This window comes from Hylobates moloch, unplaced genomic scaffold (assembly GCF_009828535.3).
Source record: "Hylobates moloch isolate HMO894 unplaced genomic scaffold, HMol_V3 SCAFFOLD_12, whole genome shotgun sequence".
Classification (NCBI taxonomy): Eukaryota; Metazoa; Chordata; class Mammalia; order Primates; family Hylobatidae; genus Hylobates; species Hylobates moloch.
Window position 1 is genome coordinate 104,648,089 of NW_026652287.1, and position 70,639 is coordinate 104,718,727.

The 70,639-nt window shown below is 45.6% G+C and overlaps 3 protein-coding genes across 6 annotated transcripts; 2 read left to right on the forward strand and 1 right to left on the reverse strand.

Moving 5' to 3' along the window:
- Nucleotides 1-13,710: 13,710 nt before the first annotated feature.
- Nucleotides 13,711-16,811, forward strand: ZSCAN4 (zinc finger and SCAN domain containing 4). Its single transcript, XM_032171420.2, has 3 exons — nt 13,711-14,106; nt 15,513-15,678; nt 16,072-16,811. Exons 1-3 carry the CDS (start codon nt 13,711-13,713, stop codon nt 16,809-16,811), a joined length of 1,302 nt encoding a protein of 433 aa, XP_032027311.1.
- Nucleotides 16,812-25,831: 9,020 nt separating this feature from the next.
- Nucleotides 25,832-33,462, forward strand: ZNF551 (zinc finger protein 551). 2 transcript variants are annotated; one of them, XM_032171370.2, is made up of 3 exons: nt 25,832-26,098; nt 28,076-28,199; nt 29,291-33,462. In XM_032171370.2, exons 1-3 carry the CDS (start codon nt 26,066-26,068, stop codon nt 31,096-31,098), a joined length of 1,965 nt encoding a protein of 654 aa, XP_032027261.1. In that variant the 5' UTR covers nt 25,832-26,065; the 3' UTR covers nt 31,099-33,462. The 2 variants fall into 2 exon arrangements, with proteins under 2 accessions (XP_032027261.1, XP_032027262.1); XM_032171371.2 differs by having other exon boundaries at nt 25,832-25,976.
- Nucleotides 33,463-40,535: 7,073 nt separating this feature from the next.
- Nucleotides 40,536-53,765, reverse strand: ZNF154 (zinc finger protein 154). Of its 3 annotated transcripts, XM_032171416.2 has the most exons (5): nt 53,423-53,765; nt 49,372-49,498; nt 45,771-47,320; nt 45,513-45,670; nt 40,536-42,363 (listed from the first exon to the last, which is right to left on the reverse strand). In XM_032171416.2, the coding sequence occupies exons 1-3, from the start codon at nt 53,453-53,455 to the stop codon at nt 46,167-46,169; spliced, it is 1,314 nt and encodes a 437-aa protein (XP_032027307.1). In that variant the 5' UTR covers nt 53,456-53,765; the 3' UTR covers nt 40,536-42,363; nt 45,513-45,670; nt 45,771-46,166. The 3 variants fall into 3 exon arrangements, with proteins under 3 accessions (XP_032027307.1, XP_032027306.1, XP_058282072.1); XM_032171415.2 differs by lacking the exon at nt 53,423-53,765 and having other exon boundaries at nt 41,862-42,363; nt 49,372-51,652; XM_058426089.1 differs by lacking the exon at nt 53,423-53,765 and having other exon boundaries at nt 41,862-42,363; nt 45,513-47,320; nt 49,372-51,652.
- Nucleotides 53,766-70,639: the final 16,874 nt, after the last annotated feature.

The window sequence follows — 70,639 nt, forward strand, 5'->3', positions numbered from 1 at the left end:
ATTTTTTTTTGTATTTTTGGTAGAGACGGGGTTTCACCGTGGTCTCGATCTCCTGACCTCGTGATCCGCCCGCCTCGGCCTCCCAAAGTGCTGGGATTACAAGCGTGAGCCACCGCGCCCGGCCAACTTTCTCTTTTACATTCTACGTATTTAAATATCTTATTTAGATTATTGTAATTTGCAATTATTTTTCATTAATATTTCATTTTATTAAAAATTGCCTTTTTTCAGTGTTTACATATTAACGGCTTACCTATCCAAGATTGTAAAAATATACAAATATTTTTACCACTGAGAGATTTGGTTTTTTGACTGTGTTTGTTTTTTGAGAGGGAGTCTCCTCTATTGCCCAGACTGGAGTGCAGTGGCACAATCTCAGCTCACTGCAGCCTCCTCCTCCTGGTTCAAGTGATTCTTCTGCCTCAGCCTCCCATGTAACTGGGACTACAGGCTTGAGCCACCACGCCCAGCTAATTTTTGTATTTTTAATAGAGATGGGTTTCACCATGTTGGCCAGGCTGGTCTTGAACTACTGACCTCAAGTGATCCACCTGCCTTGGCCTCCCAAAGTGTTGAGATTACAGGCGTGAGCCACTACACCCAGCCTAAGATTATTCTTTACTTTGGGTTTTTTGTTGTTGCTGTTGTTTAACAGGCTCTCATTTGTCACCCAGGCTGGAGTACAGTGGCACGATCTCAGCTCACTGCAGCCTTAACCTCCTGGGTTCAAGAGATCCTCCTGCCTCAGCCCCTTTTCTGCCCCCTACCCCCCACCCCCAATAGCTGGAACTACAGGCGTACCACCACTCCCAGCTAATTTTTGTACTTTTTGTAGAGACTGGATTTCGTCATGTTTCCCAGGCTGTCTCCAACTCCTGAACTCAAGTGATCCGCCTGCCTCAGCCTCCCACAGTGCTGGGATTACAGGCCCCCGGACTCAAGTGATCCGCCCGCCTCGGCCTCCCACAGTGCTGGGATTACAGGCGTGAGCCACCGCACCCAGGATTGTTATTCTTCACTTTGAATCCCACATGTTATTTAACACTAAGACCTGAGGCAAAAAAAAATCACTTCTATATTTCAACTAATACTATTTTATTACTAGGTAATAAGTCCCAATATTTACATTTATGTACACATACACACACATTTCCTTTCTATACCATTAAGATAATGGTAGACCTTTATGTCAGGAAAATGCTATAGGCTGGGCGTGAGTGGCTCACGCCTGTAATCCCAGCACTTTGGGAGGCCGAGGCGGGAGGATCGCTTGAGCCTAGGAGTTCGAGGCCAGCCTGGACAACGTGGTAAAACCCTGTTTCTAAAAAAAAAAAAAAAAAATTAGCTGGGTGTGGTATCATGAGCCTGTAATCCCAGCTACTTTCAGCTACTCGGGAGGCTGAGGTGGGAGGATTTCTTGAGCCTGGGAGGCAAAGGTTGCAGTGAGCCCAGATCCCACCACTGTACTGCAGCCTGGGTGACAGAGTGAGAACCTGTCTCAAAAAAAAAAAAAAAAAAAGTTATTGGTAATTGAATTTATCTTTATTGAACAAACCCTCTTCATTTCACGCTTTAAATTTTATTGATCTGTTTAAATTTTATTGATTTCGAAATTACTAGAGAAGCCCAGGCGCTGTGGCTCATGCCTGTAATCCCACCACTGTGGGAGGCCAAGGCGGGCGGATCACCTGACGTCAGGAGTTCGAGACCAGCCTGACCAACATGGTGAAACCCCGTCTCTACTAAAAATACCAAAAAACAATTAGCTGGGCCTGCTGAAGGCACCTGTAGTCCCAGCTACTCAGGAGGCTGAGGCAGGAGAATGGCTTGAACCCGGGAGGCGGAGGTTGCAGTGAGCCGAGATCGTGCCATTGCACTCCAGCCTGGGCGACAGAGAGAGTCTCCGTCAAAAAAGAAAGAGAAAAGAAAAAGAGGAAGGAAGGAAGGAAGGAAGGAAGGAAGGAAGGAAGGAAAGAAGGAAGGAAGTGGGGGGAGGGAGGGAGGGAAAAGGAATTCCTGGGCAGATGAAAGTGAGGGGTCGGGGTCGGGGTCGGGGCTCGGTGGACTCGGCGGGCAAAGCCCCAGGGCGCTGCAGGCGGCGGGCGAGGAGCTGGGGCGCGGGGGGCGGCTCTAGGGCTCTGGCCGCGCAGCGTGCGGGACCCAGCGCCGCACCGGTCAGGGAATCCTTGGTGTTCCCGCCCCGCAGCACCCGGGGCGGGGGAGGAGTCGGCGTGGTCGTGCGGCCGTGAAGGACGGCGAGACCCGGGGGCTGCGGCTGCCGGCCGAGGGGCCCCTGGGACAGGGAGAAGCAGCGGCGGGAACTGGTCACGGGGCAGGGAGCGCTCAGCGGTAAAGACGGCTTCGTCTGACTCCAGGGCTGGCAGGCGGCCCGGATGGCTTGCGGTCTCCTGCGGAGAATTCCAGTTTCCCCTAAATCGCTCAACAAGCGAGAAGGTTTTGGGATTCGAATTCAGCGGGGCAAGCGAAGTCGCCTTTCCTTCTTAAACAGATGGAATCCCTGGTCCACAAACCTACCCTGTGCCAATTTCATACAACACGCTATGGCTGCTGCGCATGGGAACACAGCAACTCTGTGCCAGATGGAAAGCTTCAAGGCTCTGTGAATCCAAGGTCAAAAACGCCAAAAAGGAAAGTCCTTTCCCAGGACAAGCGCACGCGTGCTGGTCGTGGAGCGCCCCCTCCTCATGGAGACCGGCCTGGGATTGATGTCCTTCATTAGCAATGAGGCTAAACTGGGCTATTCCATGACTGGCTTTTAGCCAGCTGCATTCTGGGAGCTCTCCCCACTACAGAAGGCCAAGTGATGTGGAGTCTGAGAGCCTGGCAGTCCTCATGCAAAGCCGCTGCTGGCTGGAAGCATAGGGGTCTTTTACCTTTTGGGATCTCTGCACGATTAGAATAGTAAAGTGGATAGTAATTGGATATTGCACTCTGCTAATGCAAGCTACAGACAAAAGCAAAAAGAATCTAGCTGCCACTGTGCTGCTAGGATTCCATTTTCTGTAACTTCAGTTCTGACGTTTTTCCTGGAGTGTATCTACTCGGCTTCTAGCGGTTCTTCCCACCCCAGCCACCCCAGCATGCTAAACCCCACAGCACACCCCTTACCATTTGTGTAGGCTGCTAAATACAGGGAGGCACCTGGTATCTCCAGTGTCTGCAGTCACAAATATGTTTACACTTGGTGTCAAATTTTGTATTTTAAATTTTAATACTTTTTTTTAAAGCTCGTACAAAAGCAGCCAGCAGACAGGTTCACTGACATCAGTCTGCACCTGTCAGCTCCTGGGTGAATCATTGTTCTTTTGTAAATGTGTGTTTGACCTAAAGTCACCCTTTTTCTAAAATTAATCCAAGGCCGGCGCAGTGGCTCACGCCAGTAATCCCAGCTACTCCGGAGGCTGAGGCAGGAGAGTTGCTTGAACCTGGGAGGTGGAGGCTGTGGTAAGCCGAGATCATGCCACTGCACTCCAGCCTGGGCAACAAGAGTGAAACTCCATCTCAGTAAATAAATAAATTAATTTAATTAAATTAAATTAATCCAAATTGTGCTGATACTTAAAGTATCTTTACGAGGCCCTAGTAGGTTTACACAAAATCATCTTAGGACAATTTTTTAATTTGAGAAAGTCACTTTGGCAGTTCTTTGCACACAATTTTGACAAGTGTATGTATTATAAGTTGTATTGTATTCGTATTTAAAAGGGAGTTGGGTAGTTTGCCTTTTGAAGAATGCACTTTTTAAAAAGGAACCATATCAGATCCTCATGAAGCAGCCGATGCCTGCCATGGTTCATACAGGTCCCGCACATACTCGGGGCTTTGTCCAAGTCTCCACTAAACATGCTAAGCTTCAACGTGCCCTGGAGAATTTCCACAGGGTGATCCACGCACCTCCCTGAGATCCTGCAGCTTGCTCTCATGACTGGAAGCGTTGGATAAGCTTCGCGTGCCGGCTCCCCAGTTCTTTCCTTCTCTTTACGACTGTTGTAGCTTTAAGCTAATGGAGTTGTGTGGTCCAAGTGCGGCCACCCATGGGAGGCGCAGGGCTGCCTCGGAAGCTGGCAGGGTACCCCAGTCTTTGCGTTCATAAAGACATTTAGAACTGGATGAATGTTGTTCCTTTTTTGAAGTTGTTATTAAAGTAGGTGCAACAACCAAAAATAAATAAATAATAAATAAATTGACTAAATATTTTTTCTCAAAAAAAAAAAAGAAAGAAAGAAAAGAAAGTCGCCAGGTGTGGTGGCTCACGCCTGTAATCCCAGCACTTTGGGAGGCTGAGGTGGGCGGATCACCTGAGGTCAGGAGTTTGAGACTATCCTGGCCAACATGGTGAAACCCTGTCTCTACTAAAATACAAAAATTAGCCGGGTGTCGTGGCTCACGCCTTTAATCACAGCTACTCCGGGGACTGAAGTTGCAGTGAGCCAAGATCGCACCACTGCACTCCAGCCTGGGTGACAGAGCAAGACCCTTTGTCTTGAAAAAAAAGAAAGTAACAGTTTTGTTTATTTTCCTACCAGGTTTTTTGTTGTTGTTGTTGTTGTTGTTTTGTATTCTAATTGAAATCACTGTTTCCTACATACTGAGGCGGATTGGCTTTGTCTTCTTGGAAACAAGGGTTATTTTCCTCACTCACACTGGAGTGGGGATACTCACCGGACACAAGTTGAGATGATGCTGGATGTAAACGGGTCATCTATTTTTACCAAAGGCAGCACTACCCGCCTTCCCAATTGATCAGAAAAGCATTTGATAGTTGTCTTTGTAATATCCTTATTTGATTAAATTACTATGCGGATTTCACATTTATTTTTATTCTTTTGTACCTGTTTATTCTATGCCTAAGTTGGGGTATCGCCAGGTCATTTCCTCCACCATCTGTGTTTCCCCAACGATAAATCCTCCTGCTCATGCCCTTCACTCCTCCATTAGCCCATTCCCTAGAAAGCTGCTGGTTTTACACAGTGGCTGTGTGTCTTTGCTTCCTTAATGTAGCATTCAGAGTCCCACTCTGGAGCCAGGTATCAAATCCTAGCCCAGCCACTTACAGGCTATGTAGCACCGGCCAAGGTACTGAACTTCTCTGTGCCTCTGTTACTTTGATGTTAAAATGGAGTTATTTAGGATCTACTTTATAGGACTGTTGTGATGGAAACGGGTTAATGTACAGAAAGCACTGAGAACAGAGTCAAATATGCCCTGACTGCTTAAAGATTAGTTATTATGATCCCTGATGCTATTACTACTCTTACTGATATCATCATGCCCCAGGTCTAACTGCTCCCAGAGTTACACACCAGCATGTCCAACAGCTGGCTGCATTTCTGAACTCAAAGATCCAATAACCTCCTCCAAACAGAAATTGCCAGCTTTTCCCCAACCTTTTCCTTACAGCCCCTTACAGAGCTCAAGGAACTCCTTGAGACTCCAGAAGCAGACAGGAAATGCTTTCATCCCACCTCAAATTAACAACTGAACTCCAGTGGTACTCACATTGTCTACGTTTTTCATTGTTTTTTTTTGTTTGTTTGTTTGTTTGTTTTTTGAGACGGAGTCTCTCACTCTGTCGCCCAGACTGGAGAGCAATGGCGCGATCTTGGCTCACTGCAACCTCTGCCTCCCAGGTTCAAGTGATTTTCCTGCCTCAGGCTCCCTAGTACTTGGGATTACAGGCGCCCGCCACTATGCCTGGCTAATTTTTGCATTTTTTTAGTAGAGATGAGGTTTCACCATGCTGGCCAGGCTGGTCTCGAACTCCTGACCTCAGGTGATCCACCCGCCTCGGCCTCCCAAACTGCTGGGATTACAGGCGTGAGCCACTGCGCCCAGCCCACTTTTCATTGTTGTAGCAGAGAAGTATCCCTGCTCCCATCAAGAGCCAATTTTCCACTGGTGCTTTAGGTCCTGTCACAGTTGGTTTAATGGCACAGTTGGTGACAGGACCAAAACCACCAGTGGAAAATTGGCTCTTGATGGGAGCAGGGATACTTCTCTGTATGGAGTATATGTGGATGAAACTCCTTGGAGAAATGGACTAGTACACAATCCTATAATGTGAGGATTCAGAACATAATTCCTAATGCGGGGAAGTCAAGCAGACATTTCATCAGTGGAGTACCAGGAGATTCAAACTCTGTACCCAACAGTGATGGGGGACAATCTAAGCCCCAAGAGGCTGCATGACTGATGGAGCAAATGAAACCCATGGCTGTAATTGGCTCCCACCCCTTCGATACGTTTTCAACTCCACCAAAGCCTCAGCCTGTATGAGGGTGGAAAGTGGGGAGCGAGAGTGCAGGGAAGAAGGCACAGCTTCCACCACACTAGGTGACCAGGCGCTTCTCACCATTTTAACTCCTCCATCTCTCTCAAGTCTCACGTTAAGTCTATCAAACATCATATGCTTTCTCAATATAAAATATGCACCAATTTCTCCCTTTCCACTGATATAATCCTAGTCTCAGCCCCTGTCATCTTTTTGATGGATTAGGAATGCCTTCTCTGGGGTCCTGGGCCCCCTCTGTTTTACCAGCCTGGAATTGGCACAGAAGGAGACACAGCATTAGCCTTGCCCTCTGCCACCCTTGTAATTCATAAATGTCTGAAAACTTAAAAGTTTCAGAAAAGTTTGTATGAGTAATTTATAATAAAACTTGATCAGAACTTGTGAGACTAATGTTTGTCTTTATATTTTCATTTAATGGGGATGTTGTTACATTTTACTGCAGATTTTGTGTGGTTTTTTTTGTTTTTGTTTGTTTGTTTGTTTTTGAGACAGTCTACCTCTGTCGCTCAGGCTGCAGTGCAGTGGCACAATCTCAGCTCACTGCAACCTCTGCCTCTGGGGTTCAAGCAATTCTTCTGCTCAGCCTCCTGAATAGCTGGGACTTCAGGCACGCACCACTATGCCTGGCTAATTTTTGCATTTTTAGTAGAGATGGGGTTTCGCCATATTGGCCAGGCTGGTCTCGAACTCCTGACCTCGTGATCCGCCCACCTCGGCCTCCAAAAGTGCTGGGATTACAGGCGTGTTTTTTTTTGTTTGTTTTGTTTTGTTTTAGAGACTGGGTCTCCTTCCATTTCCCACGCCAGAGTTCAGTGGGGCGGTCATAATCCACTGAAGCCATGAACTCCTTGGCTCAAACAAGCTACAGGGACAGGCCACCATGCCTGGCTAACATTTTTAACATTATTTTTGGTAGAGACAGGGTCTTGCTTTGTTGCTCAGGCTAGGACTTCACAGAGTCTTGCTCTGTTTCCCAGGCTGGAGTGCAGTGGCGCAATCTTGGCTCACTGTAACCTCTACCTCCCAGGTTCAAGTAATTCTCCTGCCTCAGCCTCCCGAGTAGCTGGGATTACAGGTGCCCACCACCACGCCCGGCTAATCTTTGTATTTTTAGTAGAGAAAGGGTTTCACCATGTTGGCCAGGCTGGTCTCGAACTCCTGATCTCAGGTGATCTGCCTGCCTCGGCCTCCCAAAGTGCTGGGATTACAGGTGCGAGCCACTGCACCCAGCCTGCAGAAATATTAATGTGTTTGTTTATGACCTGTTGACCCAGGACCAGTGATGGTATATAACACTGTATTAGAGGCATGGAGCTGTGGCTGGATGAAGATTCCATCAGTAATTCAATCAACAGACAAGTATTATCCAATCACGTCTTTAAATCAATCACTGATCCCAGCCCCTATAAAAGGGAGCAGCCTTAGGAGGCACATCAGATAAACCCAGCGTGGAAAGCTAGTCACACATCAGCTCAGTGTTCAGCCCGGGATTACCCAGTCAACCAAGAAGGAGGTAAGCTTCCATAATGGAAGGAAAATTTTGTGTCTTTGAGTGTGTATATGTTTTGTGTCTTTGAGTGTGTATACATAATTTTGTGTCTTTGAGTGTGTATACATGTGTATGTAGGCATAGCTATTTCAGGAAAATTCCTAACTACAGAGATATGAGGGTCTCCCAGGTGTAGGGGATGGTCTTTTGTTACAACAGCTCTGACCCAAAAGGGCTTGATGTTGTGAACTCTGTATAAAGGCCTGGTGTGATTGAAGATTTTTCATCGAAAAGTCTATTGTATGGCTTTATGTTCTAGTAATTTTTTTTTTTTTTTTGAGACAAGATCTCTGTCACCCAGGCTAAAGTTTAGTAGCCCCAATCACAGCTCACTGAAGCTTCAGCCTCCCCAGGCTCACGTGATCCTTCCACCTTAGCATCCTGAGCAGCTGGGACCACAGGCGCACACCACCACACTAGGTTAATTTTTCTATTTTTTGTAGAGACAGGATTTTGCTATGTTGCCCAGTGTGGTCTCAAACTCCTGGCCTCCAGTGATTTGCCTACTGTCAGCCTCAAAAAGTGCTGGGATTACAGATGTGAGCCACTGCGCCCAGCTTAGTAATTCCTTTGTATTGCATTATATGAAATATGTAGCTGGGTGTCATTAGAGATCATAAACCCCAGGACACAGACCCAGACCTGATGGTCAGCATGACTGCCTCACAGTTTGTAAATGCCAGACTCCAGATTAGAACTCCGGTAGCCTTGTTTTGAATTCCCAGGTTCTGGGAAATAAGCCATAATTCTTTGCAGCCTTGTCTATGTGGGATGGAGTGCATGTCTCCACGTGTGAACATGTGGTCTGTGTGTCACAGGGGAGAAAGGGTGGGTGATCGAAAAAGAGAATTTGGAGGGAAGTGAAATGAAGGGGAAGCCATGGTTTCCACACGAAAAAAGAGAGAGAGAGACCAATGTCCCCGGATATAGAGAACCAGCCACAACACCTAAGATGGAGCCTGAGAAGTGTGGAGCTGGCCCAGGAAAGCCTCACAGGACAAGGACTCAGTGCTTGTCCCTGAGGGCAAAGGGGAGCCATCCAGAGAGTAGAGTGTGGTATGAGTGAGCAGATTAGCATTTTATAAACGTTGGCTGGAAGCATTATGACAAATGGATTAGGGAAAGGCAAGCATGTGTTCCATTTTCTCCTGGGAGGTTTTTTTTTTTTTTTTTTTTGAGACAGAGTCTCGCTCTGTCCCCCAGGCTGGAGTGCAGTGGCGCAATCTTGGCTCACTGCAAGCTCCGCCTCCCGGGTTCACGCCATTCTCCTGCTTCAGCCTCCCGAGTAGCTGGGACTACAGGCGCCCGCCACCACGCCCGGCTAATTTTTTTTTGTATTTTTAGTAGAGATGGGGTTTCACCGTGTTAGCCAGGATGGTCTTGATCTCCTGACCTCGTGATCCGCCCGCCTCGGCCTCCCAAAGTGCTGGGATTACAGGCTTGAGCCACCACGCCCGGCCTCTCCTGGGAGGTTTTACCAGAATCACCTCTGCCTCATTAACTGATGCCATCAGGGTAGCAGATCTGGTCTAATCAGACCACATGAGATTAACCCGAAGCAGGAAATAACATTAACTAACAGAAATCAGTTAGGTTTTTGTGTGTCCACGCATTACTCCTACCATTTTCTGATTTTATGGCATGAAATTTGCTTTTTTCAAAATGGCACAAATCTTTGAAATGTTAATCATGTATAAAATTGGAGTTAAAAACACAAAAATAGCAATGATATATTAACAGAAAAGGGATTAAATTGTTTATCCATTCAGGATTCCAAAGGGTGTGTCTCTAGTTGTCCAGGTAATCTGATTTGGGATTAGAAATCAATTTCAAGCAATGCAAACTCGTTTTTACTCTGAATCCTGAACATCAGGAGGAAAGGACAGGGAGTGAAAACAGATAAACATAAAATAGTAGCTTTGGTTAAAGCAGTAAAGTTCTAAGGAATGGTAACTGTTAATGGGAAAAAAATTCAAACAGAAAAGGTGCTAAGAATGTTTCCTAAGGAATGTGTCCTTTCACAACACAGTGGGTGTAGCTGATAGTGGCCTTGCAGATGTCTGTGCCTAATAAGTTTTCAGCCAGAGAAAGGTGTCATTTGTATGGATTCTGGCTTGTCTTTTCTATTTCATTCACTTCTTTCTCTTTTTCTTGTTTTCCCTAGCTGTATTGAAGTATAATTGACAAAGATTTTATACATTTAAGGTGTACAACGTGACACTTCTCTCTCTACATATATGTATACTTTGCAAAATGATTACCACAATCAAGCTAGTTAACATATTCATCACCTCACTAGTTATTTTTTTTTTTTTTTTGATACAGAATCTTGCTCTGTCACCTAAGCTGGAGTACAGTGGCATAATCTCGGCTCACTACAGCCCCCACCTCTCAGGTTCAAGCGATTCTTGTGCCTCAGCCTCTCAAACAGCTGGGATTACAGGTGCATGTCACCACACCCAACTCATTTTTGAATTTTTAGTAGAGGTGGGGTTTCACCATGTTGCCAGGCTGGTCTTGAACTCCTGGCCTCAAGCGATATGCCCACCTCTGCCTCCCAAAGGACTGGGATTACAGGGGTGAGCCAATTATCTTTTTTATATCATGAGAACACTGAAAATCTAGCAAATTTCAAGCATACAATGTATATTAGCTATAGCCACCATGCTGTCCATCAGATCTCCAGAGCATATTCATTTTTTTCCCTAGCCTGAGAAGGACATGGTGACATTTAATTAATTTATTTATTTATTTATTTTGAGATGGAGTTTCACTCTATCGCCCAGGCTGGAGTGCAGTGGCATGATCTCGGCTCACTCTAACCTCCGTCTCCCGTGTTCAAGCAATTCTCCTGCCTCAGCCTACCGAGTAGCTGGAATTACAGGCGTGCACAACCATGGCCAGCTAATTTTTGTATTTTTAGTAGAGACAGGGTTTCACCATGTCTCATCTCAAGTGATACGCCTGTCTCGGCCTCCCAAAGTGCTGGGATTACAGGCAACAGTCACCGTGCCCAGCCACATATTTATTTTATAAATGAAAGTTTGCCATAGGCATAGTAGCTCACGCCAGTAATCCCAGAAAGGCTAGAGTGAGGAGCAGTCACTTGAGTCCAGGAGTTCAAGACAGCCTGGACAAAATAGCAAGACCAAGTCTCAAAAAGAAAATTTTAAAAAAATTAACCAAGTGTGGTGGTGTGTGCCTGTAGTCCCAGCTACTCAAGAGGCAAAGGCAGGAGGATCGCCTGAACCCAGGAGGTTGAGGCTGCAGTGAGCTGTGATGGCACCACCGCACTCTAGCCTGGCTGACAGAGGCAGACCTTGTCTCAAAATAAAGTTTGCACCATTTGATCAACATCTTCCCATATGCCCCACCCCATGCCCCTGGCAACCACCCTTCTACTCTCAGTTTCTAATACTTTATTTTCTGATGATGATGATTATTATTATTGAGACGGAGTTTCTCTGTGTTGCCTAGGCTGAAGTGCAGTGGCCCGATCTCAACTCACTGCAACCTCTGCTTCCCAAGTTCAACCCATTCTCCTGGCTCAGCCTCCCGAGTAGCTGGGATTACAGGCATGCACCACCACATCTGGCTAATTTTTATATTTTTAGTAGAGACGGGGTCTTACCGTGTTGGCCAGGCTTGTCTTGAACTCCTGGTTTCCGGGGATCTGCCCGCCTCGGCCTCCCAAAGTGTTGGGATTACAGGCGTGAGCCACAGTGAAAAGAGTTTTTTGTTTTAATTTCAACGGCTTGTGATCACACAATATTATAATATTACAATATCACAATATTCAGTTCATTTTGGTATATTGGCATTGTAATAGACATCTCCCTAAATTCACCGAGGCTACCATTTTGTGAATATTTTATTTTATTTCAGATTCAGGGAGTACATGTGCATGTTTGCTACAAAAGTATTCTGCATATTAGTGGAAAGTGGACTTCTAGAGTACCTATTACTCAAATAGTGAACATTGTACCCAATGGGTAACTTTTCAATACCCATTTCCCTCCCAGCTCCCCTACTGGAGTCCCCAGCATCTGTTATTTCCATTCTTACATCCACGTGTACCCACTGTTTAGCTTCCACTTATAAGTGAGAACATGTGGTATTTGGTTTTCTGTTTCTGAGTTAGTTCACTTAAGATAATTGCCTCCAACTCCATCTATGTTGCTGCAAAGGACTAATTTCATTCTTTTTTATGGCTGCATAATATTCCATGGTATGTATTTCACATTTTCTTTATCCAGTCAACCACTGGCAGACTCTTAGGTTGGTTCCATGACTTTGCTCTTGTGACTAGTGCTGCAATCAAAATATGAGTGCAGGTGTCTTTTTTATATAATGATTTCTTTCCTTTTGAGTAGATACTGAGCTGGATCAAATGATAGTTCTATTTTTAGTTCTCTGAGAAATCTCCATACTGTTTTCCATAGAGGTTAACTGATTTGCATCCCCACCAAATTTATTGAATACTCTTTGTAAACAAAATCGAGACTCTATAAATATGTTTGAAATATTTTCTTTCCTTATTTCACTGGTTAGGGAGCAATCCAATGTTTCATAGAGATGATAGCTCAAGCAGAAAACTTTTAAAAACAAATTTTGTTGTAATTATTTTGTAAAATATTTTTCACATCAAGTTTTTTGTTGCTGTTGTTGGTTTTTTTTTTTTTTTTTTTTTTAGAAAGAATCTCACTCTGTCACCCAGGCAGGAGCTCAGTGGCAGGATCCTGGCTCATTGCCGCCTCCACTTCCCAGGTTCAAGGGATTCTCCTGCCTCCGCCACTGAAGTAGCTGGGTTTACAGGCAGGTGCCACCACACCTGGCTAAGTTTTGTGTGTGTGTGTGGCTTTTTTTCTTTTTTTTGAGACGGAGTCTTGCTTTGTCGCCGAGGCTGGAGTGCAGTGGCGCGATCTCGGCTCACTGCAATCTCCACCTCCTGGGCTCAAGCAATTCTCCCATCTCAGCCTCCTGAGTAGCTGGGACTACAGGTGCACGCCACCATGCCTGGCTGATTTTTGTATTTTTAGTAGAGATGGGGTTTCACCATATTGGCCAGGCTGGTCTCGAAATCCTGACCTCAGGTGATCCACCTGCCTCCCAAAGTGTTTGGATTACAGGCATGAGCCACCACACCCGGCAAGTTTTGTATTTTTAGTAGAGATGGTGCCTCACCATGTTGACCAGGCTAGTCTCGAACTTCTGACCTCAAGTCATCCGCCCTCCTCGGCCTCCCACAGCTCTGGGATTATAGGAGTGAGCCACTGTGCCAAGCCAAGGATATTTCCTAATAGTTCTAGTTTATTAAGTGCCTTTTTCAGGAATAAACATTGGTATTTAAACATTTTAAATGCATTCATTGAGATGATTTTATTACGTTCTTGTATCCATATCCCGTTAACGAAGTAAATTGCATTGATTTTTGAATTTTAACCCAAACTTCCTGCATTTTGGAAATGAATACCACTTGCGATGTATATGTGAGTAGATTTTATTTTCAAATATTTTGTTTTGGATAATTTTAATGTATTTGTAAAATTTTGTTATCAGGAAGTGCTAAACTCAGTAACTAAAGTGGGTAGTGCTTCCTCTTATATGCTCTGGGAGAGTTTTGTTAAGTTATAATTATTTCTTTGAATTCATCCATAGAGCCATCTAGGTCTAACTTTTTGGTTGATTTGTCTTCAATTATGCCAGTGGTGCAATTAATTACTTATCTCTTTTCTATTTCTACCTTGCAGTTTTAAAGAATCCACCAACTGTTGAAACAAATCCCTAGAGACACAAGGCAAGAGACTGAATCATCAAAGTTAAGTCTCTCTGAGAATTATTGCTAAGAATGGCTTTAGCGCTAAGAACCATATTTCAGTGTGAACCATCCGAGAATAATCTTGGATCAGAAAATTCAGAGTTTCGACAAAGCCAAGGACCTGCTGTTCAGAGAGAAGAAGGGATTTCTGAGTTCTCAAGAATGGTGCTCAATTCATTTCAAGACAGCAATAAATCATATGCAAGGCAGGAATTGCAAAGACTTTATAGGATCTTTCACTCATGGCTGCAACCAGAAAAGCACAGCAAGGATGAAATTATTTCTCTATTAGTCCTGGAGCAGTTTATGATTGGTGGCCACTGCAATGACAAAGCCAGTGTGAAAGAGAAATGGAAATCAAGTGGCAAAAACTTGGAGAGATTCATGGAAGACCTGACTGATGACAGCATAAATCCACCTGCCTTAGTGAGTACAGGGTTCTGACTTCTGGGATGAGAGACAAAGGGAAGTAAGGAATAAATCACAGTCAGTTAGAGTTGTCTGGAAGTTAGAGAAGCTATTGGAGGTCCAGTTATTAGTCAGCTCACACTCTCCCACCATTCTCACAAAGAATAATCTTTAATGTCCTAAGTTCTCAAGAAAAAAAGCAAAAAGGTATATATCTGTTTATTCTGTAGGACATGTAGGAGCCAAACATATTGATGTTTGATTAAGTTAATTTTAGTCTGTATAATGGCAGACTCTGAGAAATTGATTTTTTTTTTCTGTTGCCCAGACTGGAGTGCATTGGCTTGATCTCAGCTCACTGCAACCTATGCCTCCCAGGCACAAGCCATTCTTGTGCCTCAGCCTCCAGAGTAGCTGGGATTACAGGCGTGCTCCACCAAGCCCAGCTAATTTTTGTATTTTTAATAGAGACAGGGTTTCATCATTTTGGCCAGGCTGGTCTCGAACTGCTGGCCTCAAGTGATCCGCCTGCCTCGGCCTCCCAAAGTACTAGGATTACAGATGTGAGACCGGCCTGAAATTGACATTTAAATGAAGGCATCAAGGTTGAGGAAGAAATGTCTTGACAAGAGCTGGTTCTTCCGTCAGGAAACCCTAATCAAGAAAGACATTCTAAAGAAGCAATTAGAGTAGATCCTTATTCTCAGAGCCCATATTTGCAAAATTGCTAAAATTTATTTGTAAGCTTAAAATAAACACCTGAGGCATCTTCTCCATCATTTTCAGATATGTGCAGAGTGGTAAAATATTTGAGTTACCTTAGGTGCATGTTTTCAGGTGAGGTTGAACAAGGCCACAACCTCACTTCCTATTTTGGTTCCTACAGTGTAAATAAGTGTCCTTTTCACAGTCTATTTAGTGGCACATTTTCACATTTTTATGCTTTTTATTGATAATTTTGTTGTTTAAAGTGACACTGAAGTAAAATGCTGAAACACTGTCTAGTCTTCCTAAGTGCAAGAAAGTTGCTATGTATTATGGAGATAATACGTGTGTTGGATCCTCTGAGTTCAGAATTAATCAATAGTATATATTAAATGGGGTGTCTTTGAACATATACACACATAAAACAAACTCATGTATTAATCAATTGATAAAAATAATGTAGCCAGAAGCTCACAGGAAACTAACCCTGAATTTTTCCTAGGGGAGATGATTCAGTACTTGTAAATTCAATGTCCATGTGACTTCATTAAACATAAGAGCTTGTAGTAACAAGAATAACACCATCAGAGATGGTGGACAAAATATGTGGTAGCCAATACTTGAGGGAGCTTGTGAGAGCCTGTTAAGGGCCACTTTTCCAAAAAGTCTTCTGTTACACAACAGATTCAGATACAACAGTGATCTGGCTTTCTTCACAGGTCCATGTCCACATGCAGGGACAGGAAGCTCTCTTTTCTGAGGATATGCCCTTAAAAGATGTCATTGTTCATCTCACAAAACAAGTGTCTGCCCAAATCCCAAGAGAAGCAAACATGGGGACACCCTTCCAGACTTCCCAAGATACTTCCTTAGAAACAGGACAAGGTAAGTCAGGTGAATCTGCACAACTGAGGGCTGTTCTTTTTTTTTTTTTTTTTTTTTTTTTGAGACAGAGTCTTGCTCTGTCGCCCAGGCTGGAGTGCAGTGGCGCGATCTCGGCTCACTGCAACCTCCGCCTCCCGGGCTCACGCCATTCTCCTGCCTCAGCCTCTCCGAGTAGCTGGGACTACAGGCGCCCGCCACCACGCCCGGCTAAATTTTTGTATTTTTGGTAGAGACGGGGTTTCACCGTGGTCTCGATCTCCTGACCTCGTGATCCGCCCGCCTCGGCCTCCCAAAGTGCTGGGATTACAAGCGTGAGCCACCGCGCCCGGCCTGAGGGCTGTTCTATGTGGACCCCTTCTTAAGTACAACTTCACTGAGTGTCTATTTTCACAGGACGTGAAGATGAACAAGATGGCTGCAACAGTTCTTTGAAAACTACTCAAGTAAATGAAAATATTACTAATCAAGGCAATCAAATAGTTTCCCTAATCATCATCCAGGAAGAGAATGGTCCTAGGCCTGAAGAGGGAGGTGTTTCTTCTGACAACCCATGCAACTCAAAAGGAGCAGAGCTAGTCACTGCTAGATCCCAGGAAGGGTCCATAAATGGAATCACTTTTCAAGGTGTCCCTATGGAGATGGGAGCAGGGTGTATCTCTCAGCCAGAGCAGTCCTCCCCTGAGTCTGCCCCTACCCACCAGAGCAATGAGGGAAACTCCACATGTGAGGTACATCAGAAAGGATCCCATGGAGTCCGAAAATCATACAAATGTGAAGAATGCCCCAAGGTCTTTAAGTATCTCTGTCACTTATTAGCTCACCAGAGGAGACACAGGAATGAGAGGCCATTTGTTTGTCCCGAGTGTCAGAAAGGCTTCTTCCAGATATCAGACCTACGCGTGCATCAGGTGATCCACACAGGAAAGAAGCCTTTCACATGCAGCATGTGTGAAAAGTCCTTCAGCCACAAAACCAACCTGCGGTCTCATGAGAGAATCCACACAGGAGAAAAGCCTTATACATGTCCCTTTTGTAAGACAAGCTACCGCCAGTCATCCACATACCACCGCCATATGAGGACTCATGAGAAAATTACCCCACCAAGTGTTCCCTCCACACCAGAAGCTTCCTAAGCTGCTGGTCTGATAATGTGTATAAATGTGTATGCAAGTATGTATATTCCCATAGTATTTATCTACTTAGGATATAAAATATAATTTCCTGATTATGCTTTCAATTTATTGTCTTGCTTCATTAAAATGTAAGGCTAAGGAGAGCATGGAATTTGTCAGTTTTGCTCACTAAAGTATTCCAAGTGGTTGGGAAAGTGGGAACATTTCCAAGAACCAATAAATTTCTGTTGAATAAATGAATGAATCCATAATGTTGATATCCTTTTTTAAAAAAAGAGATGGGGCTGGCCGCAGTGGTTCATGCCTGTAATCCCAGCACTTTGGGAGGCCAAGGCGGGCAGATCACCTGAGGTCAGGAGTTCCAGACCAGCCTGGCCAACAAGGTGAAACCCTGTGTTTACTAAAAATACAAAAATCAGCAGGGCATGATGGCACGTGGGGCACTTGTAATCCCAGCTACTTGGGAGGCTGAGACAGGAGAATCACTTGAACCTGGGAGACGGAGGTTGCTGTGAGCTGAGATCACACCATTGCATTCCAGCCTGGGCGAGAAGAGCAAAACTCTGTCTCAAAAAATAAAAATAAAGAGATGGGGTCTTGCTCTTTTTTTTTTGGATGGGGTTTGACTCATGTTGCCCAAGCTGGAGTGCAATGGCGCAATCTTGGCTCACCGCAACCTCCGCCTCCCAGGTTTGAGCAATTCTCCTGCCTCAGCCTCCCGAGTAGCTTGGATTACAGGCATGCGCCACCACACCCGCTAATTTTGTATTTTTGGTAGAGGCAAGGTTTCTCCATGTTGGTCAGGCTGGTCTCGAACTCCCGACCTCAGGTGATCCACCCGCCTCAGCCTCCCAAAGAGCTGAGATTACAGGCGTGGGCCACTGTGTCCGGCCAAAGTCTTGTTCTTTCACCTAGGCCACAGTGCAGTGGCACCATCATAGGTCACTGCAGCCGCAAACTCCTGGGCTCACAAGATCCTCCCACCTCAGCCTCCCAATTAGCTGAGACTATAGGATCACAGCACCACACCTGGCTAATTAAAAAAAAAATTTTTTTGTAAAGACAGGATCTCGCTATGTTGCCCCAGCTGGTCTCAAACTATCCTCCCACCATGACATCCTAAAGTGCTGGGATTGTAGGTGTGAGCCACAGTGCCTGACATTATTCTTTAAAACCCAGCAATGAGCCCACATTAAAAGGCAATGAGTTCCACCCTGAGGACACAAACACCAGCTCACCATGCTCCAGTGAGGCTTTCCTTGCCTACTCTCCTGTCCTTACACCACACCCTTTAACTCTGGTGCAGCCACATGGACCTAAGAATGGGTGGAACAGAGGTGGAAATCTGGAAGCAGGTGTTAGATTATGAAAGCAAACTTTCATATGTAAATGATATTATAATGTTTAAAATTTATGAGAAATTAATAGCTAAGCTTGACCTGAATATGACTGGTGATTGAAAGTTGCAGACTGCTATTTTATTGGCAGATAGTTACCAGAAAAGTCCTTTTTCCCTGTTAATTTCTTCCAAGATGATGGAGATGTGAGGAAGGGGAGCTTATTTCTGGAACCAGTTTGAAAGGTCAGTTTGGAGAAAAATAATTCCGGGCAAAGCTGAAATAGCAATGCATATGCTAATCGATTTTTGGGGATACATGTGTGAGTTGGTTTCCACTTGGTAACTGGGGTTCAATCCAACTGACAAACTAGAAGGTGCCATGTAGAAACGGCCTAAAAGATGGAAGGGGGGAATTGTGCAGCGTAAATTATGATGCTTCTCTGATTCCACCGCCTTAGCCTTAGAACGGAGAGCTGTCGGGCTGCTACGGATAACACTGCACTGTGCAGAGAAGCCTGTGCATCCATCCTCTTTCCTGGACCGTCTCCGGGTGTTTTGCTGTTGTGAGCATTCTCGCACCTGCTTCTTGGTCCACAGGAAGGAAAATTTTTGTTTGCAAAGATCTGTATGAAGCAGGGGAAAACTTTGCCAAAGTGGTTTTTCAATCTATTACAGCACCATCGGCAAGGTGAAAACTTAATGTCCATGTCTTCTTCAACACTAGACATGGCTACTGCTTTGGTTTTCTTTTCAGACAGGGTCTGGCTCTGTTGCCCAAGCTGGAGTGCAGTGGTGCCCTCAGAGATCACTGCACCCTCGGCCTCCTGGCCTCAAGGGATCCTCCCATCTCAGCCTCCCAAACAGCTGGAATTACAGGTAGGCCACTACTGATTTTTATATTTTTTGTAGAGACAGGCTCCTGCTATGTTGCCCAGGCTGGTCTCCAACTCCTAGGCTCGAGCAATACACTCGCCAACCCCCCAGCTTCGGCTTCCTGAGCAGCTGAGCCTATAGGAGTGAGCCATCCCTCCGAGCCTGAATGCTTTGATTTTAATATCCAAACTCTGAGTACAGTTTACTGGAGTCAACCGGTAAGATAAGGGAGGTAAGAAAGTTCTTTCTCTCCTCACCTCCTGCATAGAAAATATGTTTGTATTCTGCAGGCTTAATGTGTATCTGACGGTTCTCTCTGACACCCCAGCGGCCAGTCTGACCTTACTGGGTGTTTTACGGGTCCTGCATTCACAAATAAACAATAACCCCTGGCCTCCACCCAACGCCTCACATCAGTTATTATATCCCTACTCTGTCAGTGATTACAGCCAGAGTTCACTGATACCCAAGCCCCCCGGCTGCTGACTCTTGGGCTAAAGTCCCCGTATGAAAATGTTGGAACAAAGGCTTCCGGGACTTGTAGTCCATTACGCGGCGTCCACTGCTCTCTGGAAGCTGAAGTAGGTGGCGAGTTCTGCGCAGGGGCATATGGGACCGCCTGATGAGCCGGATTGTGGAGACAAAAGGCGGTGAATGTGAGTCCCCCGACGGGCAGAGGAGGGAAGCTGGGCTGAAACTGAGGCGACAGGTCCGAGGGGAACGCGGTGACCCAGGGCCGCGGTCTCCTGAAACGTCCCTCCGGAGCCAGGCGTTCTAGTGGCCTCTGGGAGATGTAGTCGTCGGCATCCAGCCACGCGTTACCTTCTGGGATCTGGTGTGTCCGCCAGCACCGCGCAGACTCCTGGACTCCCATGCGGAGCTTCCTTCGAGCTTAAGTGCCTTGGGGCTTCGGAATTCATTCCCGGAGTTTTGTGTATTTGGAATTTCCTCTCTTATCCTAGGAAAGACAGGGCCTCCGTACCGGGGGAAGCAAAAATATCATTGGGCTTATCATTCCAATTGCCATCCTTTATTCTAGGTGGAACTGGCTTACCCTTTGCAGTAGAGAGTCCACGTTTCTCTTTAGGTGTTTTATTTATTTATTTATTTATTTATTTTTTTGAGACGGAGTCTCACTCTGTCGCCCAGGCTGGAGTGCAGTGGCGTGATCTCGGCTCATTGCAAGCTCCGCCTCCCGGGTTCACACCATTCTCCTGCCTCAGCCTCCGGAGTAACTGGGACTACAAGTGCTCGCCACCACGCCCAGCCATTTTGTATTTTTAGTAGAGACGGGGTTTCACCGTGTTAGCCAGGCTGGTCTCGATCTCCTAACCTTATGATCTGACCGCCTCGGCATCCCAAAGTGCTAGGATTACAGGCGTGAGCACTGCGCCTGGCCTAAGATTTTCTTATTCATTTGTAATCCGTGTAATCCACTTCATCCCAGGCCGCCTCCACTGTCCTGACAGCCCTTCCCATGTAACCACCGTGCCTGGCTGAAGATTTTCTTACTCATTTGTAGCCAGTGTAATCCACTTCATCCCATGCTGCCTCCACTGTCCTGACAGCTCTTCTCATGTAAATGATACAGGAGGCAAGGAAATGCTGGGTAGAAGAGGGTGGTTCCCTGGCAAAGGCCCCACCCTCAAGCCTGGAAACCCCGGCCCTAAATGAGAACAGTTGTCTCTGTTTTCCTGCCCAAATGTTACTTTTTTGGCCTACCTACCCCCCTTTCCTGTGCCCATATAAACCCCAGACCTCAGCTGGCAGAGAGACAAGCAGGCTGAAGTCAAGATCTCGGAGAAGAAGCAACTGAGCTGGATACTAGGAGTAGGCGTGGCTTAACTTCAGATAGCAGGACTTCGGAGAGGAGTCTGGTGGAGATGGCCTGGCTTCAGGGAAAGATCACCTTCTTCCCGCAGCATCCCCTTTCCAGCTCCCCTTCTGCTGAGAGCTACTTCCACCGCTTAATAAAATCTCCACATTCACTATCCTTCAAGTCGGCCTGACGAGATTCTTCCTGGACACCAGGCAAGAACCGAGGTACCAAGAGGGCAGGGTGTAAAAGGCTGTCACCCTGACTCTCCACTGAGCTGGCTATCACTTAGCCATCCATGGGAGGCAACTGATAGAAGAATATTGTGTTTTTGACCAGGCGCAGTGGCTCACGCCTATAATCCCAGCACTTTGGGAGGCTGTGGCAAGTGGATCATGAGGTCAGGAGTTTGAGACCAGCCTGGCCAACATAGTGAAAGCCCATCTCTACTAAAAATACAAAAATTAATCGGGTGTGGTGGCATGTGTTTGTAGTCCCAGCTACTCAGGAGGCTGAGGCGGGAGAATCACTTGAACCCCGGTGGCGAAGGTTGCAGTAAGCCGAGACCACACCATTGCACTCCAGCCTGAGTGACAGCATGAGACTGTGTCTCAAAAAAACCAACAAAACATTGTTTTTAACACAGGCCCTCTGGGGCTCCAGAGGTTGCGGGCAACCCCTGGATGCTGCTCCAGGCCAGTACAAGGTTCATTCCTGCACCATTCGCCAGGCTCCTGCATCCACTCACCTGCGTGCTCCCCCTCTGGCAAGGGGTTTGAGCAAGGGGCGCTGGGTAAGCAAGCCACACCGTGTTATGTCCTGCAAAGGGGTCAAGGATCAAGGGAACTCTCCCATCTCATAGAGTCACCCCATCTCTATAGTTTCATTCTACTTTACTGTCATCAGAACCCTTAGGGTCATCGGACATTCTCCTGCCCATTTATTTAGCAAGGTCTGTCTTGTTGACGGCTCTGTCTTCAACCCTGAAATATGAGCTCCTGTTCCTGTTATGCTGTGTCCAGGAATTCCGATAAGATTTGGTCACCTCGCATGAGACATAGCCCTACACCAGCAGACCTGACTTACCACATCTGTGACTTTCCTTGCATTATTCCTTTACTCACTACTTTCAGTTAAGCTGTTCTGAAAATGCCAACTTCTTTCCCATTTCCCACTCTCTACCCTTGGACTTCCCTCTGCCTGGAGCATTGTCCCTGGTAACTGCAGAGCCTCCAAAAATATTCTTATTTTGGGGACTCTGCATTGATATTCCCCACCCTCTGGAATGATGTAACCCAAAATGTCCACAAAACCTGCATCTTTGTCTCTTTCATGTCCCTAAAGTTATTCTCTCAGAAGGACCTCCCTGAGCAAACTATCATAAATTGTAAACACGTTTCCTAATATAATCTCCAAAATCAAATTCCAGACCCTGCAAGATATAGAAGAAGTGAGTCCTGCCAAACACTCAATGAAATATCAAATACATTCCAAATCTTGCAGATAATAGAAAATATCAATGTACTCTATAAGCCTAGTATAACTTTATTGTAAAAGCTTAAATATAAAAAATCTGAGAGATGACATTTAATCACCAAACCCACTCATGAATATAGATGCAAGGATCCTATTTGCTAGTAAAATTAACAATGAATAAAGATGTACATCCTGAGTTGATCCCCAGGATGTAAGGATTGTTTATTATTAGAAAATAGAGGCCAGGCGCAGTGGCACATGCCTGTAACCCCAGCACTTGGGGAGGCTGAGGTGGGTGGATCACAAGGTCAAGAGATCAAGACCAACCTGGCCAACATGGTGATCACACCATAGCACTCCAGCCTGGGTGACAGAGCAAGACTCTGACTCAAAAAAAAAAAAAAAGCCAGGTGTGCTGGCTCACACCTGGAATCCCAGCTCTTTCAGAGGTTAACGCAAGTGGATCACCTGAGGTCGAGAGTTCGAGACCAACCTGACCAACATGGAGGTTGTAGTGAGCCGGGATTGCGCCACTGCACTCCAGCCTTGCGACAAAGCGAGAGTCCGTCTCAAAAAAAAAAAAAAAGAAAGAAAGAAAAGAAAGTAGATTAATGTAATTTACCATGGTGTGGATTACAAAAGATAATGTATTATTGATAAAAGTAGAAAAATGTCTAAGCAAAATTTACATCCACTTGTATTAACAAAAGTTACTTTCTTTTTTTTTTTTTTGAGACAGAGTCTCCTTCTGTCACCCAGGCTGGAGTGCTGTGGGGAGATCTTGGCTCACCGAAACCTCCACCTCCTGGGTTCAAGTGATTCTTCTGCCTCAGCCTCCGAAGTAGTTGGGATTACAGGTATGTGCCACCATGCCCGGCTAATTTTGTATTTTCAGTAGAGACGGGGTTTCTCCATATTGGTCAGGCTGGTCTCAAACTCCCGACCTCAGGTGATCCACCCACCTCGGCCTCCCAAAGTGCTGGGATTACAAGCTTGAGCGACTGTGCCGGCTTTTTTTTTTTTTTTTTTTGAGTCAGAGTCTTGATCTGTCACTCAGACTGGAGTGCCGTGGTGTGATCTTGGCTCACTGCAACCTCCACTTGGAGGTCCAAAATTAATCATAGACACCAAACCACAGATCCAGAAATCTCAGAGAAGAGGAAGCAGTGTAAATACCAAAAACCTACAACTAGGTACATCATATTCAAACTATAGAAGGCCAAAGATAGAGAAATTCTTGAAAGAAGATGGAGGTGGGCGAGGGCACTTTACCTGCTGAGGAACAAGGATGAGATTTAGAGTAGAATTCTTGTCAGAAACCAGATAATCAAGAAGGAAATGGAGTGAAAGTTCAAAATTTAGAACAAAAAATAAAACCCCAACCTAACATCTATATCCAGCAATGTTATCTTTCAAAGGTGGAGGAGAATAAAGCTTTTCTCACACAAATACTAAAGAATTCATCCCCAAAGGTCCTGTTACAGGGTCCCTGCATTACATGTGAAGTATTCGGTAGTTATTTGAAGGTCGAATTAGATTAAAGATGTTTAGGCTGGGCACAGTGGCTCATGCCTGTAATCCCAGCACTTTGTCAGGCTGAAGCGAGCAGATCACTTGAGTCCAGGAGTTTGAGACCAGCCTGAGCACCAAGGCAAAACCTCATCTGTACAAAAAATACAAAAAAAAAAAAAAAAAAATTAGTTGGGCATGGTGGTGCATGCTTGTAACCCCAGCTATTCGGGAGGCTGAGGCAGGAGAATTGCTTGAACCCGGGAGGCAGAGGTTGCAGTGAGCTGAGATCGTGCCACTGCACTCCACCCCGGGTGACAGAGCAAGAAACTGTCTCAAGAAAAAAAAAAAAGCCCAGGTGCCATGGCTCACCTGAGGTCAGGAGTTCAAGACCAGCCTGGCCAACATGGTGAAACCCTGTCTCTACTGAAAATACAGAAATTAGCCGGGCATGGTGGCTGGCGCCTGTAGTCCCAGCTACTTGGGAGGCTGAGGCAGAAGAATTGCTTGAACCCGGGAGGTGGAAGTTGTAGTGAGCCGAGATCAAGCCATTGCACTCCAGCCTGGGCGACAGAGTGAGACTCCGTCTGGAAAAAAAAAAAAAAAAAAAGAACTGATAAACAAATTCACCTGTGTAGCTGGATTCAAAGTCAACATGCAAAAGTCAACATGTAAAACTCATATGCCTTTCCATACACTAACAATGAAAAATCTGAAAAGGAAATTAAGAAAACAATATCATTTACAATAGTAACGTATAGTAATGTATATGGTCAAATGATCTTCAACAAGGCTACCAAGACCACTCAATGGGGAAACGATGATCTTTTCAGCAAATGATGCTGGGAAAACTAAATATTCACATGCTAAGGAATGAAGGTGAACCCTTACCTAACACCAAAACACAAATGAACTCAAAACGGACTAAAAACCTAAACATAAGACCCAAAACTATAAAACACTTAAAAGAAAATATAGGGTGAGAGTTTTATGACATTGAATTTGGCCATAATTTATTGGATTTGACACCAAATACACATGTGACAAAAGAAAAATAGACCAATTAGACTTCATGAAAATTAAAACTTTAGTATATCAAACAATAACAAAGTGAAAGAGAAACCTATTTAATGAGAACAAAATACAGGTTGAACATCCCTGAACCAAAAATCTAAAATCCAAAATGCTCCAAAATCCAAATTTGTTTTTTCTTTTTTTTTTGGAGACGGAGTCTCCCTCTGTCTCCCAGGCTCTGGAGTGCAATGGCACGATCTTGACTCACTGCAACCTTTGCCTCCCAGGTTCAAACAATTCTCCTGCCTCAGCCTCCCAAGTAGCTGGGATTACAGGCGCTCGCCACCATGCCTGGCTAATTTTTGTATTTTTAGTAGAGATAGGGTTTCACCATGTTGGCCAGGCTGGTCTCGAACTCCTGACCGCGTGATCCACCTACCTCGGCCTCCCAAAGCGCTGGGATTACAGGCGTGAACTGCGCCCGGCCCGCCCGACTAATTTTTGTATTTTTAGTGGAGATGGGGTTTCGCCATGTTGGCCAGCCTGGTCTCGAACTCCTGACCTCAGGTGATCCGCCCGCCTCGGCCTTCTAAAGTGCTGGGATTACAGGCGTGAGCCACCGCGCCCAACCCCCTGAAATAGTATTTTTTTGCCTCTAGGGGCACCCTGAGCTTCGTGGAGTCTGAAATGATGTCTCTAAACACTTAAGTGATCAGTTACAGAAAACACTTCCCAGAAATCTGGGAAAAGCCCCTTTAAGAAGGGGTAAATACCTCCTTCTCCCCTGGAGGCCGAAGTCGTCATTTCCCTGCACGGGGCACAGCATCTCAGAATACAAATTCGCAGAGGTCAAAACAGTGGACACACTCTGAAGAGCTCTGCGGCGTTTTGGAAACTACATTATCCAGAGTGCAGAGCGCTAAACGGCGGCGGAGTTGAGCCAACGACAGCCCAGGATAGGAGCACTTCCGCGCATGCGCAGCGCGACGGGCCGGAACTTCCGGCGTCCTCCTCGTGGCGGTCATTTTGGCCTTCCACCCGTCTGTCCCCCCGCCAGTCTCTGCAGCGAAGGTCGCGACTGAGGGACGGGACGGAGAAGGCGCGAAAGTGGGCCAGAGATTCTGCGACGCCACCTCGGGTGAGCTGTGCCAGGCCTGGGATAGGGACTGTTGTGTTCGAACGCCCGCCCCGGTCGGCCGCCGCTCCCCGCCTAGTCCACGGAGCTCAATGGCGGCAGTCGCGCTGAGGGACTCGGCTCGGGTGAGTTGTGCGGCCTCCGGGTCTCGCCTGCCCTCCCCCAGCAGAAGCCCTAAGGCCCAGTGAGGTATGCCTGCTCACAGCCCTGCAGCCCAGGCCCTAGTGCCCTGGACAAGAAGGCGCTTGTAGATGGGACCCGTTTCTGACGCCCAGAGTGTACGGAAATGTGACGGGCAGGGGACTGGCGCGTGCAGAACTTGGAGCTGCAACTAAGCTGGGCGGGGGGGCGATTCAGGAGCCTGGGATCCATATCGGGTCTGCAGGAACATAGAGTGAGGCAGAGTTGCACCTGAGGAATTTGACCATTCTGAGGACACTGGCAGTCTTCGAGATTTGTGAACAGATAGGGACACTGGGCTAGGATTTCCTAAAGCTATCCAAAAGTTGCTCAGGGGAAGAACAGGCTGGAGAGAGGTAATAGTAGTTAGGCATAGGAAGACTGAGTTCTTGTCCAAGCCCACGCAGCTGGTAAAGTCAGCACTGAGGACTGAGGTGCGGAGATAGTGCAGCCAGCCCAGGCCACCTGGCTCCAAAACTGGACCAGGGTCATTGGGCGACCTGAGCCTCGCCACTCGTCTAGCCTTGGGCCCTGAGACTTTGAGCAAATACAAAGCCCAGACAGAGTCTTAAGTCCAGGTTAGATTATATGAAGCTGTTGGCAGCCGGGGGAAAGGAGATGTAGAAGGTTGTCCAAAGCAAAGTTACCAGTATATGCTAAGTTTGGGGAGGAGGCTGAGATGGTTCAGGAACCTACACTTATTTTCTTCTCATGAGAACAGGGAGCAGTGTGGTAGAAGTCAGACCCGGAATGGTTCCCTGAGAAGTTGAGTTGTCTATTTGTTACTTAATAGTAACAGTGGGAGGTTTGGAGTGGAAGAGGGAGGTGATCTGGCTCAGGTCTTATTAGGCTCCCTGTGGCTGCAGCATGGGAAGCCGACTGAAGGGTGGCGGGGGGGTGGGGGGGGGGTGGGGAGAGAGACCTGGGAGGAGACTACTGGGATAGGCCAGGTGAATGTGATAGTAGCTGGGCCAAAATGGTGGCTGTGAAGATGCGAGAAGCAGTTGGATTCTGGATTCATTTTTTAAGTAGGGCTGCCTGAATTTTTAGTTTTGAGGATGAGAGTGGAGTCAGGGATGACTCAAAGGTTTTATTTTGGCAGTTAGAAGTGTGGAAGCTCCATCAGCTAAGATGAGGAAGTCCATAGTAGGAGTAGTTTTCATTTGGGATATCAGAAGTTTTATTTTTGACCTGCTAAGAGTATGAGGGCTTTCAGAGAATGGTTCATGGGCTGCTGGAACTGTAGGTCGGGAACAGTGAGGAGAGATTCAGAATGGAGACTTTTCCAAAAGGTAGTGGACAATCTGTGGGCTGGGGTGGAGCTGTGGGTCACATTTAGTAGAGGGGAAGCCTGCTCACAATGATAATAATAGTTGTCAAGGAAGGGGAGGGGAAGGTCAAGGACTGGTCTCCTGCATGAGCCCCTGGTTGTGTGAGGTGTTGCAACACAGGTCTTGGACAGAAGTGTTCATGGTGAGGGTCGTAGAGAGATTATGATTTAGCATGTGGCCAAGGCTTCTCGGGGTGAGTAGACATGAGATGAACGTAGAGGCATAGGAGTTAAGACAGGATGATGCTAGGACTGGTGCGTATTCACCTCTCTGCAGACTCACCAGGGTTTTATATTAACTCTTGGTGGGATCTGGGAAGTTTCAGTCAGGCTGTCACGTTATCTTAGGGGCAAGGTATAGCCTACCTGCCAAGCCCAGAGCTTAGATAGCATCTATCTGTTCACACGCCTGTTGTTGCTATTCGAGGACTCAGTATCAGTGGAACTGTGGGGAGAGAGTAGGCATCGGTGGCACTGTGGCTGGTTATCTCCGCTGAGGTGGGCAATAGGATGACCTGGGGATGGATGTTGGGGGCAAGAGGATAATGAACTCCGGGTCTGATCGTGGATTGAACTATTCCTGCTGTGACAGGGTATGACCTTTGAGGATGTGGCCATTTATTTCTCCCAAGAAGAGTGGGAGCTCCTTGATGAGTCTCAGAGGTTCCTGTACTGCGATGTGATGCTGGAGAACTTTGCACATGTAACGTCCCTGGGTAAGGTCCTAGCATCCCTCCCAGTGTCTGCTTTTCTTTTTGACCCCAGAGTTACCTCTGTCTCAGGAGTCTTGCTGTCAGCCTAGTGGATCTTATTTTTCTTGTCTTCCCCCTGTCAGGATGACTATGTACAGATTCATGGTACCTTGTGGCCCAGTTTCTGCCCTTCTCCTCTAGCTGCCATTTCCTTATGTCCACCTATATCAGAAATTGCAGGCATTGTCATAGTTACTACTTACGTGAACTATGGAGCTCTTTTTACAAGACTCTCCTTTGAGTGTTTTTTGTGAGTGTTGGTCACTCCCTTGTCCTCTCTTTCCTTAAGACTTACATCATTCATGTGTTATGTGGTAGCACAATGAGGGCTGCAGGGAGAGCCCTAGTTGCTTCACAGAGTGAACAAAGCAAGATGGTCTCAGAGGAGGCCTGGCCCCAGTGAGTGGCAGCTGGGGAAGGGCATGACATCATGGTTATATTAGAATCATATCAGGAACCTGTGATGTGTCCAGCAGCATTTTGGTGCAAGTGCCACTGGCCATACCTCGTTTCTACTTCTACTTCCCTATACAGTACTGTGCCGAATTGTTTCATCTGTCACTTCCAGCGTTTGGCTACCTCCACCCTCGTGGTCTCAGTGTGTCACCTGTTCCTCTCCACAGCTCACTTCTTTTCAGTGTTCTTCAGTCTTGACTCACTGTGTTGTGAGGTATGCACACAGCCTCAAATAGTCCTCCTTGATCACCAGCTACCAAGTTTCAATTGGATTTTCCTAGGACTGGACAACAGCAGTCTTCTGCACAGCACATACATCACTAGCAGACAAAGTCCTGCTGAGGGCTTTGGCAGAGAGTGAGTTGGAGACCCTCTTCTCCTCCTGTGCTATACCTCATCCTTGTGTCCTTTGCGTGATGACATGACATCTCTAAAATCTTAAAAAGCCCAGTACTTCAGAGCAGCCTATTCCTCCCCAGTTCTGTTGTTCTCAGAACAGTTCCACGCACTCAGTTCTTGTGTCTCACACATTTTTGTGATACATCTGTCCGCTTCCATGAAAGTCGGCATGCATTTCATCAGCATTTCTCTGCTTTCAGGTTATTGCCATGGAGCGGAGAATGAGGCCATAGCTTCTGAGCAGAGTGTATCTATACAGGTCAGGACTTCTAAGGGTGATACACCCACCCAGAAAACTCACCTCAGTGAGATTAAGATGGGTGTCCCAGTCTTGAAAGACATTTTGCCTGTGGCTGAGCACCAAGCCACATCCCCTGTGCAAAAGTTGTACTTGGGTGGCACAAGCATGAGAGGCTTCTGCTTCACTGCTGACCTTCACCAGCATCAAAAGCATTACAATGAAGAAGAGCCCTGGAAAAGGAAGGTGGATGAGGCTACATTTGTGACAGGCTGCAGATTCCATGTGTTGAATTATTTCTCCTGTGGGGAGGACTTCCCAGCCTCCATGGACCTACCCCAACACGAAGCCACTCCCAGTGGTGAGGAGCCACACAGTAGCAGCAGCAAGCATATACAGGCATTTTTCAATGCAAAAAGTTTTTACAAGTGGGGTGAATACAGAAAAGCTTCAAGCCACAAACACACACTTGTTCAGCATCAGAGTGTCTGCTCTGAAGAAGGGCTTTGTGAGTGTAGCAAATGTGAGAAAGCCTTCACCTGCAAGAACACACTTGTTCAGCACCAGCAAATTCACACTGGACAAAAGACATTTGAGTGTAGTGAATGCGAGGAGTCCTTTAGCAAAAAGTGCCACCTAATCTTACACAAGATAATTCACACTGGAGAAAGGCCTTATGAATGCAGTGATCGTGAGAAAGCCTTTATCCATAAATCTGAATTCATTCACCACCAGAGACGTCACACTGGAGGACTGCGTCATGAGTGTGGTGAATGTAGGAAAACCTTTAGCTACAAATCTAACCTCATTGAACACCAGAGAGTTCACACTGGAGAAAGGCCTTATGAATGTGGCGAGTGCGGGAAATCCTTTAGACAAAGCTCTAGCCTTTTTCGACACCAGAGAGTTCACTCTGGAGAAAGGCCTTATCAGTGCTGTGAATGTGGGAAATCCTTTAGACAAATCTTCAATCTCATTCGACATAGAAGAGTTCACACTGGAGAAATGCCTTATCAGTGCAGTGATTGTGGGAAATCTTTTAGCTGCAAATCGGAACTCATTCAACACCAGAGAATTCACAGTGGAGAAAGACCTTATGAGTGCAGAGAATGTGGGAAATCCTTTAGACAATTCTCTAACCTCATTCGACACCGCAGCATTCACACTGGTGATAGGCCTTATGAGTGCAGTGAATGTGAGAAATCCTTTAGCCGCAAATTTATCCTGATTCAACACCAAAGGGTTCACACTGGAGAAAGACCTTATGAATGCAGTGAATGTGGAAAATCCTTTACCCGCAAATCTGACCTCATTCAACACCGGAGAATTCATACTGGCACAAGACCTTATGAGTGCAGTGAATGTGGCAAATCTTTTAGACAGCGCTCTGGCCTCATTCAGCACCGGAGACTTCATACTGGAGAAAGGCCTTATGAATGTAGTGAATGTGGAAAGTCTTTTAGCCAAAGTGCTAGCCTCATTCAACACCAGAGAGTTCACACTGGAGAAAGGCCTTATGAATGTAGTGAATGTGGGAAATCCTTTAGCCAGAGCTCTAGCCTCATTCAACACCAGAGAGGTCACACTGGAGAAAGACCTTATGAGTGCAGTCAATGTGGGAAACCCTTTACCCACAAATCAGACCTTATTCAGCACCAAAGAGTTCACACTGGAGAAAGGCCTTATGAATGCAGTGAATGTGGGAAATCCTTTAGCCGCAAATCTAACCTCATTCGACATCGGAGAGTTCACACTGAAGAAAGGCCTTAAATGTGAAGGGAATGCGCTATTTCTTTATTCAATATAATAGCACTGGAGGAGCATCTTTGTAAATTTAAACTTTGAGCATCCACAGTGGGGTATTCTTCGTAAGTTTCAGGTATGTGGGAAGCTCTGAGGAGGTTTATTGTAATTTCTAATCTGCCAAGGCCTATAGCCTGATTTATGTCACTGCCAATTTCTGAGGCTGAAGCCATTTCACATTTCACCCCTACCACCTGGCAGGTGCACACCATGTGCATGAGTCACTTCCCCACAGTGCTTAGAGAAGCAAACCTCTGTACTCTCCCATTTGCTTGGGGAAATTATTAATAGCCCAAGCATGTAGGGGGTCTTCATGTCTTTTCTCTGACTTTAGAGTATAGACCTGACCCAGTCGTGGTCCAGAGAATCTGAGTTGTGCTGTCAGCTTTCTAAGAAGGATTACCTTTTTAAGGAACATTGGTGGTCTCACATGATGCTTGTGATGAATTTTTCCACATTCTGATTCACCAGCCTGGAAACTGCTTGGTGCACATTGCTCTAATTTATAATGTTTTTATAAAGGTTTTAAAAAAATTTATGCACCTTTAATCTTGGGTGTTCTATTCATTGCATAGGATGACTTGTAAGCAGAATAGTGATGTCAGCATGAAGGGGTGAATAGATTTTGTGGAGCTCTCAAACTTTCTGTACTCAGAAGGGATAATGTGATGGCAGAAGACAGCTCTTTGTTCTGTATTGGTCTAATTGTCCTGCTGCCCAAGGCCTCAAAGTAAAGTCTGCCAGGCTTTGTGTTCCTGTATTGTGGCCTGGTGCCATTTTTGTCAGGTCAGATGTCACCATGAAAAGGAGGCAGTTGTGACAATCCCCAGTGCTTCTGTGAACGTGAATTTTGTTCAGTTGTCCACAAGAGATCCACATAATTCCTAGCACTGGTGAGGGGAATCTGTTTCCCAGGTCCTGCAAAGGAGCCATGTGCCATGACATATAAGTCAGTGTAGACTGGTGCCATTTGTTGTCAGACTATAGGTGTAGAGGTGAAATTACAGGCGCAACTGTAATTGGGACAGAAACTCCAGATAAATGGAGAGTGGAGAAGACTGCAGTAAATTAGATGGAATGACTCTTCTAAAAGTTCATCTACAAATTTTCCAGTGAACATGGTTGTGTAGGATCAGTGCATACAGAAATTCTCAGGATCTTCTGTTTACTATCACTGAGATCATTGTCAGAAAATAGTCTGGCCGGGCATGGTGTAATCCTAACACTTTGGGAGGCCAAGGCGGGTGGATTGCCTGAGCTCAGGAGTTCAAGACCAGCCTGGGCAACATGGTGAAACCCCATGTCTACTAAAATACAAAAAATTAGCCAGGCGTGGCAGCATGCGCCTGTAGTCCCAGCCACTTGGGAGGCTGAGGCAGGAGAATCGCTTGAACCCAGAAGGCGGAAGTTGCAGTGAGCTGAGATTGCGCCACTGCACTCCAGCCCAGGTGACAGAGTGAGACTCCGTCTCCAAAAAAAAAAAGAAAATAGTCTATAAAGGTTTTGTGGCTCCTTATATCCTGTCTGGGCTGTTCACCTCCAGGCCATTGCTATGCAGGTAGGAGAACAAGAATAGAGAGAAGGATCATTCTGCAGTCCAGGGATGTGGCTTTTGTGACTCAGCCAACATTCCTATTAATTCAGGTGGCAACAGCCTTCATTGCTTGCCAAAATTTGCTGCCCCTGAGGCGAGGTTGCCTCTCTCAGGGCATGAGGAGAGAGAGAGAGATGGTGAAGTCCATATCAGGTTGCCACTGATTTAAAAAAAAAAAAAAAAGGAACATCTAGGCTCTTAATTTTGAGCCATTGTTTAAAGCTTTTTGAAGGTCTAATTTGTATAACTGACATGCAACAAAGTACACATATCCAAAGTGTACAGTTTGGTAAAGCCATGAAACCATTATCACAACCATAAAAATGAATTTATGTGACACCCATGTATTTACCTTGTATCCTTTTATAATCTTTCTCCCTTCCCCAGCTCTTCAGGTTCAACTGATTTCCTTTACAGTAAATTAGTTTGCATGTTCTGGAATTTTTACTGAGATACACACACACACACACACACACACACACACACACACATATACACATAAATATACGCATATACGTATATATATACATATGTGTATATATACGTGTATATATATACTTACTGGTTTTCTTCATGCTGTATAATTATTTTGAGATTCAAAAATGATGAATCTTTGTATTGCTGAGTATCATGCTGTTCTATGGATAAGTCAGTGTTTATCCATGTGTTTAGGGACTTTATATTATTTATAGATTTTTGTATATTACAAATAAAGCTGCTGTAAATACTTGAATTCATTTCTTTATATGGATATGTGTTTTATTTTCCTTGTGTTAATAACTCAAACTGTAATGTCTTAGTTACAATGTAGGTGAATGTTTTAACATTTTAAGAAATGCCAAATTTGATCTAAATGGATGTTTCCTACTGTAGTCCCACCAAGGGTGTATGAGAGTCCCAGTTCCTTTACATCCCTGCCAGTGCTTCATGTGGCTAATCTTTTTTATTTTAGCTCTTTGAATGTATGAATAGTGGTATCTCACTGTCGTTTTCATTGCATTTCCCTAAAACTTCATGATATTGAGCATTTTTTAATGTTTTTATTTGCCACCTGTGTAACTTCTTTGGTAAAATATCTGTTCATATGTTTTCCCCACTTTTTTTTAGATGAGTTTGTTTGTTTGTTTGCTTGTTTGTTTGTTTATTTTGAGACAGAGTCTTGCTCTATCACCCAGGCTGGAGTGTAGTGGCGTGATCTCAGCTCACTGCAACCTCCGCCTCCCAGGTTCAAGCGATTGTCCTGTCTCAGCCTCCTGAGTAACTGGGATTACAGGCACGTGCCACCACACCCAGCTAATTTTTGATTTTTAGTAGAGACGGGGTTTCACAATCTTGGTCAGGCGGGTCTCGAACTCCTGACCTCATGATCCATCCACCTCAGCCTCCCAAAGTGCTGGGATTACAGGTGTGAGCCACCATGCCCAGCACAGTTTGTTTATATATATTTTTTAAATAAAAACACAGTGCAGAATAACTGTCTTTAGTAACAAAGACATGTTGGAATTTTCCTCATTCTTCTATGATATAGTTTCTTTGCTGTGTTAAACAATTCTTTTTCTATTGGAAGATTTTTTTTTTCTTTTTCTTTTTTTTGAGGCAGAGTATCACTCTGCTGCCCAGGCAGAGTGCAGTGATGCCATCACAGCTCACTACAGCTTGGACATCCCAGTCTCAAGGGATCCTGCTGCCTCAGCCTCCCAAGTAGCTGGGACTACAGGCACATGGCTAACTGCCTGGCTAATTTTTTATTTTTGTAGAGATGGGGTTTTGCCGTGTTGCCCAGGCTGGTCTTGAACTCCTGGACTCAAGAGATCCTCCCGCATTGGTCTCCCAAAGTGCTGGGACTACAGATGTGAGCCACCATGCCCAGCCCTCAATTTTTTTTAATTATTATTTATTGATTTTTATTTATTTTGAGACAGAGTGTTGCCCTGTTGCCCAGGCTGGACTACAGAGGCACAATCTTGGCTCACAGCAACCTCTGCCTCCCTGGTTCAAATAATTCTCATGCCTCAGGCTCCCAAGTAGCTGGGACTACGGGTGTGCACTACCATACCCAACTCATTTTTGTATTTTTAGTACAGACAGGGTTTTGCCATGTTGGCCGGGCAAACACCTCGGCCTCCCAAAGTGTTGGGATTACAGGTGTGAACCACTGTGCCTGGCCCTAAGTTTTAATTTTCTTTTAAAAATTCTCACCACCCATTCCAGAATTTGCATGCATCTGTGTGTGTGTGTGTGTGTGCACAGATGGGGTCTCCCAGGCTAGTCTTTTAACTCCTGGCCTTAAGCATTTTTCCCACCTCTGCCACCCAAAGTGCTGGGATTACAGAGCATGAGCCACTGCACCTGGCCTTTTCCTCAGTTTTTTGTGCACAATATAATGCCTATATTCCCCATACATTTTTTATTTTTAATCTGCATTAACATGTTCTCTGTCACTTCTTAAGTCTAAGCATTCAATAATGTATTACATTAAAACTAAGTTTGTAGTCTTTGCCAATTTCCTTGATGGAAATGCTTATGTTATAGTCAATATTCTTTTTGATTTTTGGTCTATCCTTATTTGGTGATTTTAGATAGGCCATGGTTATAAAGTTAGAACTATGTACGTATAGATATATGTACAGCAATACTTTTGGTTTCATTAAGCAGACAGTTACTGAGTGCCTACTTAGTGTTAGCATCTTATTAAAACTGCTTATTAAATCTCCTGTCTTCTCTACTAGAGTCTAAGCTTTGAGAAAGCCAAGGCCTTTTTTCCTATTCACTACTGTGGTCCCAGTTCCTAGGAAGATCATAGTGTAAGACGCCCATTTATGCAAGCTACATAAAGGAGGGAAGTAAAGAAGCCCAGTCCCAACACTGGCGTTCAAGTGCGTCCTACAGTCCTGGAAGGCCTATCTATACAAAGTGAAAAACAGGAGTTTTGGAGTGACCTGTGGGCAGCGTGAACAAGAGCTCACTTTGGTAAAGTTTTTGTTTGTTCATGCCGTCTTTCAACAATAGCACTCCTCAGCTAAGCATACAGTCGCACTGTTGCTTCCAGCCATCACTCCTTCTTCCTTTCTGTGACCCTACCCATACTCACCCCCAATCCTCTTACCCCCTCTCAGGCCATGGATCCACAAGGCCAAGGTTACCCTACTCTCCGGCCCCAGCTGTGGTCAATTTGTTTTTTGTTTTGTTTTGTTTTGAGACAGAGTCTCGCTCTGTCACCCAGGCTGGAGGGCAGTGGCGTAATCTCGGCTCACTGCAAGCTCCGCCTCCCAGGTTCAAGTGATTCTCCTGCTTCAGCCTCCTGAGTAGCTGGGACTACAGGCGCCCACCACCGTGCCCGGCTAATTTTTACATTTTTAGTAGAAACAGAGTTTCACCATATTGGCCAGGCTGGTCTCGAACTCCTGACCTTGTGATCCTTCCGCCTTGGCCTCCCAAAGTGCTGGGATTACAGGTATGAGCCACTGCACCTGGCCACCGTGGTCAATTTCAAACTGCCATATTGATGTCACTGAACCTGGAGTTGGGAAGAATTTCTGGTAACACACCTTTGTATTCTGTTTCCAATACACTGATAGAGTATCCACAGATAGCCAGAAGAATAAAGATGACAGTAAGACAGTAAAATGATCAGGAAGTGGCAAGTTTTAAATATTTGTTTTTTAAACAGTTTCATTGAGATATAATGGACTTACATTGTATGGGTTTTTATCCTTCACCTTAGAAGAGATTCAGTTGTATATTTTTAAAATATATATTTTGATATTTTTATGCATCTTACATTCCCAAAACCAAATATTTCTTCCAGCCCTTTTCAATTTATCCTTTGCAACGTATAAATTACTGATAGAAGGACATATTCTGCCTTTTGTAGGGGCTATTTACAAATATGTCCATAAATGGAAGACCTCATTATAAAACCTGATGAACCCTTTATAAAACCTGATGAACCCTTTCCCAGTCTTCTATCATTTATCTTTTTTTTTGAGACAGGGTTTCATTCTGTCACCCAGGCTGGAGTGCAGTGGTGGATTTATCATTTTGTGGTCATTCTTTTTCTTTTTTTTTTTTTTTCAGCATAAGCTATCAAGCAATTCATGGTTGTTCTTGTTTCATCTGTCCACATGTGGATTTATAATCACAGATATTTCGTTAAAGGCATAAAGTCTTCAGATTGCATTTCTAAAATTTAAAGACCCTTTCCTAACAATAAGATTAATATACAAAATAAAAATGTGTATGTGTACAAAATTATAAATGTTTTATATACAGTACTGAATTGTATCAACTGCTGCTTAAGACAGATTGCCATCAGCATACAAAATATATTTGATGTTTAGTAGGTGTGTCTTTGAGTTTATTAACCTATACGTATTGCTTACTTTAATATTTATGTAATGTTGCTAAACTGCTTGTCCATTAGAACATCCCACATTGTTGATTTGGCTTATTAAATCTCAGATTCTGTTCAATGTGTTCACCGCTCACTCCGCCTCCCATTTCCCAGTATTTCCTGTATACTAGATATTGATGGAGTGAGTGATTAAGATCTGTTCCAAATGGACAGGTTTATGTTGGTGACAAATGTGGAAACACAGTGTGTCTTTTGCTACCACAACATGAGCAGCCTGGAAATAAACATTACAGGTATCGTGTGTGCTCGTTGTGAGACACGTGTGCAGTGGTGACAGCACATCCTAGCAAAATACACATACATCTGTGGCATACACTGACAGATGTAGGAAACTGACATCCCCTAGCACAGCCTGGAGCCATTTGTGTATGCCACATCCACAACAGAAAAGATGTATGACAAACCTGAAACACATACACGCACAGGCATGTGCAAAACATGCAAGGAACCTGTGAGACGGGATGGAGATACACACCATAGCAGTCTCCACAGAGACTCGTGGGACAGACATGTGCTAGGGATACCCAAAAATCTGATGTGTTGGGCCAGGCGCAGGGTTCACGCCTGTAGTCTCAGCACATTGGGAGGCCGAGGCGGACAGATTACAAGGTCAAGAGTTTGAGACCAGCCTGGCCAACATGGTGAAACCCCGTCTCTACTAAAAATAGGAAAATTAGCCGGGTGTGGTGGTGCGCACCTGTAATCCCAGCTACTCAGGAGGCTGAGGCAGGAGAATTGCTTGAACCCAGGAGGCAGAGGCTACAATGATCCAAGATCGCGCCACTGCACTCCAGCCTGGGCAAGAGCAAGACTCTGTCTCAAAAAAAAAAAAAAATCTGATGTGTGGGCCACAAACACAAGTGCACTATCTCTGTGGGCCAATTGTGATAAGGCAGGCACAACTTGATGTGATAATACGACTCCCTACACCCATCACTGCATACTAGATGATGTACTGATGAGGGAACTGGTTCATACCCCAGCACAACCTGGAAATACACATGTGTGAGCAGGTTTGACCTAGGTAGAATAGGATGTTTATGAGCTTTATAGGAGGGCTCAGCCCAGATTCAGCCAGTTTCAGAAGTAGTTGGTCAAGTACAGGTGGGAGAAGGAACGCTGTTGGGGATTAGTACTCATTGTCAGTCATTGATTTTACACAGGGCTGGGGAGGAGCAGTTGGGACTAAGGACACCTGCTAGAGGGGTTGGGAGGCGAAGGCCATGGGTACAGAGACACGCGATGGTCATGCTGGACATTCTCAGTTCTTCATCTTCTCTCCCAATGTCTGCAGTAGTGACTGATAACTGAGTGACAGTTTAGTATGGTGTGGAGGAAGCAGCCTATGGTGGTGTTTAGATGGAAGACCGAAAGGACCCTAGGAATGAATCATTGCATGTGGTTGTGAGAGAGTGATGTGTTTGGAGTGACACCAGGGACCCTGTTGGAGGTGTTCAGGCAGTGGCAATGCTGACCATGGGAAGCAAGTTTGTGGAGAAGGACTTCAGGCCCCAGATGGCAGTGTCCCAGTGTGGTTACTCATGTTCTGGGCTTACCAGACTTGGCAGAGAGGAATCTGCCCAGAGTCTCCTGCATTTCCATTCAGAGGAATAAAGGGACCAAGGCAAGCCAACCCAGTTCAGTGTAGACCTCAGCTGCTTGTGTGAGAAACACACTCACCCATCCAAACCCAAAGAATGGACTAAAAGGCACGAAGAACAGCGAAAGTGAGACTTTCAATAACAGTCTTGCAAGATCAGGGGTCTGGTGTAGGCAGGCACATCCAGGGTAGTCACAACAGGTTATTTATCTCCTCACTCGCAAGTCCCTCCTCCCAGTTACTCATTGGTCCACTACTATGAGGTTACAGTCTTCCCAGATGTCATCTAAGTTTCATTATCCCCCTTATAAGGTTAAACCCCAGTCCCCTTCCCTGCTTAAGTTTTGATTTCCAATAATGAAATGTTCTTCCCTTTTATGACCTGACCCCTTCTCTACATTCTGTGTACCTATTGTGACCTTCTAGATGCATGAGCCATGCGGTTTGTTACATTTGCAGGCTGGCTGCCAGTACTTAGATTTATCATGCCTTGAAAATGGGCTATTTAAAATATCTTCCCACACTTGGCAGCTGTGGTCGTGTATGGATGTTGCTTGCCCTCTCTGAACTGCAGATACATTGAGAGACAGGAATGGTCATTCCTCTCTACTCTTTTTGGGGGCAAGGAGGAATAAGTAATGAGGTAATCCTTAGGAAGCAGGTCAATATTAGCTCCACATGAAAACAGTAGTCTTGGCCAGGCGCGGTGACTCACGCCTGTAATCCCAGCACTTTGGGAGGCCGAGGTGGGCGGATCACCTGAGGTTGAGGGTTCAAGACCAGCCTGACCAACATGGTGAAACCCTATCTCTACTAAAACTACAAAAATTAGCTGGGCGTGGTGGTGCGCGCCTGTGATCTCAGCTACTCTGGAGGCTGAGGCAGGAGAATCGCTTAAACCCGGGAGGCGGAGGTTGCAGTGAGCCGAAATTGCGCCATTGCACTCCAGCCTGGGTGACAGAGGGAGACTCCATCTCAAAAAAAAAGAAAGAAAGAAAGAAAAGAAAGTAGTAGTCTTGATTGTCAGCATCCAGGGAAGTGTGCAAACCGTTCTCGTCTCAGCCTCCTGAGCAGTTGGCACTACAGGCGCACAACACCATGCCTGGCTAATTTTTGTATTTTTAGTTGAGACAGGGTTTCGCCATGTTGGCCAGGCTGGTCTCAAACTTCAGGCCTCAAGTGATCTACCCTCCTTGGCCTCCCGAAGTGCTGAGATTACAGGTGTGAGCCACTGTGCCCAGCCAGAATTCCTTTTTTTTTTTTTGGAGACGGAGTTTCTTGTTGCCCAGGCTGGAGTGCAGTGGCACTATCTCAGCTCACTGCAACCTCCAACTCCCAGGTTCAAGCGATTCTCCTGCCTCAGCCTCCCGAGTAGCTGGGATCACAGGCATGTGTCACCACACCCGACTAATTTTGTATTTTTCGTAGAGATGGGGTTTCTCCATGTTGTTCAGGCTGGTCTCAAAACTCCTGACCTCAGGTGATCCGCTCGCCTCGGCCTCCCAAAGTGCTGGGATTACAGGCGTTAGCCACCGAGCCCAGCCTCTTTTTCCCTTCGTTTTATTCTAATCAACCACTGAGGTTCAAAGAGGGGCAGACACAGACCATCACACAGGAAGGGAGGGAAGGGGAGGGGAAAGAGAGCAGGCAGGGCCAAGGTCTCTAGTCACTAACCCAGCCCCGCCCCAGCCCACTCAGCCCCTGTCCCTGGTGTGAGCCACCGCGCCGCCCAGCTGGAATTCTTCAGAGTAGAAAAAAGGGAAGGCTTTAGATGTGCCTAATTGGAGTCTGTGGGCCTGAGGAAGCTGAAGGCAGGCTAACTACAAGTAGGGCCTACTCTGTGATTGGTTAGGGACACATACTTGATTTCATCCATTTGTTCTTAAATTGGAAAGGGAGACAAACATTAGAGAAGCTGTTGTCAGTCAAGTCCTTGACGGGTTGTTTGGGACTTTCTGAAGGTCACTTCCTTGGGAAGGAGTCCTTCAGGAATTCACAGTGAGGTCTTTGGACTCTGCAGCCAGTGCTTCTTCCAGAAATTCCATCCAAGTAGAAGCTGTGGGGCCAGGGGGTTCTAAGAAGCCCCATTTCTCTTTCTCTTGTACCTTAAGACCTGCCTGGATCAGGTAAATGATAAGGCATCAACTCACTAGGTGCTGGGGATAGTGCTCAGCCCTGCTTACCACGTGCCTACCACACCTTTTGCCAGGATCCCAGAGAGTACTGTGAGCACGCCTATTCCACAAACATAAAACTGAGGTACCAAGAGGCTGCAAAACCAGCAGAGTCCTGATGTTGGGCAGTGGCAGAGGAGGGATTAAACCCAGGCAGCAGAGGGAGCAGAGGGCCTGGGGCAGCCAGGCACTGGAAGTGCTGCAAGCACCAAGACCCAGGGTGGTAGCCTGCGGGGGGAGGCCAGAGCATGAAGGCAGAGGGAGGTTTTGGGTGCAGCCTCCAAGTAGGGAATAGACAGTTTCAGTGTTGAGGCAGAGTGGCAAAGACAAGAGACCCACAGCCCCCAGGAAACCCTTCAGCTATAAATACCACAGTCCCTCAGCACCTTTCACTCCCCTTCCCAAGGGTACTATCATCACCCTCTCCTCACCTTGGAAAGAAATCAGGGCTCCAACTAGAGCTGCCTTGCTGGAAGTTCGCACTGTCCTTGCCTGATGTATCATCCAGCAGCCCCAAGGCAGCTTCCCTCATTATCCTCTGTCATAAAGATATGATAAGTTTGTTTTTTCTCTAGGTAAAGCCAGTAAGGTAATAGAGCATCACCTGTTAGGATGAACTATGTGTGACAAATGGTGCTGTCAAATTCGTATTTGAGGACTTCTTGTTGTTTATCTTGAAAACATGTATGTAATGGACTACATCTGCTAGGCCATATGAAGGAGTGAGGCTTTTTTCTTACCTTGCAATTTCTTAGTGGATTGTCTGTGATGTGCATCACATTCTGGTTTAATGCTTAACAAAAGTGTTTTCTGTCTCTACCTTCGTGGAGAGGATTTCTGGGTTGGGAAAGGTTTCGTATTTATTTCACTGTTGCCCTCACACACCTGTCTGCTGGAACAAAATCTCAATCACCGATTTCATCAACATCTAGTGTACAAGTTAAACAGTTTCAGAGGTTCAATAAGCCAAATCTAGAATACAGCAAATTCTAATAAAAAAATGACTCAGCAACTTCAAGAAATAAGAAAACAAAGGTAAATGGAACCTGTAGGTTACAGACTTATGAGATACAACTACTGAAAGCTATTATATATACATTTGGATCCTGAATACAAATGATCTTCCTTAAGAAACGCATTGTTTTAGACAACTGAGAAAACAGAAGCGATAAAATATTTACATTTTAAAATATATTTGTGTGATTTTTTGGGGGGGTTATAAAAGAGCCTTTACATTTTAAAATTGCCTTCTGAAGAGGCTATGCATTAAATGATATGACGTCTGGGATTATAAGTAAAATAACCCACTAGTACACATGAGGACCTATGAAACATAAATGACTATGAAATGATAAATGGTGAAGGAAAAAAAAATAGTGAAGGAAGACTGGAGAAAGGTTCATCTGGTTTCATAACAGTCTTTTCCATCTTTTTTTGTAATTGAACACAGCTGTAACAGGAGACAAAATATGTCATTGTACCAGTAATTTCTACACAATGAAAATTAATTTTATATGTTGAGAATGAACCAAAAAGACAGATGGAAACTTGGTTCCAGGGTATAAGCATGTATGAAAATATCAAAATATGCATTTTAAATATAAGCACTTTAAGTTCCATTATACCTCAAACTACTTTAAAAAACTACTCAAAATATCCATAACAAATGAATGAATGAATAAACGAATACTGGTATATCCACAGAACATCATACTTCTCAGCAATATAAAAAAAAGAAACTACTCATAGAGGTATAATGATGAATCTCAAAATAAATACATGAATATACCCAGGGATTAAAAAAGAGTAAATACGTTATAGTTTCAATCATATAAAATTCTAGCAAATGAAAACTAACATATTATAATGGAAAGTAAATCAATAGTTGCCTATAGGCAGATAATTATTAAAGGACAATGAGGTAACTTGTGGAATGACAGGTTCATTGTTATGATTGTGAAGAAACAACTTCTTCCTAATCATTTCACTACATTTTATTTTCTACATTCTTGAGGTTATTCGTGGCCACTGTATCAGTATGGTAGAAATAGAATATATTAGGATGCTATCAGCAACTCTTCCCAATTCTACATTCAGTAACACGTTGGCAGTTTCAAAATTGGCATGGTGGGAGCAATTACAGGTTAATATGAATATCAAAGCTGATCAAATTATATAGTTTAAATATGTACCATTTATTCTTACGAAAGTTATTAGGTTAGTGCAAAAGTAATTGCTGGTTTTGCCTGTTGGACTTTGCCATTTTATATTGGAAAACATTCTTAAATAAATGTGGTTATACATCATTTTAATAGGCATTTCTCGCTTTATGTTTTTTTTTGCTGACTTACTACTTGCTGTTTATGTTTATTTTAGACTATGGAAATGTTAGACAAAACTCAAATTTCAGCGATTTTTTTGAGACAGAGTCTTGCTCTGTTGCCCAGGCTGGAATGCAGTGACATGATCTTGGCTCACTGCAACCTCCACCTCCCGGGGTTCAAACAATTCTCGTGCCTCAGGCTCCTCAGTAGCTGGGATTACAGGTGCATGCCACTATGCCCAGCTAATTTTTGTATTTTTGGTAGAGACAGGGTTTCACCATGTTAGCCAGGCTGGTCTCAAACTCCTGACCTCGTGATCCACCCACCTCAGCCTCCCAAAGTGCTGGGATTACAGGTGTGAGCCACCGCGTCCGGCCTCTTTTTTTTTTTTTTGAGATGGAGTCTTGCTCTGTCGTCCAGGCTGGAGTGCAGTGGTGTGATCTTGGCTCACTGTGACTTCTGCCTCCCGGGTTCAAGTGATTCTCCTGCCTCAGCCTCTCAAGTAGCTGGGACTACAGGCACATGCCACCACGCCCGGCTAATTTTTGTATTTTTAGTAGAGACGAGGTTTCAATACGTTGGCCAGGCTGGTCTCTAACTCCTGACCTTGTGATCCACCTACCGCAGCCTCTCGAAGTGCTGGGATTACAGGCGTGAGCCACCGCGCCCGGCTGAGATTTTCTTACTTGAGCTCACAGTGGGTTGTAAAGCAGCAGAGACAACTCATAATACAAACACATTTGGCCCAGGAACTGCTAACGAATGTACCCGTGCAGTGGTGGTTCAAGAAGTTTTGGAAAGGAGACAAGAGCCTTGAGGAGAAGGAGTGTAGTGGCCAGCCACTGGAAGTTGACAGTGACCAATTGAGAGCAATTTTAGAAGCTGATCCTCTTACAACTACATGAGAAGTTGCCTAAGAACTCAACGTCAACCATTCCATGGTTGTTCAGCATTTGAAGGAAATTGGAACGGTGAAAAAGCTCGGCTGGGCACAGTGGCTCATGCCTGTAAATCCCAGCACTTTGGGAGGCCAAGGTCGGTGGATCAAACGAAGTCAGGAGTTCGAGACCAGCCTGGCCAACATGGTGAAACCCCATGTCTACTAAAAATGCAAAAATCAGCCGGGTGTGGTGGCAGGTGCCTGTAATCCCAGCTACTTGGGAGGCTGAGGCAGGAGAATCGCTTGAACCTGGGAAGTGGAGGTTGCAATGAGCTGAGATAGTGCCATTGCCCTCCAGCCTGGGCGACAGAGCAAGACTCTGACTCAAAAAAAAATAAAAATAAAAATAAATCATGGTTCAAAACCACAGTTACTTTTGCACCAACCTAACAAAATATGGTTCAAAATAAAAGTCTGAATTTCCTATTGTTTTTGGAAAATCAGGTTGGACAACCCTATGTTGATTCCACCATCTCTCTCCTCATGTCCTGGGAGAGGATTTTGCCTCAGTGATCGCAAATACAAGTGGACAGTGAAGGCCATTTCCACCTGACTCAACAGAAATGTTGGCTGGATCACAAAGCCTATATCAATGGCCTAGACCTCCCTTCTCTGTCCTTGTTTTCGTGCCTGCATAGCAATGACCTTGAAGTGAACATCCCAGAGGCTACAGAGTTCCATAAAATTTCTGACAATGACCTCAGCTACACAAGATACACAATTCTGTAGGTCCTGAGAATTTCTGTACCTGCTCATCCTTAAGAGCCATAATAACGAACATCATGGAAACCTCTGAAAAAGGGGCACATTCTATTTATTGCAGTGTTATTGCAGTTTTCTACTCTCTATCAATCCAGTACTTCTATAACAATTATAATTCCTACTATAATCTTACCACCTGTGGTGCTACCCTATGGAATTCAGGATATCAAGGCATACAGGACCTGGGGAACAGATTTCCCCCACTGGCACTGAACACGATGCAGCATTCCTTGTGAACAAGAGAACAATTTCGTGTTGCTTTCAGAAGGACCAAAGGATGTCAAGTAACTGCTGCCTCCTCAGGCTGACCTCTGTGGCATCCAGGATATAAATTAGGACAATACCCTGTAGTTTTTTCTCAGAGGCCTTGAATAGCAATGAAAACTAGGCTCAAACTAGAGAGACAGCTATATTCTGCCATCCTACTGTCCCTGTCCCTGTTGAGCTACACAATGTTTGGGATCTCCAAAAAAAGTTATTCACCCCTTCATGTTAGCAGAACCCAACTGTTTTCAAACCAACCCATACATATAGAACCCCCAAGATTAATAAGGCCTTTATTATTGTACAAACCAAGGCAATAAGAGGCAGGTGGTTCCCACAGTTGGTGATTTGAAGGCTGGCAAACTCTATCAAGAGTCATGTGAGACCAACAATATCCTGAAATATGTAGTCCCTCTTTTCAGGTCACCAGCAGAGTCCTCTGGGCCAAACTGGGTCAGGTCCATGGCCTAACTCATCAGAAAGGAAAAAAAAAGAAAAGAAAGGAATAAATGCTTAGGCTATTTACAAATTCCTCCCATGAACAGGAGAACACCAAGGTTCACTTACCTGAATACACTGGGATGGGTGAGTGGTGCATACTAGTGGTCACCTGCCAGATAGTAGAGGTAAAATGGCTTCCACAATAGTATCAGCAGAGACATAAATCTGACATGGGCCCTGGGCAGGGCAAAAGGTGCAATGCAGTTCGACGTACCTGGAATTTATGGAGATGTTCAGATATAGGATGTTCAATTCAGGCTGATGCCACCCTCATAAGGGATCTCCTTCAGAGCTGTTATATCAACTGGACATCCTTACATATCAAAAGTGTCTTTCCCTTGTGAACTGTGTGGCACTCAATGAGATATGGCCTTCAGCTGAAGCTTTCTGACATTCGCTGTGTTCTGAAGGACTTTCTCCAGGGTGCTAACAGATTTTCCACATTTGCCACTCACAAGGCTTTTATCGACTATGAATTCTCTGATGTTTAATAAGGCTGGAGTTATGGCTAAAGGATTTCCCACATTCTGTGCACTCATAAGGCTTCTCCCCAGTGTGAACCCTCCTGTGCTTAATGAGGCCGGAATTTTGAGTAAAGGATTTCCCACATTCACTGCACTCATAGGGTCTTGATCCGGTGTGAACTCTCTGGTGTTTTCGGAGACTGGAGCTGTAGGGAAAGAACTTCCCACATTCACTGCACTCATATGGCCTTTCCCCAGTGTGAACTCCCCGATGTTGAAGGAGTGCAGACCTTTGGCTAAAGGATTTCCCACATTCGCTGCATTTATAAGGCCTCTCTCCAGTGTGAACCCTATGGTGTTCAATGAGGCTAGAGTTTTGGCTAAATGACTTCCCACATTCGCTGCACTCATAAGGCCTGGATCCACTATGAACTTTCTGGTGCTTTATGAGGCTGGAATGATATGTAAAAAACTTCCCACATTCACTGCACTCATAAGGCCTCTCCCCAGTATGAACTCCCCGATGTTGAAGGAGTGCAGACCTTTGGCTAAAGGATTTCCCACATTCACTGCACTCATATGGCCTTTCCCCAGTGTGAACTCTCCGATGTTTAATGAGGTTAGACTTGTTGCTAAATAATTTTCCACATTCATCACATTCATGAGGTCGTACTGCAGTGTGAACTCTCCGGTGCTGAATGAGACTAGAGCTTTGCCTAAAGGACTTCCCACACTCTCGACATTCATAAGGCTTTTCTCCAGTGTGAACTCTCCAATGGTCATTGAGGCTGTAGCTTTTGCTAAAGGATTTCCCACATTCACTGCATATGTAACATCTTTCTGTAGTGAGGGTTCTCTGCTGCTGAGCAAGTGTGTGTTTACGGCTGAATGCTTTTGTGTGTTCTCCACAGTTGTAATGAGTTTTTCCTCTGTGACTGATGGCCCCACCATCGTTTCTGCTATTTGATTGCTCCCCAGTGTGAACGGCCTGTTGATGGAGAAATCCCAACTTGGCCAGGAAGTCCTTCCCAACTTCTTTGCAGGTGGAAGGCTCCTCTGACACGTGGAATGTGCAGGTCTTCACAAACAAGGCTCTGCCCACATTGCTTATGAAACGTTTTTCTCCAAGGTGCTGCTTCTGGTGATGAACATCTGCAATGAAATACAATTATTTCCCACATGCCCCACCCCTATATAATTTCTGCCTATGATGTGTCCCCTAGGGCCCAGCCAAGAGCAAAATGTCTCTCAAGACCAGGCTACATGTCTCACAGGGTTGGGCCTTCTAGGGAGAAAGATCTGCCTTAGAAGTCCTGAGTTGGGTCACTCCTTCTAAAGAAATGCTCTGCTCAGAAGGTGCCTCCTCATCCACCACTCTATGCCAAAAACCTAAAAGCAAGAAATGCTAGTGAAGTGCACATTAACTATGGTGGGAGGGGGCAGCCCCTAAACAAGTGTGTGTATGACAAACCCAGGAACAAGTCCATGGGATTGTTTGCATGACAGTAGAGTTGGGTTCAGGTTGCAGATGAGGCTGTTAGCAATTCTAGGATATAAAGATTACAAGAATGGGCCGGGTGCAGTGGCTCACACCTATAATCCCAGCACTTTGGGAGGCCAAGGTGGGTGAATCACAAAGTTAGGAGTTTGAGACCAGCCTGGCCAATTTGGTGAAACCCCGTCTCTACTAAAAATACAAAAATTAGCCGGGCACGGTGGTGGGTGCCTGTAGTCCCAGCTACTCGGGAGGCTGAGGCAGGAGAATTGCTTGAACCCGGGAGGCGGAGGCTGCAGCAAGCCAAGATTGCACCACTGCACTCCAGCCTGGGTGACAGAAGGAGACTCCGTCTCAAAAAAAAAAAATCACAGGAATGTGGGAGAGCTCAAGAGGTAAAGGCCACAACCATGAGGTATCACAAAGAGAGAGGCAGGGTCTAATACTAAATCCTCTGCAAACAACTTTAGCAGAAGCTTATCTGCTGGTGACACATGAGTGCTATGTAGAATAGTATATGCAAGCCCAAGGAAATACGACTGCAATGCAGCAGCTGGCCTTCAAGGACTGTTTAAGAGTATGTGCAAGGACAGGCACGGTGGCTCACACCTGTAATCCCAGCACTTTGGGAGGCCAAGGCGGGTGGATCACGAGGTCAGGAGTTCAAGATCAGCCTGGCCAAGATGGTGAAACCCCATCGCTAAAGAAATACAAAAATTAGCCAGGTGCAGTGGCAGGCGCCTGTAATCCCAGCTACTCAGGAGGCTGAGGCAGGAGAATCGCTTGAACCTGGGAGGCAGAGGTTGCAGTAAGCCAAGATCACGCCACTGTACTTCAGCCTGGGTGACAGAGTGAGACTCCGTCTCAAAAAAAAAGAGTATGTTAATACCTCATGACACACTATGTAGACCCTAACATTAGAAAGAACTGCAGATGTAGCAGTGAGAAAAACAGATAAGATATGGAGTCCAGAGATGTGAGGATTAGCCCCAGGCTGGATGTTAAGAGCAGAAATGACAAGTAGTAGAGCCAACATGTCAGCAAAATGTCAAGAATGGTGAAGGGAAACCGGAAGTGAGCTGCGACCACTGGCATTGGCACCAAAATGCTCGCCAAACAAAATAGGTTGCTGCTCTGATACAGCATCTGGAAAATGTAAGTACTAAGGGAAGAAAGAACAGAAGAGCAGCCTGCACTGTCCCACAAAAAACTCAGCACATGACAACCCACAGGAAACACACACACACAAATACTACAAAGAAAATTTCAGAGGAATACTTTGTAAGAAGAGTCCGTGGTCTACATAAGTAGTCACCATGTCAGTGACAATAACCCCTGGCATGGGCAGGCATAATGAAATGCCAGCTACGGGATAGAAGTAGTAACTGGGGCACACAGGATCCTCAAATCTGGAAAAAGTCACCCAGACATGGAGGGGACAACCAAGGTGGGATGCACTAGGGTGACTGCAAGACTGCAGACTCTGAATTCTTCCCTATGAGGCTGTGGGGAAACAGGTGCTGGGGCTCCTCAAGGAGAGGGAGAGGAGAAGACAGTATGCACGCCTTAGTCTTACCAATGACAGAACTATGCAGGGAACTGAAAGCAGAGCCCATAGTCTTGTCATGAGAAGGACAGACCTGCCTATAGGGAAAAGAGGAAGGGCACAGACTAGCTCAGGTCACAGGAATGGGTAAAAGAACCTTACCTAGAGAGGTTAAAAGAGCCAAGTTCTCCAGCATCACATCACGATACAGGCATCTTTGAGCCTCATCAAGGAGACCCCATTCCTCCCAGGAGAAGTGTATGGCCACATCTTCAAAGGTCACAGTGCCCTGCCACAATGGGAACAGATGAAACCACCAAGAGCCCCGATCCCAAGGACCCACAATGCATACCCCCACATCTTTACCCCATGCCCATTCTCTTCCCAAGCTCCCCAACTGAGAGGAGAAACCAACACATGGATACCTAGGCATCTAAGCTGGGGGCCTGACATGGAAGGACCCATACTATCCCATCATGAAATCCCCCTGAAATGTCCAAGGTCATCCAAGTCTCAATACCAAGGCCCTGCAGCTCTCACTTACTCCCTTTCCAGATGCACGTCATTCTTCAGAATACACATCCGTCCTAACTCCAGACACCATAGCCCCAAGCCCAGGGCTGCCACCTCACTGCCCACACCATAGGCATCTCTTACCCCCCATGTCACTGTTTTAATCTCTTCCTCTTTACCCCATTAGCAAAGGCAGGATTGCCACACTAGGGTTATGGATATGGCCAAACACACAATACCTGACACTAGAAAGACGATACAGCAGCCGGGCACGGTGGCTCATGCCTGTAATCCCAGCACTTTGGGAGGCCAAGGCGGGCGGATCACGAGGTCAGGAGTTCAAGACCAGCCTGACCAATATGGTGAAACCCCATCTCTACTAAAAATACAAAAATTAGCCGGGCGTGGTGACGCACACCTGTAATCCCAGCTACTCAGGAGGCTGAGGCAGGAGAATTGCTTGAACCCAGGAGGTGGAGGTTACAGCGAGCTGAGATTGTGAAACTGCACTCCAGTCTGGGCGACAGAGTGACACTCCGTCTCAAAAAAAAAAAAAAGATGATATAGCAGTTTTATTAATCATACATACATAGAACCTGGGAGATGAAGACAATATGTACCACACAGGGTCACATGGGGGTCTAGTCCAGAAAAAAAGTGAATAACCAAAAGCTGTGGAATGCAAGCAGTTTGAAAACAAAAGGATCAACTGCCCCCTGGTTCCCACAGTGGGCTTGTTTGGAAAACTCCATCGCCTGGTAGGGAGCTGAAATCTGCCACAAAGTGATAGGCAGAAATTGTGCCTGGTCTCCTTGATTAAAAGGGTTGTCTGTTTGGGAGAAGAGTAGGGAGGGAAACTTGTACTCAGGCCATTTGATGCCACCCTGATTTCACCAGATGTCATACTGGGCCTTAATTTTAGACTTTACACCATAACTTAGCACACAGCATCCAGAGTATGCTTGACAAATTCAAACGGACCTAATACTACCCTAGATCTCCCAGGGCATCCACTAGTGGTAGCAGCCCCAAATCCTATGAGGGCTCCCTGGCTGTCTCCATTCTTTGCCTCAGACTTACGCCACACAGAACCACATGTGCATCTCAGATACCCATGGCCCTATTCCACTTCTGTGCTGCACTTGCAATCCCCTCAGCAGTAACAACCTTCCTCTGTCCACTTAACACTCAAAGACTAGCTCCACTGATCACCTACCCCAGGCCAAGTGACTGTCACAGATGACCACATCGGCACCTGGCCTTATCCTCCAGGTTGAATAAATACCCCAGGCCCCGTCAAAGTCATCAAAGAATCCTGGTGATTCCACAGAGTGCTGAATAAGCACTAAGGAAAAAAAGGACAGCCATTTGCCTCAAATACACCTATGCCTCTGCATCCACCTTACATCCACTCTTTCCTTGAAAGCGTATGCCACCTGCCCAACTATCCTCTCCAAACAGCCTACCACCATAGCCACTAACCTCCCTTACCTCTGTTTAGAAAGCCCAAGAACATCACCCACTTATCCAACCAAAAGGCTTGGTCCTTAGCCCCCACTCTGCCCTTCCTGGCCAAATAACCTGTACCACCATGCCTAAAGATTAACCCTTGTAGTCCAGATGCGGTGGCTCACGCCTGTAATCCCAGAACTCTGGGTGGCTGAGGCGGGTGGATCACCTGAGGTCGGGAGTTCAAGACTAGCCTGACCAACATGGAGAAACCCTGTCTTTACTAAATAAATACAAAATTAGCCGGGCGTGGTGGCACATGCCTGTAATCCCAGCTACTCGGGAAGCTGAGGCAGGAGAATTGCTTGAACCTGGGAGGCGGAGGTTGTGGTGAGCTAAGCTCACGCCATTGCACTCCAGCCTGGGCAACAAGAGCGACACTCCATCTCCAAAAAAAAAAAAAAAAAGATCAACCCTATGTAATCCACAGCTCACTCACCTTAGTCCACACAATGACCACCACATTTTGGATGTCTCCATTCTGAAGCACTCCCCAGATTTCCAGACCTGGGTGTTCAGCCACCTACTTAATGTCTCTGAAACGTCTCAAACTCTTACACGACCAAATAAAGCTCCTGTTGTCTCCAGTGAATATTACTGTTAATACCAACTTCTCCATCTCAGTTGAAGAACCATGGGGTCATCCCTGAATCCTGTTTCACTCCCCCGCTGTCTACATCAGAAAATTTAGTAGCTCCCTTTAAAAATTTGCATCCAGAATGCAACACATCTCCTAATCAATGACTCTGGACTGGCTGTAGCTTCCACTCTGATCTTCTTTCCTCTTCCCTCAACCCCACAGTCTGCTCTCCAGGCTAACAGGATGGACCCTGTTAGGACTTAGGTAAGATCACCTCCCTCTTCTAACCCAAATCTCTCATTACCTCCAGAATAGGTATCCAACTTCTCAGGCAGCCACTGCAGTCCTGACTCCTTCCCCCTGCTCTTTGTTCCCAGCTAAAAGGAAACAGATCTATGGTTTCCTCAAAAATCTCAGCTTAGTTTTACTAAGCACTTGCGCCTCCTGATACCAGTGCCAGAGATAACCTTTCACAAGTTTCTACTGGCTGACAAAAATGGGAACACCTCAGTATAACCCCTGGCATGGACTTAGAGCCCTGGGCTTGGAATTTCTCCAGGGCACCAGACCCAGGATTGGGGTAACAGCACTTAAGAATACTAGGAAACCACAATCCCAAGAACATGGGGGTAGGGGCTACTGAGGGACCGAATACTCTCCACTTCCCTATGTGAGTTCCATACGCCCTTCTACAACTAGGAGAACCAGGGAAAGAGGAATGCATCCCTGGTGAGGCTAGATGGGCTCAATCCTCCCTGTAGCCCTGCCTGGCCCTGAACTCAGCCTGGCCCTGAACTCAGGCTGGCTGTTTTACTTTCAGGTCTCAGTGCTGTCACCTCTTGCCAACTGTAGGGCAATGAAAAAAAGATGCAGCCTCCCACTATCTCAATGTCCTTATCGCCCCATCGCTGCTCTTCCTGTGAACAGTCTTTGGAAAAGTTTTTAAACCCTAACATAGGGTGGGCGCGGTGGCTCACGCCTGTAATCCCAGCACTTTGGGAGGCCGAGGCAGGAGGATCACTTGAGGTCAGGAGTTCCAGACCAGTCTGGCCAAAATGGTGAAATCCCATCTCTACTAAAAATACAAAAAATTAGCTGGACGCTGTAATCCCAGCTGCAGGCTTGTAATCCCAGCTGCTGGGGAGGCTGAGGCAGGAGAATTGCTTCAACCCGGGAGTCAGAGGTTGCAGTGACCCGAGATCGCGTCACTGCACTCCAGCCTGGGCGATAAGAGCGAAACTCCGTCTCAAAGAAAAAAAAAACTAACATAAATGGCGTCCCTCCTTTGTTTAGAACTCTCCGTGGCTTCTAGCGTCCTCACAATGACGGTACAACCCTAGGAGTAACTCCGCCTCATATTCTTCTTTCCCTGCAGAAAACAGCTTTCCGATTCTCCTGGCTCAGTCGCGCCTCAACCTTTGCACGCGCCGGTTCCTCCGCCTGTCACGCTCTCCCACACCTCGTCACACGTAGTGTCAGAAACGGCCCCACCCACGAGGGCCTCAGTGTCCCCGACCCTGGGCTGCGGGGACGCGAGTAGGCGCCCCTCACTGATGGCTTTAGAACGTGAGTGGGGGAAGGTGTGTGAGGCCGGGAAGACGCAGCACTCACCTGAGCTGGCGTCCTCAGAGTGGCCGCTGCCATCAGACTCTGTGGGTAGAGCTGGGCCAGGAGCGGCGGGCGACCAAGGTAGGGACCCGGGGACAGCGGTCCCTATCCCGGGCCTGACGTGGGTCCCCCAGGGCGGCGTAGCCAAGGCTTAGACGCTTTCATGCAGCAGGGACGACGACTCCCCTCATGCCTTCGTGGCCCCAACCCGGTGCTCTGCTATCTCTGATCCGGTGAACACACCTCAGAGAAGCCAAAATGGCCGCCGCGAAGAGGACCCCCAAAAGTCCTGTCCTTTCTTTTTGTGACTCTCAAAGTCGGTCTTCTGAGCTTACTGGCTTAGTAGCGTGGCATTCAACGCAGAGCATTCTAGGTAATGTAGTTTTCATAGATCCCGAGGTCGGTGCCGGGGACCCTTTGCATCAACCTCTTGGAGTAAAAGCGAAGCTCCAGGGCCCTGGGTGATGATAAATGGCTTATCCAAGTCCTAGGGCAGTGGAGGGGCTTCGCCCTTTCTTAAATGGGTCGTAATCAGACAGCTTATTAGAGGTGCCATCTGCAACTGATCACCCAAGTGTTTGGGGACTATTATTTCACACTTCATAAAGTTCAGCAGGCTCCCAGAGGCTAAAATTATTATCAGACGCTCCCTAAGGCTGCCAATCCAAATATGTACATCATTCCATAGAGCCATTCAGACACGAAATATATCCACTAGTAGGGAAGCTAATAAACATTACCATGTAAGTTTATTCCTTTTTTTTTTTTTTTTTTTAAAGACAAAGTTTCCCTCTGTCCCCTAGGCTGGAGTGCAGCGGCACCATCTGGGATCACTGCAACCTCCGCCTCCCGGGTTCAAGCGATTCTCATGCCTCAGCCTTCCAAGTAGCTGGGACTATAGGCGCGCGCCACCACGCCTGGCTAATTTTTTGTGTTTTCAGTAGAGACAGGGTTTCACTATGGTGGTCCCAAACTCCTGGCCCAAGGGGATCTGCCTGCCTCGGCCTCTCAAAGTGCTGGGATTACAGGCATAAGCCACCGCACCCAGCCTCTATCATATTACATTTCAAATGTATGCACTCGGAAGCATTGAAGTCAGTCTGTGCACTTTTGGTCAGGGATAGGTGAAAAACTACTTCAGACAGTGGCATGATAGTGCTTCTAGAAGATAGAAGAGAAGTGTTAGATCACCTTGAAGTAGTAGTACAAATGTAGAATTCTGTCTGATTCCAACAGAAAACATCTTTTGCCTGCATAGTCAATTATTGTGTCCAAATACTGTGTCCAGTCAATAACTGTGTCCAATTCACTGAGCAACGCTTTTATCCATTTCATAATTCTTACTTGATATCTGAGATATATTCAATTCATTTTAGAAGTCTAACATCAATCTCAAAAAACAATGAAAGAAATGCTACTTTGATAAGAGACAAAGGGGAGAGGTGGGACTTCTTAATCAGAAAGCCGGTGAACTGCACTTGAAGGAAGTGAGAAATGAGCCATGTGGGTATTTTTAGAATAAATTCCAGGCAGAAGAAGCAGGTTACTAGAGTGCATGGATGGATGGAGACTTCACAGGGCACTTCAGCATTGGAGGGCCTAGGGCTCCAACCCAGCAGGCCTTCATCTGCTTTGCTGGCTGCAGAGACACTCAGGGTATATAAGTGAGAAATCTCTTCTTTTTTTTTTTTTTCTTTTGTTTTTGAGATGGAGTTTCACTCTTATTGCCCAGGCTGGAGTGCAATGATGCAGTCTTGTTTCACTGCAACTGCTCCACCTCCTGGGTTCAAGCGATTCTCTTGCCTCAGCCTCCCAAGTAGCTGGGACTACAGGCGTACGCCACGACGCCCAGCTAATTTTTGTATTTTTAGTAGAGACGGGGTTTCACCATGTTGGCCAGGCTGGTCTGGAACCACTGACCTCAGGCGATCCACCCACCTCGGCTTCCCAAAGCACTGGGATTACAGGCGTGAGCCACCGAGCCTGGCCGAGAAATCTCTGCCGCTTTGTTATAAATAGATTTCGAATATAAAATTTTTTTTTAATTTTAGCAAGGCAATGTTTTTTTTTTTTTGAGATGGAGTCTTGCTCTGTCACCCAGGTTGGAGTGCAGTGGCGCGATCTCGGCTCACTGCAAGCTCCGCCTCCCAGGTTCACGCCATTCTCCTGCCTCAGCCTCTGGAGTAGCTGGGACTACAGGTGCCCACCACCATGCCCAGCTAATTTTTTGTATTATTAGTAGAGACAGGTTTTCACCATCTTGGCCAGGCTAGTCTTGAACTCCTGACCTCGTGATCCACCCACCTCGGCCTCTCAAGGTGCTAGGATTACAGGCGTGAGCCACTGCGTCGGGCCCCAACATTTGTTTTAATGTTCAGATTCTCCCAGATGTCTGGACAGTGGGAACTCATTAAAGCTGTGGACTCTCTGCTTTTTTATGTCAATATTATTGATAATTTCATTACTTTCTAATCCAAAAATATTTTCAGGCTCATGTTGTACCATTCCTGTCCCAGCCCCGGAATCAGCCTCTTTTCCAAGGAGCTCTGGTTTTCTTCAATAGATAGCAATGCTTGTAAATATTAGTAATCATTAGCTGTGCTCTTTTCTACTGGTAAATCATTGATTGTTAGGTCCTCTTGGGGAGAAAGCAGATACATACACATGCACGCACATATTTCTTTCTTTTTTTTTTTTTTGAGATGGAGTCTCACTCTGTTGCCCAGGCTGGAGTGCAGTGGCACGATCTCGGCTCACTGCAAGCTCCGCCTCCCAGGTTCACGCCATTCTCCTGCCTCAGCCTCTCCGAGTAGCTGGGACTACAGGGCCCGCCACCACACCCGGCTAATTTTTTTATATTTTTAGTAGAGACGGGGTTTCACTGTGGTCTCGATCTCCTGACCTCATGATCCGCCCGCCCGCCTCGGCCTCCCAAAGTGCTGGGATTACAAGCGTGAGCCACCGCACGCGGCCTTCTTTTTTTTTTTTTTTTTTTTTTGAGACAGAGTCTTGCTCTGTCACCCAGGCTGGAGTGCAGTGGCACGATCTCGGCTCACTGCAAGCTCAGCCTCCCAGGTTCATGCCATTCTCCTGCCTCAGGCTCCTGAGTAGCTGGGACTACATGTAGGGACCAGCCCCACAGGGTCGGTGGGTCTCTCCCTGCGTGCAGCGACGAGAGAGTGTAGAAATAAAGACACAAGACAAAGAGATAAAAGAAAAGGCAGCTGGGCCCGGGGGACCACTACCACCAATGCGCAGAGACCCGAATATCTGGCTTCGCTGTTATTTATTGTATGCAAAGCAAAAGGGGCAGGGTAAAGAATGTGAGTCTTCTCCAATGATAGGTAAGGTCACGTGGGTCACGTGTCCACTGGACAGGGGGCCCTTCCCTGCCTGGCATCCGAGGCAGAGAGAGAAGACAAAGAGAAAGAGAGCTTACGCCATTATTTCTACATATCAGAGACTTTTAGTACTTTCACTAATTTACTACTGCTATCTAGAAAGCAGAGCCAGGTGTACAGGATGGAACATGAAGGTGGACTAAGAGCGTGACCACTGAAGCACAGCATCACAGGGAGACGGTTAGGCCTCCGGATAACTGCGGGAAAGTCTGACTGGAGTCAGGCCCTCCACAAGAGTTGGAGGAGCAGAGTCTTCTCTAAACTCCCCTGGGGAAAAGGAGACTCCCTTTCCCGGTCTGCCAAGTAGCGGGTGTTGTTGCTTGACACCTTTTTGCTACCTCTAGACCACGGTCCCCCTGGCGACGGGCATCTTCCCAGATGCTGGCGTCACCGCTAGACCGAGGAGCCCTCTGGTGGCCCTGTCCAGGCATAACAGAAGGCTCGCACTCTTGTCTTCTGGTCACACCTCACTATGTCCCCTCAGCTCCTATCTCTGTATGGCCTGGTTTTTCCTAGGTTATAATAATAGAGCAGGGATTATTATAATATTGGAATAAAGAGTAATTACTACCAACTAATGATTAATGATATTCATATATAATCATATTTAAGATCTATATCTGGTATGACTATTCTTGTTTTATATTTTATTATACTGGAACAGCTCGTGTTCTCGATCTCTTGTCTCGGCGCCTGGGTGGCTTGCCGCCCACATCTCCCCCTTTTTATTAACTAGGACCGCCATCGCCATCATTGCGTGTCGTTGACTTTGGACTTGGTTTCGGACTCCTTGGAGGCATCTGTAGACTAAAAGGAGACTACATAAGCATACCAATATTAATAATGCCAGTAACAACAATGATCCTCCGAAGGGTTTGAGCCGTTTGAAGAGATTAAAATCAGATAATTGTTTAGTTATGCCTTCAAATATGTCTGAGCCAGGAACAGTGGATAAATGGGCTTGTGAAGCCTCAAAAATTTGCTCTTTAAGTTGTGAAATATCCAAGGTTAAGTTATCATCCCAGGCTTTTAAAGGTCTTGAGACCTGTTCCCAGCTATGTTGATCTTGATTATAAGCATAGGGCGTTATGCAGTAATCAAAAGTATTCCAATCACACTGTAATTGCATACGGTGTTCCGAATTCATAACTCTATCTCCCAGCCATGTTACACTTTGGTGGAGATCATTAATTTGATTAGCTAATTTTTGATCAATTTGAGCCTGAGAATTCCAAAGTCTGGAGGAGTTTTTTTTCCATGCTTCGACATAGTGAGCAGTTTGAACAGAATTGTGAATGGCAACTCCAGCAGTTACTGCTGTTGGAGTAACCGCAATTAGTCCTGCAAGGACTGCAATAAGAGTAAAAATAAATCTCTGTTCTTTTGAGGATGCCTTTAAGAACTTCATTGACTATGTGAATAGAGGGGGAAGATTCCCATGGACGATGTAAAGAAACCGGTATCCATACCCCCTCCCTAGCCCTTACTAAGAGAATACTTGTAGTGGGATTAAAAGTTGCATCAATGCAAGTGAATAGCTTACAGTTATCACATTCTATAGTTTGTGCATTAGGAATAATAATTATATTTCCAACCAACAGCATGTAAGGGGGTTTGACACAGCTCCTGATGGGTATCACCCGTTCAGAACTGAGGGTGATGTTGAATGTGGGTGTTTTGGTATTAGTACGAAGGAGTTGATAGGTAGCGTTCCATATCCTTATTCCTGTCAGGGCTGCAGCTAATTTCCATAGTTCAGGATGTTCCGGGGTGACAAAGGGATGAATCATCTTTGGTCTAGGAGGAGCAATGCCTGCGTCCTTCCATTTAAATGAGTAAGGAGACACCCATTGTCTCAGCATGTAAGACTGCCATCCATGCTCTTTATAATCTAAGGAATGAATAAACTCCGAGCATAAGGTAGTTTTGCCGGAGCAATCTTGCCAATAATATCCTTTTGGAGCCCAATCAATAACAATACCCGTGGCTAGAGTTTGAAGTACAACGGCCTTAGGAGCATTACAATCATCCCATAAAATTGAAGTCACTTTAAAAGGCCCCTTTGTAGGTTTCTTTGGACAGTCTGGCAGTCCTTTTGTTTTATTAGCTTTGGTAGTGAGAGGAATTCTCCATCCCTCATGTGGATTATGTTTGACAGTGAAAAGTTGAAGAGTTAGTACTGAACACATTATGCAATTGATAAGAATCATTTGTAAAGGACGGTACAGTCCACATCCAATTCTGGTAAGAATAAGCTAAACAGCCAGGCATCTTCCCAATGCATAGTGGTGGATATTTATAACCAATTGACAGATTTAAGTGCATACCTTCTTCTTCCGGTTGAGCTGGAAACCGATCATCATTAGGGACCGGCATGAAGGCACTATTGTTAGTGTCAACTTCTACTGGGGAGTCCATCCAGGAGACAGACCGAATTAGAGGGGGAAAAGGAACATATGCCCAATAAGTATAATTTTGAATTGCCCCAACCGATGGTGTACTTACCGCTGCACTGACTACCATAAAGGCAGCCAGAATTATATTACTGGTCGTTTTTGGGATTCCTTTTTCTGTTAAGAAATTTTCTGTTTGATGAGATAAAACTTTTATTTGACCCCATGTTGGTGGAGTTGAACGAGAGGTGTTGTAGGTCACGTGGCGAGATTTTGCCTCAATGTGCAGGTCCTGAAGTGTATGTGTCAGGCTGTGAAAGTTGCTCTTTTGTTTCCGATGGGTCTTTGCCTTTTGTTTCTGGGAGCGTTTCATCTTTGGAGTTATGGTGCAATTTTAATTGTCGGGATGGAACCCACACGGGCTGTAGTCCTTTTCCTGGGGAAACACAAGCAAAACCCCTACCCCCAGTTATGACCGTGCCTAATTCCCATGTGTTAGTTTTTACGTCCTTCCACCACACCCGCATTCCTTTTTGTGGATCAAATTTATTTCCAGTGAAATGTTGTTCTGCAGCTGCGAAAGGTTGATTTCTTGTCAAGTTTAAGAAATTTAGTGTGAAAAGAGCCAGATTTAATTGGGCATGGGGAGTAACAGCATCTCCCTTTGATTTAGTTGCTTGTTTTCGAAGTTGATCTTTGAGTGTTTTATTGGCTCGTTCAACTAAAGCCTGTCCTTGAGAATTATAGGGGATGCCAGTTGTGTGAGTAATTGCCCAGGTCTGAGTAAACTGTTTGAAAGCAGCACTAGTGTAGCCGGGGCCGTTATCAGTTTTTAGTTTCTCAGGACAGCCCATAACCGAGAAACAGGAAAGCATATGTCGTTTACCATGAGCTGTACTTTCTCCTGTTTGACAAGTGGCCCAAATAAAATGAGAAAAGGTATCAATAGTTACATGTATAAAAGAAAGCTTGCCAAAAGGAGGATAATGAGTCACGTCCATTTGCCAGAGAGCGTTCTGTGAAAGTCCTCTAGGGTTAACTCCTGAAGACAGTGGCTGTAAAATTAACACTTGACAAGTAGGACAGTGACGTACAATGGTTTTAGCTTGTTTCCATGTAAGGGGGAACTTTTTTCGGAGTCCCGCAGCATTGACATGGGTTAAAGCATGAAAGTTTTCTGCATCTGTAAAAACGGGAGTAACTGATGTATCAGCTCTGGCATTTGCTGTCGAGAGGGGTCCGGGGAGAGGTGTGTGGGCCCGAATGTGAGTCATGTAGAAAGGGGAAGACCTTGCTCTGAGCACAGACTGAAATTTTTGAAAAAGAAAAAATAGGTTATGATCGGGCAAAAATTTGATTAAGGCACTTTCAATGTTGTGAGCAACATGTACTACATGTGCTGAGTCAGAGACGATGTTAACTGGTTCAGGAAAGTCTTCAAGGACAGCCATAACAGCAAGCAGCTCAGCTCGTTGTGCTGAAATAGCTCCTGTGTTAAGAACACGTTCTCCTGGTCCTGTATATGCTGCTCGGCCATTAGAGGAAGCATCAGTGAAAACAGTGACAGCTTCAGGTAATGGGGTGTTTCTAGTAATGTTAGATAAAATCCAAGAAGTGAGTTTAAGGAAATGAAATAATTTTAGATTAGGATAGTGATTATCAATCATACCCGGGAAACCTGCCAAATGCACTTGCCAAGCGATGCAAGTAGCAAAAGCCTGTTGAACTTGTAATCGGGTAAGGGGAACAATGATTTTTTGGGGCTCTGTTCCCGAAAGACGAAGGAGACGAGAACGAGCCTGACCAATTAAGGTAGAAATTTGATCTAAATATATAGTTAGCGTCCGTAAAGAGTTGTGTGGAAGAAAGCACCATTCAATTAAATTATGTGCCTGAATAATGAGTCCTGTTGGAGAATGTTCAGTGGGAAAAATTAGTATTTCACAAGGTAAATGTGGATTCACTCTGGTAACCTGAGACTGTTGAATGCATTTTTCTATAAGTCGTAATTCAGAATCTGCCTCAGGAGTCAAAGACCTTTTACTGCGTAAATCAGGATTGCCCCATAGTGCTGCAAAAAGATTAGACAGAGCATAAGTAGGAATGCCTAAGGAGGGACGAATCCAATTAATATCTCCAAGTAATTTTTGGAAATCATTTAGAGTTTTTAAGGAGTCTCGTCTGAGTTGAACTTTTTGAGGCTTAATGACCTTGTCCTCTAGCTGCATTCCTAAATAGTAATAGGGGGATGAAGTCTGAATTTTTTCTGGGGCGATAACCAAGCCAGCTGCTGTGACTGCTTGTTGTAATGCAGAAAAACAAGATATCAATACAGAACGCGAAGGTGCTGCACAAAGAATATCATCTGTGTAATGAATAATATAACATTGGGGAAATTTATCTCTAACTGGCTTTAACATGCATCCCACATAATATTGACAAATAGTAGGGCTATTGAGCATACCTTGAGGTAGAACTTTCCAATGGTAACATGCTGCAGGAGCGATATTATTAAGGGTTGGAACAGTGAAAGCAAATTTTTCAAAATCCTGAGGGGCCAGAGGAACAGTAAGTAAAGAAACAATCTTTAAGATCAATAATGATTAGTGGCCAGTACTCAGGAATCATAGTGGGGGAGGGTAAACCAGGCTGTAGTGTCCCCATAGGCTGAAGGACAGCATTTACCGCCCTAAGATCAGTAAGCATTCTCCACTTAACAGATTTCTTTTGGATAACAAAAACAGGTGAATTCCAAGGAGAAAAAGAAGGTTCAATGTGTCCCAATTTTGATTGTTCGAGAACCAAAATATGATGTGCCTCCAGCTTATTTTTTGGAAGCGGCCACTGATCTACCCAGACAGGTTTTTGAGTTTTCCACGTCAAAGGGATGGGGTCTGGAGGCTTGATAGTGACCGCTTCTAAAAAGAATAACCAAGTCCTGTAGAGTCTGCTTTAGGAGTAGGTATGATAGGCTCAGTGATGCCTGTGCTGATTTTCCTAAACCCATACCTTGAACAAATCCCATTTTAGTCATCATATCTTTACTCTGCTGGCTGTAATTGCCTTTAGGAAAAGTAATCTGAGCCCCCCATTGATATAAAAGATCTCTTCCCCACAGATTAACAGGAATGGGTGTAATAAGGGGGCGAATAGTTCCAGTCTGTCCTTCAGGGCCTGTGCAATGTAAAATTGTGGAGCTTTCGTATACCTCTGAAGCCTGACCGACACCCACTAATGCTGTGGAGGCATGCTCCTTTGGCCAGTGTTGGGGCCATTGATGTAAAGCTATAATAGAAACATCAAGGCCGGGCGTGGTGGCTCAAGCCTGTAATCCCAGCACTTTGGGAGGCCGAGGCGGGCGGATCACAAGGTCAGGAGATCGAGACCATCCTGGCTAACACGGTGAAACCCCGTCTCTACTAAAAATACAAAAAATTAGCCGGGCGTGGTGGCGGGCGCCTGTAGTCCCAGCTACTCGGGAGACTGAGGCAGGAGAATGGCGTGAACCCAGGAGGCGGAGCTTGCAGTGAGCTGAGATCGCGCCACTGCACTCCAGCCTGGGCAACAGAGCGAGACTCCGTCTCAAAAAAAAAAAAAAAGGAACATCAGTACCCGTATCAAGAATTCCCTCAAACTTTTTTCCCTGAATATGCACGGAGCACACAGAACGAGTGTCAGAACTTTTGTTGGCCCAGTAGGCCGCTTTACCTTGATAATCTGTGCTACCAAAACCTCCTTTTCTTGTACTAGAACTGGATGCCAAAGGAATGTAAGGAAGTATCAGGAGTTGAGCAATGTGGTCCCCTGCTGCTGCATTCCAAGGGACTGCAGAGCTAATGACAATATGAATTTCACCTGAATAGTCAGAATCAATTACACCAGTATGTACTTGAACACCTTTTACATTTAAACTTGAACGTCCTAGTAGCAAACCTACACTGCCAGCCGGCAAGGGACCAAAAACACCTGTAGGAATAGCAATAGGTGGCTCTCCAGGCAACAAAGAAATATCTCTGGTACAACAGAGATCTACTGCTGCTGAGCCTGTGGTGGTGGGGGACAAGCATTGTACTGAGATTCGTGCTGGGGCTGAGCCATTAGATCCTGTGGGACAAATTGCTGAAGTGGGAATTGGGGTGGAGGTTGAATGGGATGAACTGGGAAGGCTCCGGTCTGGCTGGACGCCCGGGGCTGAGAGTTGAGGAATGCCCCACTGTTTAAAGGGGCCTGGGGCCGGCCCCTCATCCCGTTTTCCTGATTTTTAGAAGGCCGTAAAGGATTGCCATTAATATCAAATTTGGAATGGCATTGAGATGCCCAGTGAAAGCCCTTTCGGCATCGTGGGCATACAGTAGAAGGTGGGGTGTCCTGCTGCTGAAAAATTTTTTGTTGTTATTGGTGATGTAAGGGACGGTGACCTGCACGCCGAGGGCAATTTCTTTTTGCATGTCCCTTCTGGCCGCATATGAAGCATTGGCCAGATAATTGTCCAGGCATTCGAATAGAGGCCATAGCTTGTGCCATAATCATTGCTGTATGCAGAGTTCCTCCCACCCCTTCACAGGCTTTAATGTAGGAGGTGAGTACATCACCACCCGGTGGAATTTTGCCTTTGACGGGGCGAATAGCCGCCTGACAATCTGGATTTGCTTGTTCATAAGCCATAAGTTCTACAACAAGTCTTTGGCCGTAGCTATCAGGAATAGCCTTTTCTGCTGAGTCTTGAAGACGAGCAATAAAGTCTGGGTAGGGCTCATGTTGTCCCTGTCTGAGGGCTGTGAAAGATGGGCATACTTTACCATCATCTTGAATTTTGTCCCAAGCATCTAAGCAACATTTTCGCAGTTGTTCAATAATCCCATCATTTAGTATAGTTTGGTGTCGGATTGCAGCCCATTGACCCATTGCCAGTAACTGGTCAGCCATAACATTAACAGGAGGATTAGAGCCCTGATTAAGACGAATGCATTCCTGGACAGCACCAACCCACCAAGTCCTGAATTGTAAATACTGAGATTTAGATAAGACTGACTTTGCTAAAAGTTCCCAATCATAGGGTACCAAACGTTTATCTTCTGCTAAGGCTTTTAATGTGGAATGGACAAAAGGAGAGTTGGTGCCATATTGTTTCACTGATTCCTTAAAATCTTTGAGGAATTTAAAAGAAAAACTTTCCCAAGTAGCAGGGCGTAGCTGGACCTGGCCTGGACGTATGGGGTCAGGCTGAACTACCGCCTGAACAGCGGGAATGTCAGGTATCGGCAGTGCCCCAGGAGCAGGCAATTGCGGAGCCTGATTATTTCCCTGAGCAGCCTGATTTTCGGGCTGAGGGGCTTGATTATCAGCCTCTGGATCTTGTTGAGCCGTGGGGTCAGCCGCCTGCTGGGCAGGATCAACAACAGGCTGTGGGTGGTTTTGCACTGTTGGGGTGGCAAGTACTGGAGGTTGTAAAATTACAGGAAATTGCCAGGCTTTGGGATCCCCATATTCCCTTGCCTGAATTATAGCCCTCATAAGCGGAGTGTCATTTTCAGGGATGTATGTAATTTGTTGCTTATGAGCGGCAATAGTAGTATTAGCAACAGCATTTGTGACCGGACCAGGAGCAGGAAAAGGTGTAGAATTTCGAATAGAAGGAGAGTTGAGAAACTTAGAGCCAGCTTGAGACCAGATTACCTGCTGAGCAGGTCTTTCATGGGCCTGAAAACCAGGCTGCCACGGCAAGTGCAGACCAGGCTTCACAGGGGCCTGTGACTCTATCCGAGTCCGATTTGTAGGAAGTGGACCAGGCTTCAAGGGAGCCTGTGACTCTAACTGAGTCCGATTTTCAGAAAAGGAACCAGGCTTCCAGGGAGCCTGTGACTCTGAGTCCGATTTTCAGAAAAGGAGCCAGGCTTCCAGGGAGCCTGTGACTCTAACGGAGTCCGATGAGAAGGAATGGGATTGAGGGCCTCCCTACCGGGCCGAGAATTGGGAGCCTCTTTTCCTGGTTGTTCAGATAGCGGAGCCTCTGTACCAGGTTGCATAGGAACATAATTTATAGACTCGTTTTCAGGCTGCCTGATCTTATCCGCTATTTGCACAGCGGCAGCGTTAAAAGACGGAGGAGAGACAAGAGGGTCTGGCCGCAATGGCTGTTGATATGTTTCAGCTGAGTTTTGCTGGTTGGGGGAAATGAGTGCATTTAGGTCAGTTAAAAGCTCATCGTAATGCGACAACGGGGGTGCGGTAGCCTCTGGTGTGGGTGGTGGCGGCACAGGCACGTCAGAGTGAAAGTCCTCCTGTGAAACAATGTTCTCAATTTGTGAAGTATCCTCAGGGGAAAGAGAACTGAGAACTTCCTCGGCCTCCTCAGAGGAGAGGTAGGAGGGATCAGTCTCCATGTTGTCCTCCTGAGTCTGTAAGGAGTCTAAGACAGAGCGAACCGAAGCCCAGATTGACCAAATGGTGGGTGGGATAAAATGTCCCCCTTTATGAGAAATTTTGAATTGTTTGCCAATATCATCCCAATCTTTAAGTTCTAAAGTTCCCTCAGTCGGAAACCAAGGGCAAAGAAGATCTACAACCTCAAATAATTCAATTAACTTTTCAGTAGAGACTTTAACACCTCCTTCTTTAAGAAGAGTTTTTATAAAATTTAAATAAGCCGAGTACTTTGTACTGGCCTGTCCCATGGTGTCCCCGGAATACTCTGAGTGCTGTAGCTTACCACCAAATTTATTGACCGCAATTCTCAGGAATCTCTCGTTGAACTCCTCCGCTGATCCCGCACTCAGGGTGCAACTTCACACAGCGAGGGAGAGCCCCACGTCGGAGCGCCAGATGTAGGGTCCAGCCCCACAGGGTCGGTGGGTCTCTCCCTGCGTGCGGTGACGAGAGAGTGTAGAGATAAAGACACAAGACAAAGAGATAAAAGAAAAGGCAGCTGGGCCCGGGGGACCACTACCACCAATGCGCGGAGACCGGTAGTGGCCCCGAATGTCTGGCTTCGCTGTTATTTATTGTATACAAAGCAAAAGGGGCAGGGTAAAGAATATGAGTCTTCTCCAGTGATAGGTAAGGTCACGTGGGTCACGTGTCCACTGGACAGGGGGCCCTTCCCTGCCTGGCATCCGAGGCAGAGAGAGAGAGAAGACAAAGAGAGCTTACGCCATTATTTCTACATATCAGAGACTTTTAGTACTTTCACTAATTTACTACTGCTATCTAGAAAGCAGAGCCAGGTGTACAGGATGGAACATGAAGGTGGACTAAGAGCGTGACCACTGAAGCACAGCATCACAGGGAGACGGTTAGGCCTTCGGATAACTGCGGGAAAGCCTGACTGGTGTCAGGCCCTCCACAAGAGGTGGAGGAGCAGAGTCTTCTCTAAACTCCCCCGGGGAAAGGGTGACTCCCTTTCCCGGTCTGCCAAGTAGTGGGTGTTGTTCCTTGACACCTTTTTGCTACCTCTAGACCACAGTCCGCCTGGCGACGGGCATCTTCCCAGATGCTGGCGTCATCGCTAGACCGAGGAGCCCTCTGGTGGCCCTGTCCAGGCATAACAGAAGGCTTGCACTCTTGTCTTCTGGTCACACCTCACTATGTCCCCTCAGCTCCTATCTCTGTATGGCCTGGTTTTTCCTAGGTTATGATTATAGAGCAGGGATTATTATAATATTGGGATAAAGAGTAATTACTACCAACTAATGATAAATGATATTCATATATAATCATATCTAAGATCTATATCTGGTATGACTATTGTTTTATATTTTATTATTCTGGAACAGCTCGTGTTCTCGGTCTCTTGCCTCGGTGCCTGGGTGGCTTGCCACCCATAACTACAGGTGCCCGCCACCATGCATGGCTAATGTTTTGTATTTTTTTAGTAGAGACGGGGTTTCACTGTGTTAGCCAGGATGGTCTCCATCTCCTGACCTCGTGATCTGCCCGCCTCGGCCTCCCAAAGTGCTGGGATTACAGGCGTGAGCCACCGTGCCCGGCCACATGCACACATTTCTATACAAATTTATTTCTACATCTATATTTACATCTACAAAGACTTGAAAAATTCAGATATTTGAAATGACTCATGGGACTGAAAGCACTCTCTCATAAGGCTTTTATTTAAATATAAAGCATACAGTACAGCTAGAGAAAGAACAGGACAGCATCAGGGCTCAGAAAGATCTGGACACATGACCCTCAGGATTCTTATTCACAAATGGACATGCTTCATCCCTGGACTGTGCCACTAATGTCTATGGGATGGAGCTTGATTTCAGAAGAATTAATAACAGAAATTCCCAGTAGGGACTTTTATGTCCCTCTGGCTGCATGACCCAAGCCAACCTAGCCATTTATGCCAGGTAAAAGCCAGCTGTAAAGACACGAAAAAATTTCAGAGTTTAAGCAGCACATTGTAACTCCCACTGCCTTTCTTTGCTAAAAGTCAAACTAGATATCCAGATGTCCCCAGAGATAAGCATAAAATTGTCCTATTCCAGTTATAAAGTGTATCTATTCTCCACAGTCATCCCTTTGTTGGCTTGGTATTTTTAATTACAAATCACTCCTTAACATTACCCTACATCATTTTCACTATTTATAGAACAGAACAAGCAAAAAGGGCAGCTGTCAAAATACTTTGTGTGCATTATTGGAGAAGTGGTTATTGCTTCAAAATATTTCAGAAAATGAAATAGCCCAGCACAAATGTTCATAATCATGCACAAGATTGGCTACTCTTTTACCTCCTTCCATCATCAACTTTAAGAACAGTATCAATAGATTCATTCAATTCAAAGTTAATTCTAGTTCCTCTCCTAGCCAATATTTTCCACGGATAGAACATCTTGTGGTTGTTTTAATTCAGTTTTTCCCTTGATTTTATAATCTATATCAGTATTATCATAAGCTTTGTTTGAAATGTGTTAGTCAATTTGTGATGCTATAAAGGAATACCTGAGATTGGGTAATTTATTAAAAAAAAAAAAAGAGGGAGATGTATTTGGCTCACAGTTCTGCAGACAGTACATGAAGGAAAGTGCCAGTATCTGCTTTTGGTGAGGGCCTTACAATTTTGGCAAAAAGTGAAGGACAGCCAGCGTGTCACATGGTGAGGGAGGAAGAGAGGTAGGCAGGAGGTGCCAGGCTTTTCTAAACAACCAGATCTTGCATGAATTCAGTGAGGACAGCACCAACCCATTCATGAGGGATCCACCCCCATGACCCAAAGACCTCTGACTAGGCCCACCTCCAACATTGAAGGTCACATTTCAACATGAGATTTGCAAGGAACATACATCCAAACCATATCAGAACCCATCAAATTAATTTTGCCAAATATACCAGTATTACACCAAATAGCAGATAACATTATGAGTCTGATCATGATCATTACAAAATAAGTCAAAATTACAGTATATTCTCCACCTTTCCTCCAAATTGCGGTTCTTGCCCGTATACCGAATATATATGTTTTTTAGACATAGGTTCTCACTCTGTCACCCAGGCTAGAGTGTAGTGGCACCATCATGGTTCACTGCAGCCTCGAGCTCCTGGGATCAAGTGATCCTCCCACCTCAGCCTCCCAAGTAGTAGCTCATATACCACATATTGTCCTACAAAAGGGTTTAAATCCAGGGCCAAGTATCATCCAGAGAATTTATTTTTATTTATTTATTTGACTCTCATTTTGTCACCCAGGCTGGAGTACAGTGGCATGATCTCGACTCACTGCAACCTCTGCCTCCCGTGTTCAGGTGATTCTCTTGCCTCTACCTTGAGTAGCTGGGATTACAGGCACCTACCACCATGCCTGGCTAATATTTGTATTTTTTTTTAGTAGAGGCGGGGTTTCACCATGATGTCCAGGCTGGTCTCGAACTCCTGACTTCGAGTGATCCACCGGCCTTGGCCTCCCAAAGTGCTGGGATTACAGGTGTGAGCCACCATGTTCAGCCTATCCAGAGAATTTAAATGTTCTTCTGAGGGCAGAGTAAGTGCATATTGGGAACTATCCCTAATGAATGAAAATTGGCTTTGGCTTCCTAATGGAAAAGAAGGCATGAGCCAAATCTAGTACAGAATACTGATCTCTCTGAGCTTGCAGCACAGCTTTAGTTGTTGATGCCGTATCAGATATAGCTGATCAAATGGGGGGACACCAATTTATCAAGTCTTCCATAATCTATAGTTAACTTACCAGATCCATCAGCTTTTCTTCCAGGCCATCCTAGACCGAGGCTGGAGTGCAGTGGTGCAAACACAGCTCATTGCATCCTCAAACTCCTGGCCTTGAGTGATCCTCCCCTCAGCCTCCTAAGTAGTTAAGACTACAAGCATGTTCCACCACACTCAGCTAATACGTTTTCAAATTTTTCTAGAGAAGAGGTCTCACTATGTTGCCCAAACTGGTCTCAAACTGCTGGCCTCAAGTAATCCTTCTGCCCTGGCCTCCCAAAGTGTTGGGATTACAGGCGTGAGCCACCACACCCAGCCCATCCTAGACTACTAAATAGGGAATTTTAGTTATATATCTGCATCTAAAAGATCCTTAATTCAAGCCAACATTTATTTCCCCCAGGAATTCTATGGTGTTATAAATTAATCACTTGAGTGAGCTTAGCAATTCTAAAGATTCCCATCTAGCATGCTCAATTAAAACAGGACTAAAAGCAGATTTACATGGCATCCTATCAATTCCAATATGCCTTATGGTAACGGTGTAGCAAAAATTATACATAATTTCTGTCCATAAATTCTTCTATAGACCATATTTATCCAGCTGCAAGCCGCCTCTAGCTGTATCACTATGTTTGTGTAATTATATTTCCTTTTAAGTTTACATTGGCTAAGTTATAGCAACATCGATCGTCAATTGTAGTAAAGTTTTCTCACTGCCTGCAGACCATTTACTTCATTCCAATGAAAGTGAACTTGAAGTCCCAGCTAGAGGTCATGTGACCCTAACAAGGTCATGAGACCCATTGTCAAAGGAAATTAAATTTTGGGACCCCAAACCCATTTAGCCAAGGGGAAAAGTCAAGCTGGGAACTGGGTCATGCAAACTTGCCTCTACCTTTTGGTTCCTAAATAAAATGGCTACAAGATGAAAAGCTATCCACCTTCCCCATATTTTGCCCACAAGGAAATTACTGATGAGCTGTTAAAACTTCACCATGGTGGCCAGGCATAATGGTTCACACCTGTAAGCCCAACAGTTTGGGAGGCCAAGGCGGCTGGATCATGAGGTCAGGAGTTTGAGACCAACCTGGCCAAGATGGTGAAACCCCATCTCTACAAAAAAAAAAAAAAAATAGAAAAATTAGCCAGGTGTGGTGGCAGGTGCCTGTAATCCCAGCTACTCAGGAGGCTGAGACAGAAGAATCTCTTGAACCCAGGGGACAGAGGTTACAGTGAGCCGAGATCACGCCACCACA

Bases quoted from the DNA above. Each gene is read 5' to 3' on its own strand.
- ZNF154 (XM_032171415.2), bottom strand. From the start codon at position 49,642: ATGCCTAGGTATCCATGTGTTGGTTTCTCCTCTCAGTTGGGGAGCTTG. The intron at 47,321-49,371 runs GTAAGGTTCTTT...ATTTCATTGCAG, and splicing joins GGCTCTTTTAACCTCTCTAG to ATGTTCATCACCAGAAGCAG.
- ZNF551 (XM_032171370.2), top strand. From the start codon at position 26,066: ATGGCGGCAGTCGCGCTGAGGGACTCGGCTCGG. The intron at 26,099-28,075 runs GTGAGTTGTGCG...CTGCTGTGACAG, and splicing joins CGCTGAGGGACTCGGCTCGG to GGTATGACCTTTGAGGATGT. The intron at 28,200-29,290 runs GTAAGGTCCTAG...CTCTGCTTTCAG, and splicing joins TGCACATGTAACGTCCCTGG to GTTATTGCCATGGAGCGGAG.
- ZSCAN4 (XM_032171420.2), top strand. From the start codon at position 13,711: ATGGCTTTAGCGCTAAGAACCATATTTCAGTGTGAACCATCCGAGAAT. The intron at 14,107-15,512 runs GTGAGTACAGGG...CTTTCTTCACAG, and splicing joins GCATAAATCCACCTGCCTTA to GTCCATGTCCACATGCAGGG. The intron at 15,679-16,071 runs GTAAGTCAGGTG...CTATTTTCACAG, and splicing joins TTCCTTAGAAACAGGACAAG to GACGTGAAGATGAACAAGAT.